The sequence below is a fragment of the Sus scrofa genome, chromosome 15 (assembly GCF_054392235.1).
Source record: "Sus scrofa isolate SSC_HxYL_T2T_F1_AM1 chromosome 15, Sscrofa_HxYL_maternal_Yorkshire_Landrace_v2.0, whole genome shotgun sequence".
NCBI classification, from domain to species: Eukaryota; Metazoa; Chordata; class Mammalia; order Artiodactyla; family Suidae; genus Sus; species Sus scrofa.
Genome location: NC_139397.1, coordinates 146,072,014 through 146,132,961, shown reverse-complemented (window position 1 = coordinate 146,132,961; position 60,948 = coordinate 146,072,014). Strand labels below are relative to the sequence as shown.

The window sequence follows — 60,948 nt, the reverse complement described above, 5'->3', positions numbered from 1 at the left end:
CATATGGAAGTTCCCAGGCTAGGGGGCAAATCAGAGCTGTAGCGGCTGGCCTATGCCACAGCCACAGCCACACCAGATCTGAGCTGTGTCTGTGACCCACACTGCAGCTCACAGCAATGCCAGATCCTTGACCCACTGAGCAAGGCCAGAGATCGAACCCACAACCTCATGGATACTAGTCAGATTCATTTCCGCTGAGCCACGACGGGAACTCCGAAAACTAGCTTTTTAAATGTGCAGTCTTCCAAACTTCAAGTATTGGCCACAAATACAAAAGACTTTTTGACAGAGGCTGCTGTCTTGTGACTTCTGCCTTCAGCAATTCCTAACTTAAAAAACTCCCTCCCCCCGCCCAATAATAAAACTCCAGCTGAATTATTACAGAGAAATAAACAGAGAAATAGAAAAATACAGCAGCTTCAAAAATACAAGTCTCCCCATTTTATTTTATGCCTTTTTATCGTTTTTTTTAGGGCTGCACCCACGGCATATGGAAGTTCCCAGACTAGGGGTCTAATCAGAGCTGTAGCCACCGGCCTACACCACAGCTCACCGCAACGCCAGATCCTTAACCCACTGAGCGAGGCCAGGGATCGAACCTCATGGTTCCTAGTCGGATTTGTTTCTGCTGTGCCATGACAGGAACTCCTAGTCTCCCCATTTTAAAACAAAATCAACAGCAGTTCATTGAGTCTACTCTTGTGCTGGAGGAAGTCGGCTGGGTCCTTGCTGTGACCCGGCCGGCCCTCACGCTGATACGGATAGGCCCCCCATCACAGAGAATAAATTGAGGCACGGAGCACAGTGCCTTCCTCCTTACCATCAAAGAGCCCCTCGGCCACAGAAGGTTTCCCATTCTACATTTGGTGGCCTTCATAGCGAGCGTGGAAATAGCTCATGCGAATTACGGAGCATCTCAGAGAACGCTGGGCTAAGAGTAGGCGCAAGTGCCTGTCTGCTCATCGAACCACGTGCAGGAATGAATGAATTGAGCCTCTTCCCTTAGATAGTGCTTCCTACCAGGGAAAATCAGGATCTGTCCTTGCCATTCCAAAGACTGGATTTCTCCAGGGGCAGGTGAGAAAGACGAGGGAGGTAACAGCGTTCCCTCTGATGAACAGAGAGGTGGTCTTCCTGGCTTTTAGGGGAACAGCATCAATCCTGGTTGATTCACAAACTGAGAAAAAAAAGGGTCAGGAACTCGGCACCTCTGGGCTGCATCTGCTTTGACCTTGAGTTAGGATCTGGGCTCAAGAGCAAGTCCTAGGGTCTTATAATTTACTCCCTTATCTTTTCTTCTGTTTGGTGCTGTGGTTAGTTCCTAGCATCTTTTTTTTTTTTTTTTTTCTTTTTAGGGCCGTACCTGCAGCATATGGAGGTTCCCAGGCTACGGGTCGAATCGGAGCTGCTCCGAGCCACAGCAACGCAGGTTTTGAGCTGCCTCTGTGACCTACCCCACAGTTCACGAGGCCAGGGATCGAACCTGAAACCTCATGGGTACCAGTCGGTTTCGTTTCTATTGGGCCATGACAAGAACTCCAGTTCTTAGCATCTTTATTCTCAAAGAACTTGGCACAGAAAGTCAATGTCAACAAGAAAAAGAAAGATGGCCCTTTTTTCTCATAGATGTGCAAAGCTAGTTATGTCCTGGGCCTGCAGCATGTGGACCATCTTGGCTCTGGCCCAACAGGCCCCCGGGGTGGCAGTGTGTCTTTGTCTTGGCTTGCTCTGGGAGCCACAGCCCCAGAAAGGCCAACACTCTCTGCTCTGGGGACTCTTCCTAGATTTTAATGGGGAGGAGATTGTCTCATTCAGGGTTTCTCAAAGTTGCTACGATTGGCATTTTGAGTGGAGCAATTCTATGCTGCTGGAACTGTCCTGCACGTTGTGAGATGCCCACGAAATGCCAGGGGTAGCCCACAGTTGCAGTGACTCTCCAAACACACACACACACACACACACACACACACACACACACACACACACACTTCCAGTGCTGCTAGGATGGGCAGCCTGGCCCCTAGTTGAGAGCCACTTGGCTGACAGTGCTTTTTACGCCTTTGAGAAACAGAAGCCCCAAAGGCTGAGTGACAGGTGACAAGTCCACGGCTACCTTCTCAGATCTGATGACTTCTGGCCCAGCTGCCCTTGAAATGATGGATGTTCCTGCAAACAACCCCAGGATGCCACAGCACAGCAGAACTTCCAAGTCTCAGTGGCATAGAGAAATCGAGGCACACAGAGAAAAAAATAACCCCACTGTGACCAGAGAGTGAGCAAAAACGAGGTGGGGGGCAGGTTCCCCAGGATACATTTTCCAAGGTCCAGCTTAGCTTAGTAAGTCCTGCAGCCTGGCTGGTATCTGCCTGGTGGTCAATGCAACAGCCTCCCGGCAGGCGGCGCCTTCGTAGCTACCACCATCCCAAGGTCAACGTGGAGGCTGGGCAGCTCAGTGAAAGGAGCCAGCCTCCGGTCTGCAGGTTAGAGTTCGGGCAGCCAGGGGTCCGCCTTTCATCTCAAGTCTCCAGTGGGCTTAGCGGGAGCGGGGGCAACTCCATCCCAGGCTCCTGACCCCTTTCCAGTCTCCTCACAGTCTCCGTTGGGATACACGGCTGTCAGTGCCAGCTCCTCCTCGGGGTCCTGGCAGTCACCTGGAACACAGGAGGAGTCACCCAATCAGATGATCAAGGTTCTGTGTGGTCAGCTAGGAGTGCAAGGGAAGAGGTTGGCCTCAGCCACTATCTACTTTAAAAACACAACAAAATCTTGGAGCTCCTGTCGTGGCTCAGTGGTTAACGAATCCGACTAGGAACCATGAGGTTGTGGGTTCGATCCCTGGCCTTGCTCAGTGGGTTAGGGATCCGGCGTTGCTGTGAGCTGTGGTGTAGGTTGCAGACGTGGCTCGGATCCCCGTGTTGCTGTGGCTCTGGCGTAGGCCTGTGGCTACCACTCCGATTCGACCCCTAGCCTGGGAACCTCCATATGCTGCAGGAGCGGCCCAAGAAATGGCAAAAAGACAAAAATAAATAAAAATAAAAACACAACAAAATCTGTATCAAAACCCTTAAAGATGTACATACCCTTTGACCCATCAGTACCACTTCTAGATTTTTATCCTAAGGAAATAATGAGGAATAATTAGTGGAACGGCTCCAGCCATCTTGCTACCAGCCTAAGGATGAAACAACACCAAAGATGGCCCAGCAGAGACAAAGAAAGAACCTGGGTCCTCGATGGGGTCACTGGGCCCCTGAATCAACCAGCCCTGAAGCTGATTCCACCTCGAGACTGGCTTTCAGGTGCGATAAGGAATTCTCTGGCTGCTTACGCTACTTCGAGTCCTGGTTTCTTTAACTGTAGCAGAAAGCGTCCTAAATGATTTGATGTCCAACAAAGGGACTGGCTGGGTAAACTGAGGCTCACTCACATGATGAGATTCAGGCATTAAAAATGATGTATAAAATAGGGAGTTCCCGTTTTGGTGCAGCAGAATCGAATCCGACTAGGAACCACGAGGTTGAGGGTTCGATCCCTGGCCTTGCTCCACGGGTTGAGGATCTGGCATTGCCCGTGAGCTGTGGGGTAGGTTGCAGACGCGTCTCGGATCTGATGCTGCTGTGGCTGTGGTGTAGGCCGCTGGCTACAGCTCCGATTAGACCCCTAGCCTGGGAACCTCCACATGCCACAGGTGCGGCCCTAAAAAGACACGCAAAAAAACGATGTATAAAATTCCATGGGCATAAACATGCATACAGGGGCAAGTAAAATTTGGGAAGTCTGAATAAGGTCCGTGGATTGCTTCGATGTCAAGTTCCTGGTTGTAATATTATCCTATAGTTTTGCAAGATGTTACCATGGGGGAAAAGTGGGCAAAATGTACATGGGATCTCTCTCTCTCTTTTTTTTTTTTTTGTCTTTTTGCCATTTCTTGGGCCACTCCCGGCAACACCGGATCCTTGACCCACCGAGCAAGGCCAGGGATCGAACCCACAACCTCATGGTTCCTAGTCGGATTCATTAACCACTGCACCACGACGGGAACTCCTGTACATGGGATCTCTGTGAGTGATTTCTTACAACTGCATGTGACCCTACAGTTACCGTCAAAAAAAAAAGATGAAAGATGTTGACATATAATTATCGCCACGAAACATTGCAGTCACAATATGTTACTGATGAAGAAAGTCGATTCTAAAACTGTGTATGTAAATGTACGCAAGAAGGTATAATCAGTTTATTATTTATATTGTAAATGTATTGTATAGTCCAAACATACAATTTGCATCTTAATACATTCGCTTCTACTTAAGACTCAACGATTTGTTATACGCCACAGAGGGAAGTTATCAGGGTTATGCATAATCAGTTGTTTATGATTCCTTTGCTTTTTTCCCCCCTTAAGTTCCCAGATGCGTTCAAAATGATAATGGAGAGGTTGACACAAACAGTTTCACAGTTAAATACTTTAAATGTGAGACATTTTGCAGATGACTTATATATTACATAGAAGAAAATTTATTAAAATTTAAATAGTATAAAGCAACACAAATAGATAGCTAAACAGAGACAGAGGGAAATGATCTCCCCCAAAATATAGATTATTGTTACCTCTGAGTGAGGGAATTACATAAATGATTTTGAGTATTTGTTTCTTTTGTGTTTGTTGAGCTTGCCATTGTGTGGTCAGAATTCTAAGAGGGCCCCCAAGATTCCCATCCCTGGGTGGGACCTGTAACCATGATGAGATTGTCACGCTCTGGATTTGGGGGTGTGACAAAGGTGATGGCTTGTCACTCCTGCGATTATGTTAGGTTATAGGAGAGGAGGTCCTTCTGCTGATGGAAGGTTGAAGGTGCAGTGGCTGCTGGGTGGTGAGAGGGCCCCTTGGAGCTGACAGCCAGCAGGATGGGACCTCAGTGCTCCAGCAGGGGGCAGTCTTCTCCAAGCTGGGCGCTGCCTGCAGTCCCTCCCAGCTCCTGCAGGCCAGTCCCCTCTCTAAACACACGCCTGATCTGCACAGCCTGGCTCGGAAGTCACCACTGGCCCTCTATTCCCCGGAGACCTGGGTCCAGGGCCTGATTTGGTGTCAACACTCCTCCTCCTCCTCCTCACCCTCGGCCCTTACTAGTCTCCTTCTGCACCCCTCTCCCCCACCCCTACACTCTTGGCGGGAGTCCCTTTTCTGAGCTGGACATCATGCTTGCAAGCTTTGGTTTCTGGTGCTCTCTCCCCAAATCTTCCCACTGCTGCCTAAGAAAATCCCCCCGCCCCTGGGTAAATGTCACTTGATCCGTAAACCCCCCCAGATCTTTGAGGGAGACAATACGAATTTGGCTCAGGTGTCCCACCACGCACGTCCGACACCTGCACTGCAGCCCCACCTGCACCCCTTCCTTAGGCTGACACTCCTGGGGCTTGAGCCCTGCTGACCTAGCCTCGATGCCGGCTACCTGGCGGTGCCCGCACCTCTTGTTGCTCATGCCCACACCCCGCATGTGGCCAGTGGTGGATATTGGTCTTACTCCTGCCTACAGTCCCTGTGTGCATATGACCACCATCGGGAACCCCCAGCCCTCAGGGGCCAGGAGGCCAGGAAGGCGACAGACACACTCACCCTCAACTGGGGGGCTGGCATCTGGGTCCTTCCCCCGGCTCCAAGGACCCCAGGAAAAGCACGCCAGCAGAGCTGGGAGGCCAGGTCTCTCCCAGGCTCCATCTGTTAGAAAGAACACAAAGTCCCAGAGGCAGTGGGTCACACGCTGTTTGACACGACTGAGAGAATTTTCTGTTCAGCGAACCAAGAGCTTCAACTGTCAACTGCCCTAGTTTCAACCGTCTGATTAAAAAAAAATTCTGGTTTGCAAAAGGGGGTGGGGTTTTTAAACAAAAGAACTCCCCCGCCAAAGATTGCTGTATATATATTACCTCATTTCATCTTCACAAAAACCCTATGTTGGGAGAATTATAGTATCAGAAATGACATGAAATGAATTGCAATTACATGGCACCAAAGAAAAAGCTCAAAGAGCAGTGATGCCCTCCCACATTTTGAGTTCAATTTCTTTTTTTTTTGGCCACACCCACAGGCATGCAGAAGTTCCTGGGCCAGGGATGGAACCCTGCAACACCAGATCCTTAACTCCAAGGCCACCAGGGGACTCATCAAACGATTTCTAATAGGAATAAGAATTAATCTTTTTTTATAACCACGCACAAAACAATTACATATTGGTTTGAGTTTCTTCACCACTTTAGTTATCTGGGAATCACTTGCAATCCCTAATCACCTAGAATAAGGTCAATTGAAACAAAGATTTTAAAAAGGACTCCAGGGGAATTCCTGTTGTGGCTCAGTGGCAACGAACCCCACTAGTATCCATGAGAACGTGGGTTCGATCCCTGGCCTTACTCTGTGGGTTAAGGATCTAGTGTTGCCATAAGCTGAGGTCACAGATGCAGCTCAGATCCCACAGTGTTGCTGTGGCTCTGGTGTAGGCCGGCAGCTGCAGCTCCGATTCGACTCCTAGCCTTCCATATACCTTGGTGTGGCCCTAAAAAGCAAAATAAAAATGAAAATAAATATGAAAAAAATTAAAAAGGATCCCAGGCAGCCAAAACACAGAAAATGCTCGTTCATAATTCTTTACTTGGAACTACTGACTCATAATTTGTACCCAATTCTGACAAGACTGCGTCCTTAGTTTTTCAGCCTAAAAGTAGCTCTATTAGATGTAAACCTGGGAAAGGGGCACTACCAAGAAGCAGGCAACCTAAAAGTATAAAAACGGCCATCAGGAGTTCCTGCTGCGGTGCAGTGGAAATAAATCTGACTAGGAACCATGAGGTTGCGGGTTCCAGCCCTAGCCTCGCTCTGTGAGTTAAGGATCCGGCGTTGCCGTGAGCTGTGGTGTAGGTCGCAGATGTGGCTCAGATCCTGCATTGCTGTGGCTGTGGTGTAGGCTGGCAGCTGTAGCTCTGATTGGACCCCTAGCCTGGGAACCTCCCCATGCTGCTAGCGCAGCCCTAAAAAAAAAAAAAAAGGCAAAAAAAAAAAATAAATAAATAAATAAATAAAAATGGCCATCCAACAGTGAGAAAAGGAACTGGAAAACCGCAATCCCGAATCATCTTAGCAATGCGAACTCCTGGTGCAGCGCACAGCAAAAGCCCGGAAGAAATTACTGGATCATGAGTTACAATCACACTCATAACATTCAGGCATTAATGAAAGGTTTCACATTCAGTATGATTTTACAAAGCCCTATTGAGTTTAACATTGTAGAGATTGATTCCCTTGCAAAATGCTACACACTTTCAAGTGTTAGTGTGGAAAAGGAGGCAAGGATTCTGCATGCCAAGCCGGGTGTTGGGAAAGAGGCATACAAGGGCGATTAAACTCAAAGGGAAAGTGACAAAACCACGTGGTAAGAGCTTGGAGCGCCAAGGCAGGATCTGGGATTTCATTTGTGAATTTACAAATGGGAGTGGGCAGGGTCAGGGCAGGCTTTCTGGAGGAGGAAGTCCAGTTCTCCATGATGCGATGGGATTGGTCAGGAAAAGAAGGATGGAAGAAAAGGCTTTTCATTCTGAGGCACCTGTGATGTATTCAAAAGCTTAGGAGGCCAGAGCGAGCGTGGCTCTGGGGAATTAAAATTGTTCCCTGGGAAAAGGAGACGGCGAAACGACTACAGGCTCAGAGAATTTTCTAGGCGCCAGCTCATTAGGGGACAGAAAAATTTCCCCATGGGGCCAGGTCAGCGAAGGTGCTGGCATCAACACTGACAGAAGGACAGTCCACCTCAGGACATTCTCCGTGTCCTTTAGGATGCTGGTCACTGAGTTTCATATTTTGCTGGCTTCCTCGCAGACTCAACTGAAGGCTTGTGGGAAAGGGTAGGGGAGGTTAGAGCGGACTCCACAGCTCATAGGGATGGCCTTCACCTAGGCCGGCCAGGCTGGCAGGTTAAGTCTGTGACATTTGTGACATCAGAGGTATTAGGTCTCTTTGCCAGAACCCCGCTCCCCTACGCTGGCTCCTGCATGTCCCAGCTTTGCCAGATCCAGCGGTACTTACTGTCCTTTTTGTTTGTTTTTTTAGGGCTGCATCTGTGGCATATGGAGGTTCCCAGGCTAGGGGTCCAGTCAGAGCTGCAGCCACCAGCCTACACCACAGCCACCGCAACATGGGATCCAAGCCGCACATATGACCTATACTGCAGCTCATGGCAATGCTGGATCCTTAACCCACTGAGCCAGGCCAGGGATCAAACCTGAGTCCTCATGGATCCTAGTGAGGTTCGTAACCGCTGAGCCACCATGGGAACTCCCAATGTCCATATTTTAATTCAGGGTCACCGGAAAGCTTCTGCACAACCATGGGTACCATGGTGGTGGAGCTTCTGACCCTCTGCTGATGGCAGCAGTCCCCAGGGTGGGGAAAGGACACTCAGCCTCCCCTCCCCACATTTCAGGAGACTGTGAAGGGAAGACAGGGAGATGTGGCAGTGGGTGCCCAAGCCAGAGAGGTGGCCTAGGAGGGCTGGGAAATTCTGTGCCCTCATTCCCTGACATCCTTTCCCCCTGCCTCCAAGTCCTGGCATCTCTTCTCTGCCTTCTTCCTTTGACCCTGTGGCGCTTCCACTCTGAGCCTGCACCTTCGCATTTGATGGCCCAGAAGCTCCTGGCACTGGGAAACCCGGCTCTGCCCTCTCCCCACCCAGAAACCGGCGCATCCCAAGGCTTTCCCTTCTCCTCCTCTAACTCCCACCCAGATCACGGCCCAGCTCAGTCCAACCCTCTCTCCACCAACCTCCCCTGCCTTCTGCTTGTCCGCTGGGCTTTCCTAAGCCCCTGTGTTTCCCATGCACTCAGAATCCTCCATAGACAGACTCAGACCCTTGCGCAGGTCCTGCTGAGCCCTAGCTGGGAGGCCCAGGGCGAAGCACCTCCCCTCTCCGGGCCTCAGTTGACTTCGATGTACAATGAGGGGGTTGGCCTAAAGAGTTCCAACTGGCGGGCCTTGCCCAGCGCCCGCTACCCACCCGCGCCCTTCCGGGCCTCGCGCCCCCTCACCTGGTCGCGCTGGCCCCGCGGCTTGCAGAGCCCTGCAGGCGGCCGCCTGGACGGCCAGACTGGAGGCCGGGTGGCCGGGACAGTAGGCGGCCGCTTGTACTGGGCCCCCAGCCTGGCGGCCGAACACGGTGCGCAGCAGCGCCTCCAGAAGCCGAAGCTCCGGGGCCACCTCGTCCTCCCGCTCGGCCTCGGCCACCAGCACCCCGACCAGCGCCGCCCCGGCCCGGCGCCGGCCACGCACGTCCCGCAGCATCTCCCGCAGGTGGCGCCGCGGCTGCCGGGCGGCCAGCGACGACGCGCGGCACAGCACGAAGACCAGCGGCGAGCGGAAGGCGCGCGCCCCCGCCATCCTGGGCGCCTTCTGCGCCCCCGGCGCCCCGGGCCCGGTGCCCGGCACCGCCGCGTCTCCCGGCTTGCCCGGGGCTTGCTGGGGTGGGAACACCGCCCGGGCGAAGTCCCACAGCAGCGTGCGGCTCTGCTCGCGCTCCCACAGCTCGCCCACCAGCAGCACCTGCCCTTGGCCGCCCGCCGCCTCCACCAGCGCCTGGAAGGGCGGCTCCGCCGGGCACGCGGGCCGGGCGGTCAGCGCCTCCAGCTCGCGCTCCATGCTCGCTGCCGCCCGCCTTCTGCGGCCGCTGCGGCCCTGCGGGCCTGCAGCCCGCCTCTCAGGGCGGCGGCGCCCGGGCCCGGGAGGACACGCCCCCGAGGGGTGCGCCCCGCCCGACCCCCGGCCCGCGGGCCCCGATCGCCTAGCTCCAGCTCAGCGCTGCGTGGGGGCGAGGACTGTCTCCCTCAGCCCAAGAAGGGTGGCGTCTCCCCAAGTCCCTGCGGCAGACCAGGGGCAACTGAGTCATCCATCCATCCATCCATCCATCCATCCATCCATCCATCCGCCCATTATCCAGCAAACATTTATTGAACACCTGCTAGGGGCAGAGGAGCCGGAGGTGGAGGAAGACAGAAGATGATTGTGCGAACAGCCTTCACAAGCTAGATTGGTTTGAGACATGGAGCAGATATTTTTGAAGGGTTCCCATGGTTTGAGACACGAAGTTCTGGAGGCAGAGCTGCCTCTGATTGCTTCTTTGGAGTGGTGGTGGTGGGCACCAGAGAAACGGGTAGGGAGGTGAGAAAGGAAGCCAAGTAGGGGTTTCTTCTGTTACTTCTCTCCTTAACTCACCTTTTGGGCTTTCAGCATTTAACAAAAACTAATTGAGGGCTCATTATTTCAACAAATCCTTATTACCTGCAGAGCACTGCCCTCTGCGGCACAGGGGAGTCAAGGCAGATAGTGTTGTTCCCTGTGGAGCAGAAAGTCTAGGGGGCAGATGTGGGGCACCGTTGGTGTTCTGGTCCCTTAGTGGAAGAGGGGACAAGAGGGTGTCGGTAGGCCAGCTCAGAAGCAGGAATGCACTGCTTTTCCTTCTAAGGATTTAGGGAGCTTTGTCCAATAGAAGGTTCTGTGATGATGAAAGTGTTTTAGATTATCTATACTGGCCAGTGTAGTAGCTACTGGCCATATGTAGCTATTCCTGAGCACTCGAAATCTGGATAATGCAAAAGAGAGATTGAAATTTTTTTTTTTTTTTTTGGCTGCACCCCAGGGCATGTGAGATTTCCCAGGCCAGAGATCAGACCCAAGCCACAGCAGTCACTTGATCGAGTCCTCAATGCTAGGACACCAAAGAACTCTGAAAAACTGAATTTTAGATTATATTTCATTTTAATTCATTGTAAAGAGCCAAATGAGATGAGTGGCCAGGGTGTCGGACAGCACTGGTCAAGGCTCTTTATCTTCCCTCTATCACACAGTGTGGACCAAAATCCCCTTTGGGTCAAGAACATGTTAATACTTAGCTCCCTCCTTCACTGTATAACCTCCAATCTTCTCTTGTAGTTACCCTTCTCGTGCCCTCTATAATTATGCTGAATATCTCTTCCTGGAGTTTGTGTGTCCATCCGATACAACAAACCTTTTTGGAATACCTCTGTGCACAGCAGTGGGGATTCAAATATGTGCAAGCCTTGCCCTCAATCTGGTCATCCAGCAGTGGTTTCAGCCAACGTTTGGAGGAAGGACTCCATAGCTTTTTTTTTTTTGACTTTTTAGGGCTGCACCCGTGGCATATGGAGGTTCCCAGGCTAGAGGTCCAATCAGAGTTACAGCTGCCGACCTACCCGACAGCCACAGCAAGGTGGGATCCGAGCTGCGTCTGTAGCTTATACCACAGCTCACAGCAATCTCGGATCCTTAACCCACAGAGCAAGGCCAGGGAGCGAACCCATGTCCTCATGGATACTAGTTGGTTTCGTTACTGCTGAGCCACGATGGGAACGCCAGGACTCCATCCCTTTATTAGCTTTTTACTTGGTCTGACCTCTTGCTTCTCTATACCACTTTTGCCCAGGACAGAGATCTGGGGCTTGGGTGGGAAAAGGACAAGATTTGAAGCAAGAAGCTCTAGGCTGGAATCAGGTTGGGTTCCAGCACCAGTGCAGTGATTCTTTCAACCAACCTGTATTTATCGAGCATCTCGGCCATGCACTGTGCCTGGAGCTGGAAAGATGACAAGTGCCGACCTTTGTGGAGCTTATGGTCTAGGGGAGGCTGGGAGAGAAAGACAACAAACAGGTAAACAAGGGCAATGAAAAAAAGAATGCAGGGCTGACAAGAGGATCATGTGCCTGAGATGCAGGCCCCTTCCTGCGAATACGACCCTAAAGACGCCACTGAAGCAAGAAGAAAGCTGACAAGGACTGAAAAACGAATGTAACAACCATGAGGAGTGCCCTTCCCGACCCTGCCTTCCTGGACTAGTGGGAGGTTTGGTTGCGATGCCTGGGAAAGAAAGAGAAGCCCCTGGAGTTTCCTAGTGGCCTAGCGGTTAAGGATGAGAGCTGGGTGCCATACCAAATGACTTTGCTCCGCCCCCGTGAGTCTCCATAGATCATTGCCCAGCTCCAGCCTCATTCCCCTCTTCCTCCCCCTCATGGCACTGGAAGCAGATGAAAGCTGTTCTAGCTTGAGGATAACATCAGTTCAGGTTAGAAGTACAAACAACTAGACCTGTAGCAGGCCGTTCTTTCCCCTGCCTCAGTCAGGGCCTTCCACCCACAAGTCCTAGTTCATGAAAAGATCAGTGGCCAGGAGAGTGTGCCCAGAAGTTCCCTAAAAGTGGTGCCTGGTAGTAGCGCGGTGGCAGTGACAGGTGGGGAATAGCCAGATTCACACTGTAATGCCAGAGGCAATGCCTATGCCCATCCATATACCTTGAGCTCCCTACGGTGGATCCAAGATGAAACCTAAGCTTTAATCTCATTCTGCTTGACCCACTGTCTCCAAGGTAGCTGATATCCTGGGGAACACAAGCTCACTGAGAAAATTAAGTGGATTTCTGGAAAGCATAAGACAGTGCAGAAATTAATTGTACATGAAATAATGTTTGTTTCAGTTGCTAATAAAACAGATTCCAAGTAACAGTGGCATAAACACAGTAAAAGTTTGTTTTCCTCTCTTGTAGAAGTTTGGAGGTGGACAGATGATGGCTGATACAATAGCTCTGTTTTCCTAGGTCTTTAAGGACTCAGGTTTCATTCCAGATCACTAGTCCCCTATCTCGTCTCCATGGTTCAACCTGGCAGCGAAAGCTCCAGCCATCACCTCTGTGTTCCAGGCAGCTGGGTATCAGAACGTTGAGGAAGGAACAAAAATCAATTGACTTCAGGTTTCTTAACAGCAACACTGGATTTAAGAAGACAGTTGAATAAAACTTTTAAAGGATGAAAGAGGGAGAACTTTGAACCAAGATTTTGATCTCTAGCTAAATTACCAGGTATATAATTAGCAGCCCCTCTTTGAAAGCACTGTTGAAGGAAGCATTCCAGCAAGAAGAGAAATAGCAACAAGTGTGCTCAAACAGCAACCGGTAAGAGGGATTACATCGCTTGTTCAAATTATTCTTGTCCAGGTAAATAAAGCACCCAGCAAAGCACAGCGTGGGTGGGCATGAGCATAGAGGGAGGCAGAGCCGGCTGGAGCCCTACCAGGTAAGTGGAGGAGAAACTGACTGCATCTAGGTCATCTTTTTTGAGGAAGAGAGAAAAATAGAGCTGACTAGAGAGGAACTCCCAGAAGTGCCAGTGTTTTTGTACTTGCTCACAAGTCTTGCCTAAAACCAACACGCTCTGCCTCCCAGCTATTATTTATTTTCTGGCTCTAAACGTCCAGGTAGCAATTCCAGACTTGGAGGTGGTGGGGTGGAGGATGGATCAGAGAGGGGGCGGGGTGTTAAACAAAGATCAGAGTCCAGGGCCAGTGAAGTTTATCTATCCCTGTGTTATTTACATGGCAAAGGTTTAGGTATTAAATTAACAGGAAATTACTAAGACCTTAGAAAAAAGACAGGAGGCCAAAAACGTTTCTTCCTCCCCTCTGTGCTTGCCCTAAAAAAATCATAAAACAAACAGGCTTTTTCTTATTTCTCAGGTTTAGCAACAGAGATATAAAGGGAAACTAGGGCTCCTGCAACAATCTGCTTCTTCACGTTCCCTCCAACGGAACTTGGGTGGAGGAGGAACAGAAAAGTGTTGACATGGAAAAAACGAGAAGTGGGAATTCCCGTCGTGGCTCCGTGGTAACGAACCCCACTAGTATCCATGAGGATGTGGGTTCCATCCGGCGTTGCTGTGAGCTGGGGCGCAGCCCTAAAAAAGCAAAAAAAAAAAAAAAAAAAAAAAAAAAAAGCAAAAAAGCAAAAAGGGTGCTCTTGGTTTCTCTGCTAAGACATGTGTTTGGGGAGCTGAGGGGACTCTGTGGGCTCCCTAGGGAGCCAGATGGAGGAAAAAAGCTCTTAAAGGTGAAGAAGACCATGGAGGGGAAGGGAATTGGGGGAGCCCTTCTCTGGACCACAGAGGAAGGAGGTGGAGGTTGGAGGAGGCGTGGAAGGAAGTTCTAAGACTGGGTTCACCAAGGGGCTATCAGCGGTTCCTGTTGTGGTGCAGCGGAAATGAATCCGACTAGGAACCATGAGGTTGTGGGTTCGATCCCTGGCCTCGCTCAGTGGGTTAAGGATCCAGCGTTGCCGAGAGCTGTAGCGCAGGTCTGCAGATGAGGCTGGGATCCTGCATTGCTGTGGTTGTGGGGTAGGCCAGCAGCTGTAACTCCAAGCCTGGGAACCTCCATATGCCTCAGGTGCGGCCCTAAAAAAAAGAAAAAAAAACCCAACAAGGGGCTGCCCCCTGCCAAGTCCTGGCTGCTAGATGACCAAAGAGGGCACAGGTGCTGGGACTTCATTTCCTCATTGCCAGGGAAGAAAAGATTTCTTTTTCTCTGTTCAAGGTTCTTTGGCTGGTCTAATAATTAAATTGACAGGCGACACATTAATAGGAGAAAAACCAAATTGAATTATGTTCAGACTGGAGCCCCACAAAGACAGGAGAGGCAAAGGCAGTTAGTTCCGTGGTAGATGGAGGCTTATGTTCTATCCTGAGCTGAGCAAAGGGATGAGAGCCTGGGGCTCCAACGGGGAGGATGATTATTCAGAGGAAGATGAGAAGAGGTCGGCAATCAGTTATAGGCCCTGCTACGCAGATGAGTCTTTCAGATTAGAGAAAAATCCTCCCTCGTCATAGCTGTCTTTTGGGTACAGACCTCCTTTCTAAAATCTTTTAGTCAGTCAAGGAGGAGTTTGTAAAAAGCTTTTCCTAAGTTTGCTAGGTCTTGATTGCCTCCGGCTCAAAATAATCCACATGCCAAAGTGGTACATGTTGGGGTGGCATGTTTTTTGGTTTTTTTTTTTTTTTTTTTTTTTTGGTCTTTTCTAGGGCCGCTCCTACGGCATGTGGAGGTTCCCAGGCTAGGGGTCTAATCGGAGCTGTAGCCACCGGCATATGCCAGAGCCACAGCAACTCGGGATCTGAGCCACATCTGCAACCTACACCACAGCTCATGGCAATGCCAGATCCTTAACCCACTGAGAAAGGCCAGGGATCGAACCTGCAACCTCATGGTTCCTAGTCAGATTTGTTAACCACTGCGCCACAAGGGGAACTCCTGTTTTTTGAAATTAAAAGAATTATTAGGAGTTCTCATTGTGGCACAGAGGAAACAAATCCAACTAGGAACCATGAGGTTGTGGGTTTGATCCCTGGCCTCGCTCAGTGGGTTAAGGATCCGGCATTGCCGTGAGCTGTGATGTAGGTCACAGACGTGGCTCGGATGCCACGTTGCTGTGGCTGTGGAGTAGGCCAGCAGCTGTAGCTCCGATTAGACCCCTAGCCTGGGAAGCTCCATATGCCACGGGTGAGGCCCTAAAAATACAAAAAAAAAAAAAGAATTATCGAAGTACGGCTGATTTACACTGTTGTGTTAATATCCGCTGTACAGTAAAGTGATTTAATTATATATATCCTTTTCCATTATGGTTTATTATAGGATGTTGCATATAGTTTCCGGCACCTATAGAGTAGGTCCTTGTTTATCCATCCTATGTATAATAGTTTATATCTGCTAATCCCAAACTTCCAATCCTTTCTCTCCTCACCCACCCTCTCCTCCTTGGCAACCACAAGTCTGTTCTCTATGTCTGTATGTCTGTTTCTGTTTCATAGATAGGTTCTTTTATGCTGTATTTTAGATTCCACATATAAGTGATAACATATGGTATTTGTCTTTCTCTTTCTGACCTCGTCGTGTGTGATAATCTCTAGGTCCATTATGTTGCTGCCAATGGCATTCTTTCATTCTTTTTTATGGCTGAGTAGTATTCCATCATATATATGTACCATATATTCTTTATCCATTAATCTGTTGATGGACTTTTGTTTCCTTGTCTTGGCTGTTATAAATAGTGCTGCTATGAACATAAGGGTGCCTCTATCTTTTCAAATTATATTTTGTTTGGATATACACCCAGGAGAGGGATCACAGGATCACATGGTCATTCTATATTTAGTTTTCTGAGGAACCTCCATAGTGTTTTCTGTAGTGGTTGTACCAATTTACATTCCCACCAGAAGTGTAGGAGGGTTCCCTTTTCTCCATATGGGGTGGCATATTCTGCTCCCTTTTGTCCTCTGCCTGGCAGGACTGGCTCCCATCAGGGCACTGGGAGTGCAGATCTCCGTGACAGTTGGAGCTGATCAGGAGTCAAGCATCTCAGTTTTACCTGAACTCTAGGGATCTGGTGAAGGTTTGTTAGGAAGCCTGGGGGGTGGGGGGGGGATGCTGTGAGCCAGAGACAGTAGTGGAAGCCCCTACTGTGCCTCTGCTGGGAGTGCTATGCCCTCCACTGGACCAGGATGGGTCAGTGGTGTCAGAAGGAGGGGTGGGCAGGCCTGCAGGGCACAGCTGCACTGACTGAGTGAGTTGGGGTGGGGGCAGGGAGGCAATCCTCCATCAGTAGAACCCTATATTCAGACCATGCTTGAGCCATCCTATCCCATTCCACCCTCACCCATCCACCGAGGGACGCAGTTAGAAGACCTGAGTACCAACTGAAAGGACGTCTGTGTGACACTCAAGCACCAGCCAGCTCTGCTTGGCATCCGACAAGCTCACACGAGCAGGGCCTGTATATCTGCATCTTCATTGCATCTTCAGCTCAATGTTAGCAAAATGCAGGCTCAGCTTGCAATCTCTGCAATCTCAAAGTGGGCATCTGCACCTGCTGCCCTGGCCATGGTCTCAAGGTGACTTCATGAGGATCTGGCAGCATCTGAGGCTCCAGTGGGGCCGGGAGGGAGCAACAGCTGGCCTGTCCTATAAAAACATATGGTGGTGACCCAGAAGCCTCTCAACTTGGTCCTTCTTTAAAATCCACCTGGCTAAATCAAGTTAGAGCTTGAGCACGAATCTCCCCAGATCCAGGCTTACAGGAGAACGCTGCTATCCAAGAGTGGCCGGGAAGGGGCCGAGGGTCGTTAAGAGCAGAGTGGGGCCCTACCTCTTCCAGGATGTGCATGTACCAACCTCACCCAACCAGGCACCCTTTACCTACCAGGGCCCCCAGGGCCCTTGAGATCAGAGTAGATCAAAGGGCGGGAATCACGGGAGGCATCCACCTTCCTCAGCCAAGGCCCAGAGCGAGCACCCTCTTATAGACTATTAAATACAATGCCAACTGTGTCCATGTGGTGGACCTAAGGGCTAGCGCTTACCATGGACTCCCCACCCCTGTACCTGTCCCCTTCTGTGCACTTTCTGCAGCCCCTGGGTCCCCAGCTGATGAGATCAAGGAAGCCTCTGTTTTGGGATGTGGACAGTTAGTGACTTCATGATTATGATGGGGGCCTCGTAAAGGACAAGATGACCACTAGATATTAATCTCATGCTTACATTTCTTGCTCAGTCCACCTCCTGGCCAGTGCTTCTCTTTCCTAGAGGGATGGATCCAAGATTCAGAAGGATGGGCTCAACAAGTATATGGAAACAAGGGTTTCATTGCCAGATCTGTGTGTTCAATGGGCCCCCTTGTTCACTATGAAAACACATAGAGGAAATGCCTCTCTGGCCTTGGAATTAAGCACCTGATTTGTTTTTAATCTGGTGGACACAGTGAGTAAAACAGTTTGTCTTGTTTCTTTCTTTGCATGGGCTGCCAGGAAGCTCACCATCAAATTGTGGCTCATAACTACCTAGTGTAGAGGATTTTCATGGCAAGAATTTTGTGTAGCAATCTTATCCCTGGCTTCACGTTACTTCTTCTAACCTAATTTTCTCTTCTTCCTAATATCCTCTATGACTTAAAATTTTTTATTATTGTATTTTGCAAGCAGTCTTAAATGTTTTTTCTTTTCTTTATTTTTTAGTCTGGGGAAGATAAAAATAAGGATACACATAAAATATTTAAAATGTTTTCACTTGAACGTAAAATGAAAGCATGCCATTCTCGAATCTGGGAAGCCTAGGGTTTTTAGCGAGTTGAAAGTTTTTATGTCAATCTTGAAGAATAGTCATTTTGTCACCACTCCTGTGATTCCTGTGGTAGGAAGAATTTTCACCCACTTGTATTCTTTCAAAGTCCTCTTCTTCTGGAGTTCCCTGTGGCTCAGTGGGTTAAGGTCTGGTGTTTTCACTGCTGTGGTGAGGGTTTGATTCCTGGCTCCTGTGAGCATGGCAAAAAAAATAAAAAACAAAAATAAAAATAAAACAACCCCCCCCAAAAGCCTCCCACCCTCCACCCCAAAACCCACCTGTTCTTGCATCTGACGTTTATCGACGCCCAACACAATAGTTATGAACGCGTAACTTATCTTTATCCTCTGGATAGTGAAATGGGGTTCAGAAACTCATGTTCTCACATGGCTTTATAACCCTCTAGAAGAATTCTAAGAATTTTGAGTTTTTAAGCTTTTTTTTTTTTCCTCCTCTTTAGGCATGGACCTGGTACGGATCAACATCTGAAAGTTCTAGTTTGAGAGGCAAACCTGAGAAGAATAGTCTGCTGTCACGGAAGCTGATTAGAGCCTCCACTGGCCTCCAGCTCCCTCAGCAAACAACACATACTACAAGGACCTGACAACCCAGTGTCTGCTTACAGAGGAAGGTCTGTATTCATTATGGTCTGATTCTTTTTTTTTTTTTTCTTTTGTCTTTTTAGGGCTGCACCTGTGGCATATGGAGGTTCCCAGGCTAGGGGTCGAATCGGAGCTGCAGCTGCAGCTACAGCAATGCCTGATCCAAGCGGCGTCTGGGACCTACCCCACAGCTTACGGCAGCACCGGATCCTTAACCCACTGGGCAAGGCCAGGGATCGAACCTGCAACCTCATGGTTCCTAGTCAGATTTGTTTCCACTGCACCACAATGGGAATTCCACAGTCTAATTCTGAAAGCAACGACTGATCCTCTTCTCAGCATATTTCTTATAGAAAGGAAACAGAAAATAAAGGCAGTAAAAAGAAAAAACATCAGCTACCGTCCTATTATTAACAGTTAGGAGCAGGAGGTCCTTTGTGGTTTAGCAGGTTAAGAATTTGATATTGTCCCTGCTATGGTGCAGTTTGATCCCTGGCCTGGGGACTTCCACATGATGTGGGCATGGCCAAAAACAAAGCAAAAGAAAAAAACAGGGAGGGGGTTAACCTTCCAGGGTTTTAACACAGTGTTTATTATATTCACCACGTGCTTATTGAAGGTCAATTATGTGTACATTACTGTGTTGACTCATGAACATAACAGTGTTCAAAACAAGACACAGTCTCTGCTCTGTGGCTCCTACGGCAGATCCACTCCACTGTAACCCATTATACAGATGGCATCACACATTCTGTAGTGTTCGCCTACCTGCTTTACTCACTGGACCATCTAATCTAGATATCTTTGCATGTCAGCATCTATAGACCCGACAGTGTCATTTCAACAGGCTAAAAAGTACTGTGTATATGACGAACCATATTTTATTTTCCCTTTTTAAAAAATTGTATGATTTTTAATTTTTCCATTATATTTGACTTCATATTTTATTTCCATCAGTGCCCTAATGTTGGGAACTTTTATGCAATTGTAAAAATTACCTTGGAGTTCCCGTCGTGGCTCAGTGGTTAATGAATCTGACTAGGAACCATGAGGTTGCGGGTTCGATCCCTGGCCTCGCTCAGTGGGTTAAGGATCTGGCGTTGCCATGAGCTGTGGTGTAGGTTGCACATTCCGGGCTGCTGTGTCTCTGGCATAGGCTGGCGACTACAGCTCCGATTCGACCCCTAGCCTGGGAACCTCTGTATGCTGCGGGAGCGGCCCAAGAAATGGCAAAAAGACAAAAAAATTAAAAAAATAAAAATTACCTTTGTGTACAACCTGACACACGCAGACCTGTGCACTGGTCTTGTGATTTCAAGGTGCGCTTGAAACTATCCTTAGATGTACTAGTGTGGAAAATTGGCCCCAAGTCATCCATAATCTTTCCGGCTTTTCTAGTTCAGTGACTTTTGCCTGTACCTGTGTAATCTTTTTCTTTTTCCTTTTTTTTTTTAACCTGGGTAATCTGTTTGTGCATGAAGCCCAACTTGTTCACAATCAGGTTTAGCTGACAAGGAGGGCTCGAGACATGACAGAAGAGAGTATGCAGCATCATCCTTATAAAGGCTTTACTTTCTTCAGGGAATGCATCCTCTCCTATTGGTCTTAGAATTAATCACTTGTCACTTCTGACGGTGGAAGGAACCAACTCCCTTTCCGCTTATGCCTTATTAGTGATAGGTTCCCAGGAGGATGGAGACAGACCCCCAAACCCCACATGTGGCTGTTCCCCTTAGAGAGCTGCTGTAGACACCCTCAAGTGAAGGCTCAAGTTGGGCGGCAAGAAATAATGACCTGCGGAAAACACCTGCCTGTATAGATTAACCTCCTACAAGGATTAACTGTCATGGGACTCGACCCCCTACCCCTCCCTTGACCTTCCCCTCCTTCTTTGTTGTTCCTGCCACACGTTCCCACCATGAACTCCATCCAGCCACAGATTCCCACCACTGATCCTTTATAAGCCTAGCACCGCCTGACTGTCAGGACTGGTGCCATCTTGAGCTCAGCCCGTGCCCCTCTGATGCCCTAACAAATTTCTTCTGCTTTATGAACTTGACCTTGCACGTTCCTCCTTCGGCAAACCTAACAGAGGCCCAGCACCCTCTTCCTGCATCGTCCTGGTGCTTACAAGTGTGTATCTGACAGACAAATGCTTGAATGAGCAGAGGCTGGGGCTGGGCAAATGATGTGGGCGAGGGACAGACAGGTCACAGGTGGGAGGTAACCACAGGGAATGGGAAGCAGTCTTGAGTGAAATAATACGGATAAATTAAGGATGAATGTTTCAGTTTCTAGAAACAAACAAACAAACAAACAAACAAATGATGAACAACGCTGAGAAGCCTAGCTGAAAACGCTAATAGATTAAATACATGGCAACCTAAATGATACTCGATTTACCTGAAATATGGCAGAGAAGGGGTGCACAGAAGAAAAAAGAAGGCATGGGATAAACAGAAAACTAAATCAAGATGATATACCGAAATCTAATAGTATGCATAGTTATTTATATCAATGGGTTTGGAGTTCCCGTCGTGGCTCAGTGGTTAACGAATCCGACTAGGAACCATGAGGATGCAGGTTCGATCCCTGGCCTTGCTCAGTGGGTTAAGGATCCAGCGTTGTCGTGAGCTGTGGTGTAGGTCGCAGACGCAGTTCGGATCTTGCGTTGCTGTGGCTCTGGTGTAGGCCGGCGTCTACAGCTCCGATTTGACCCTTAGCCTGGGAACCTCCATATGCCATGGGAGCGGCTCAAGAGAAGGCAAAAAGACAAAAAAAAAAAAAAAAAAAGGGCTAAATATTTTTTCCTGCACCCAGGGCCTGAGGAAGTGCCAGGGTAAGGGATCGAATCTAAGCCAGAGTTGTGATCTACACGGCTGCAGCAACGCTGGACCCTTAACCTGCTGCTTGGATCAAACTGGCGCTTCCACAGAGACAAGCAAGATCATTAACCCGCTGCACCACAGCGGGAACTCCCCTCTTTTCAACTTTTTAAAGGAGAGAGTATTGTGTTTTTCCGTCTCTGTCTCACCAGTTTTTGTCAGGGAGCTAACTAATCTTTGTAGTTCACAGAATTAGTCTCAGGACACATGACAGGTGGACCAGTGCAGGTATCGGAGCAGGATTTCTGGTCTCGGGGGAGTACTCCCTGGCTATAATTGGCCACCGTGCAGTGAGAATTAAGCATCACTTTTCCCAGCCTTAGACAGCCATTCGGACTCATTTCCGTCTTCATTGCTCAGGCTCTGGAGGTGATGACAGTGACGGTGGCAGGGAGCTTGTTTTTGGAGTCTCAAATGTGGGCAGAGGGGTAGGGCCAAGTCTGAAGAGGGTATTGGGGGGGGGGGTCTCGGAAACCAGAGCAGAGGGGCATTGAGAAGGAATCCTGTGCAAAAGGGTGCATATGTTTGAGGATGTTCATTGTAGTACCATTTATAAAACCGAAAGATTGGAAAAAAGTATATATCCATCAGCAGGTGTATATATCCATCGGCAGGTTTTTGATCACCTCCTCAGTATTCCATGCTTCTTTACTAAAATCATCTAATTTTTATTCAGATAATCTGCCTTCCCTCATGCAGTCTACTCACTTTGGGGGAAACTAGCCCAACCCCCAACTCATGGGTGGGCCATGGAAGGCCTAAGCCAATCAGCACACGTTGGTCCCCATCACGGATGGTCATGTGACCCAAGGTGGTCCAATTAGAGTGAATTCTAAGACTCTTGCTTGGAAAGCTGGGAAATTCACAGGCTTGCGGGCACTTCCTCTAGATGTTGACAAAGACCCATTGCAGTTGCAGGGGAGGCAACATTTTTCCTGTACCCTCTTAGGGTTTTCCAGCAGGGCCTCAGATCTAAACCCATATAAAACAGATTAACAGTGGAGCTCCCTTGTGGTGCAGTGGGTTAAGGATCTGGCATCATCACTGTAGCAGCTCAGGTAGCTACTGTGGTGTGGATTTGATCCCTGACCTGGGAACGTTCACATGCCACGGGCTGGGCGAGGCAAAAAAAAAAAAAAAAAAAAAAAAAAAAGACAGGGTAACAAGAGAAAAGCATACAAATTTATACAAATTTTACATGACATGGCCAAGAAATGGCAAAACTGACATGCTTTGAGAGTCAGTTGTGGAAAAGTTATTAAAACTGTGTGGGGAGGCTAAAGAAAGATAAAAATTAATTATTTTAATAAGGTCTGTTTTCATAGAATTTTCTCAATCTCAACTTTTTGTCCTTGGTGATAAGAATATTAATTTTTTTTTTTTCTGGTACAGAGAGAACTTCTTTCACATGGGAGCTTTTATCTCCTATTTTCAGCAAGGAAAGGGGAGATTAGAAAGCCCTTCTTGAATCATCCGTGTTTCGAAGTGCTTTTAGCTCAAAACAACCCTTATGCCAAAGAGGCATACTCTGCTGCCCTTCATGTTCCTGCGTATGTAACTGAGCAGGACCCTATGGGGCCTTCCCTAGACAGACCCCTCCCCAGTGCTCTGCCTGCCTCTTGTTTGTAGAAATGCCATAGTCTCCTTGGTCCCCTTTGAGTCACAAAAGCCTGTCTCAAGAATTAATGATTACAAGAATGTGAACATGTGGTGACAAAAACAGCAGTAGGGCCAGGAAAACTGGTAAGAATTTAACAATAAATTAACCATATGTAGTCACAGAATCTTTAATTCCTCCCTGAAGTACCCAGGTAACAGTATCTCCCGTACTTTACGACAGATGCTAAAGCCCCAACCAAATGGAAGAAGTTACGCATTCGAGGACCATGAGGGCGTAGCCCCCAGACCTCCTGGAGCCTGAGGATTGATAATGCTAACCTCTGTGACATCACCTCGCCATCAGCCAATCAGAGAATTGTGTTCAGGCTCACCGCATACCTTGTGACTCCTCGCCCTTTCCTTGCCTTTAAAAATGCTTCCCTGAAATGCATCGGGGAGCTCGGGTGCTTTGAGCATTAGCTGCCCCAGATTCCCTGTCTGATGCCTTAACAATAATTGCTGCACTTTTCGTCGTCACAACCTGCTGACAGTAGATTGGCTTTCCTGTGTGCCGGCAGGTGGACCCAAGTTTGGTAGCCATTTTACAACCACAGAGACAGTCACTTCTTCGTATGAAGGTGGCTTCATGGAAGGCAGAGAGGGGAGGAAGAAAGAAATGGTGCAACTGACAGCACTAACGGCCTGAATCTATCCAGAACACAGATTGGGACTTGAACCCATGTGCCGGGACTCGAACCCGGCCAAAACCCAGATTGGGACTTGAACCCACAGTTTTCGATTAGAATCACTCACCTGGTGTCTGGACTCACTGAGGTTCAGATTCTTCATGCCTCCGTGCAGAAGGAGTTCAGTGAGAGACCAAGTGGTAGGCAAGAAATAAATTTATTAAGATAGGATGCTTGTGAGAGATGCAAGCGGGCAGGCACAGAAGCTCTATCCTGAGGATCCAGTGGGCTACATACAGATTTATCATCCAAGGGGAGTGCCTCTTCCTTTCTGGGAGTAAAAGCTCCTCCTTAGTATCTGCAAGGTGTGTATTCAAATCAGCTGAAGGGTGGTCCTCAAACTCCTGCCCTTGGTATGAATCTGAATGCAGACCTCATCCCATCCCCTGCCCAACGTCTCGCACCTCCACTAGCCCAGCAAGCCTGCCTCCTTCTGATGGTTTTCTTGAGCAATTATTAACTTACAGCAATCTCCCAATATCCCCTAGATTTCTCTCTCTCTGCAATCCTTTATTGAGACTTCTACAACTCCCTGTGCCTACTCCATCCCTATCGGTGGAATCTTTGGATTAAGGCCACCCCAGAGCCTGCTTGACCTAACTAGACTCTACATGTCACCAGTCATTGTTTCCCTTATCATCCAAGCCGGATGGAGCTGGATCCCCCTTCCCTGAGGGATATCCTAGCCAGTATTCACTGAGCACTACTCAGAGCCAGCACTATGCTGAACCGCAGAGACTCATTTGATCAATCATGAAACAGTCACGTGATGGCACATCATACAGCTGTTAAACATGAGATAGTGCCTGGAGTTCCCGTTGTGGCTCAGCGGGTTAAGAAACTGACTAGTATCCACGAGGACTCAGGTTCAATCCCTGGCCTTGATCAGGGGGTTATGGATCCAGCATTTCCATGAGCTGTGGTGTAGGTCACAGATTTGACTAGGATTCCACATTGTTGTGGCTGTGGTGTAGGCTGGCAGCTGCAGCTCCAATTTGACCCCTAGGTTGGGAACTTCCATATGCTGCAGGTGCAGCCCTGAAAAAAAGAAAAGAAAAGAAAGAAGAAAATGAGATATTGCCTGGAATGATTTCCATGAGAAGTGACAAGAGTGCGTAACAAATACAAGTATGAAATCCTAGATAATGGGGGGGGGGTGTCCCTTTTAACCAAGTGATCTCTTGGTGGGTGTGGGGCAGGTGGTGGTGGGAGAGGCAGTTCTGCTTTCCTCAGTTATCTCAGCTTGACTCCTATCTCCTGCCTGAAGGAGGAGAGGGCACTTCCTCCTCGAGGGAGACCTGGCCGGAGGGTGAACCAGAAGCCGGGGGGAAGGGACCTAATCTCTGAAACGCCCGGTGGGGGAGCACAGGCAGGAGGAGGAGAATGCCCAATGCTTACTGACACAACTGTCATGGCAGTGGGGCTCTGAGACCAGAACCTCCGGGTTCTAGGGGTGAGGGCAGCAGGCAGACCCAGGGCCCTGGAGAGGGGAGAATTGGCTCCTTTAGAGGCTTGTCCAACTCCCTGGATCAGGCTTCTGGTGGGCATCACCGGTCTGGTTTTGAGTCCCCAGTCACCCGGAACTAACGTGGGCACCTGCACAGGGGGATTCTGAATGGAGGAGGCCAGGCCGAGGTGAGGGGGACACGTAGACAGCACAAAAGAGCGGGGGTTCACACCTGCGCACCCCAAGAGGTGAAGCCCCAGAAGCTGAGCTCCAGCCCCTCACAGCTGGAAGTTCGGCTTTCTGACAGTTTCAAAGGTTTCTCCCTGAAATGCAGTTTTTTTTTTTTTTTTTTTTTTTAATGCACCTGGGGCATATGGAGGTTCCCAGGCTAGGGGTCGAATTGGAGCTGTTGCCACCAGCCTACGTCACAGCCACAGCAACGCCAGATCCGAGCTGCGTCTGCGACCCACAACCTCAGGTCACAGCAACGCGGGATCCTTAACCCATTGATCGAAGCCAGGGATTGAACCCAAAACCCCATGGTTCCTAGTCAGATGCGTTAACCACTGAGCCAGGACGGGAACTCCAAAATGCAAATATTTTTAAGGCGCCTTCTGCCCAAGGAAGTCTAGGTCTGCTTAACCGCTCTCAGTGGGAAGACTGACTTTAAAGCGCTTGAAAAGAAGAATCCAACACGAGGAATTTGCATATTCAAAAAGCTTTCAATAGAAGCGGAGCCTGGGAGCCTGTGAATAAAGTCTTTCTGCTCTCGCTGCTCCCAGGGAACAGTACGGAAGGGATAAGAGGAAGGAGGCACATGGCATCCTCCGCCCCCACCGCCACCCCCAACCCCGCCGCTGCGGCTGAGCCGCTGAGCCGGCGGGGGACGCACATTTGCCAGGAGCCCGGAGGATGCCGGGGTGTGTGTGTAGAGTCACTTCTCCCCTGCTGGTTTCCAGGGAGCTGGTTTGCTTGAGGTAAACACGCGATCTTATTCTCAATGCCAAGGGCCACTGTGCCATGCTCCGCAGCCTCCTCCAGCCTCAAGGATTTGGCCTTGTGGGGAGACGCAGAGCAACCCAGCGGGCAACGCGGGGGAGGGCGGATTCTGGCTGTTTGACGTTTATGTGGGATTCAGCCTCACACTCAGACGGGCTGTTTCCATCCCTTCTCGCTTCGCTGGGCGCCTGTGGTGGCCACAGCAGTTAGGAGACCTCACGGCTGTGGTTTGCTCCCTTTGGCTCCATCCCTTGTTCACCTTCAAGCTCTGGAGAGGCTGAGAGAGAGAGAGGGGAAGCCTGGAGAAGGAAGGAAAGGAGTTCCTGGTGTGGCTCAGCGGTAATGAACCTATTATCCATAAGGACTCGGATTCGAACCCCTGGCCTCGCTCAGTGGGTTAAAGGATCCAGCATTGCTCTGAGCTGCGGTGTAGGTCGCAGACTCGGCTGGGATCCCGCCGTGGCTGTGGTTGGCAGCTGCCGCTCAAATTCAACCCTAGCCTGGGAACTTCCCTATGTCTGGGAGTGGGGCCCTGAAAAGCAACAAACAACAAACAGACAAACAAAAAAACCAAAACCAAAAAACCAAAACAAACAAAACCACCAAAAAAACAGAGAGAGAGAGAGGGAGCTTTAAAGCCCCACCTACCAAGAACTGGCCCCAAGTTTTTCAGGCCCCAGTAACAGGAGTCCATTGCAGGTCCTTGGCCGGACCTGCATGGAGCTCTCCCTAGAGGTCACAGCGAGAAGGATGCGGTTGTTTGGCCAACACCCTTCCCCCACAGCCAACCCTCCACATAGAGTCCTCCCGCTGGGCCTGTGGTGTATCCTCTTGGAAGAATGAATACCAGCAGAACCAGGGACCTTTGGAAGTCGCCGTTCCTTTTTTTTTTTTTTTTTTTTCTTTTTAGGGCCGCACCTGAGGCATATGGAAGTTCCCAGGCTAGGGGCTGAATTGGAGCTGCAGCTGCCGGCCACAGCCAGTGCCACAGCAACGCTGGATCCATAACCCATTGACTGAGGCTGGGGATCGAACTCACATCCTCATGGATACTAGTCCTGTTTGTTACTGCTGAGCCGCAACGGGAACTCCTGCTGTTCCAGTTCTTGCTGCAGCTCCTGAGGTGCACTTGGGATCAGATTGCTGAGAGGTCCAGATGTGTAACTTCAGATGCCCCTGGAAGCCACTGGCAGGATGGGATGTCATTCCAGGCATTTGATCAAAGACCGGTCTATACACTAGGCCAAGACATTACCCTTGATTTTAGTTCTGATATTAACTAACCAAAATAATAAAATGGACAGTAAATTAATAGAACAAAATGCCTGTGTTCTGTGGCCTCCTTCCCATAGAAAGATGTCACGCCAGACCCCATCCTTTCTTCCCTGACTTTTCTTCTCCCTCTCTGCCTCCTCTCCCTCTCTTCCTTTCTTTCCATCTGTGCAAAATAGCATGACCTCTTTCTGTATGTCAGGCACTGTTCTAGGAGCTGGTGATATTTTAGGGACCAACAGAAGAAATAAAGAGAGCCCTGGCCTGGAAGAGCTTGTAGGCTGGAGGAGGAAGACAGGTAATCAGGAATCGTCATGAGCAAGAAGTGCTTTTTTTGTCTTTTATCTTATTTTTAGGGCCGCACCTGTGGCATATGGAGGTTCCCAGGCTAGGGGTCTAATCGGAGCTGTTGCTGCCAGCCTACACCACAGCCACAGCAACGCCAGATCTGAGCCTCGTCCATGACCTACACCACAGCTCATGGTAATGCCGGATCCTTAACCCACTGAGTGAGGCCAGGGATCAAACCTGCAACCTTATGATTCCTAGTTAGATTCGTTTCCACAATAAGTAAGTTTTACAGCATATTAGATGAGGCCCGTGGGGGGAGAAGTGCGTGGGCTGTGCAGTTTCAGGCAGGGAGGTCACGGTGGACCATTTGATGTAATGACATGTGAGCAAAGCAAAGGTGGGGGAGAGAAAAGATTTTTTTCTTCTTCCCTCTAAGTTCTTGGCTGGGGCCCTATAGCAAAAGGCAGGTTAAAAAGAAAAAAGCATACAAACTTATTTACTCTAAGTTTTATGCAACATGGAAGCCTTCATAAGGAAAGGAAGACCTGAGGAAGCTGTGAAGTCTGAGCTTTTCTTTTTCTTTCTTTCTTTTCTTCTTCTTCTTTTTTTTTTTTTTTTTTTTTGCTTTCTAGGGTCCTACCCATGGCATATGAAAGTTCCCAGGCTAGGGGTCAAATTGGAGCTGCAGCTGCCAGCCTACATCGCAGCCACAGCCACGCAGGATCCAAGCCACATCTGTGGCCTGCACCACAGCTTGAGGCAACACCAGATCCTTAATGCAATGAGCGGGGCCCAGGATTGAACCTGCAACCTCATGGATATTCGTTGGGCTCGTTAACTGCTGAGGGTACGCCTGAGTTTTTTTTTTTTTTTTTTTTCTTTTCTCTATCTGTATATATATTTTTCGGCCTTGTCCAAGGCACGTGGAAGTTCCTGGGTCAGAGGTTGAGCCCTTGCTATCGCAGCGACCCGAGCCACTGCAGTAACAATGCCAGATCCTTAATCTCCTGCACCATAAGGGAACTCTTAAATCAGAGCCATTTTATACTGGGCTTCAAGAATGAAAAGGTGCAGGAAAATGTGACAATCACCTGTCTTGGAGTTAAGGATGCGCCCTTCCTCTGGGTATAGAGCAGGCACCTCTCATGGGAGGGTCTTATCATGTTTCAGGGGGAGGTCACAGTGTCCTTCCTGAATTTGCTTCTCAAATTCCTTCAGCTTAAGATAGTCTTGGGCTATCAGGGAACGCGTATGCTGGGTACAGGGAATGGCCAGCACAGAGGCCTAGTGTGAAGGGTGCCTGTACTGGCGAGAAACCGCAGGAAGGTCCCTATAGCTGAGCGAAGTAGGCAGGGCATAACAGGAGATGCAGTCGGGAGGGGGGAAGGGCTTGTTCTGCACCCCGGCTTTTGTTCTGAGTCAGATGGAGACCACTGGAGGACTTTGTGTGTGTGTGTGTGTGTGTGTTTTAGGGCTGCATCCTTGGCATATGGACGTTCCCAGGCTAGGGGTCGAATTGGAGCTGCCAGATCTTGGCCTCATCTGTGACCTACACCACAGCTCCAGGCAACATTGGATCCTTAACACACTGAGCGGGGTTAGGGATCAAACCCAAGTCCTCATGGATACCAGGCCGGTTTGTTACTGCTGAGCCCCAATAGGAACTCCTGGAGGATTTTTTTGGGGGGGGGGCCACACCTGTGGCATACACAGTACCTTGGCCAGGGATTGAACCCACGCCACAGCAGTGACAATGCTAGATCCTTAACCCACTGCATCACCAGGGAGCTCGAATTTTTAAAACATGGCAATAGAAAATGTCGAAACTTACACTGACAACCTTGCCTTGCCCTTGGGCTCTCTTCTTGGCTTGCTTAGTCCAGTTTTAGTGGCAATCCTGCTGGGTCAGTTTAGCTGGGATCTTCTACTCTCGGTATCTGACCTCCTTCAGGTATCTGATTGCTGTGGTCTGGCTTCAGCAAGAATCCTCTCAAGTATGTGGAGACAGAATTCCCCTTTGCCCTCATGTTTCCTCCTGGTAATGTTCCATCCTCTGACTCCACCCTGCTCCTGGCTATAAATCCCCACTTGTCCTTGTTTTATTTTTTATTTTTATTTTTGCTTTTTTAGGGCTGCGCCTGCAGCATATGGAAGTTCCCAGGCTAAGGGTCCATTCGGAGCCACAGCTGTCAGCCTATGCCAGAGCCACAGCAACGCCAGATTCAAGCCACGTCTGCAACCTACAGCACAGCTCCTGGCAACACTGGATCCTTAACCCACTGAGCGAGGCCAGGGATCCAACTGGCAACCTCATGGTTCCTAGTTGGATTCGTTTCCACTGTGCCACGATGGGAACTCCTGTCCTTGTTTTAGAATGGAGCTCGGTTCTGTACCGAAGTCTCTCTTGCAAGAGTTCCTGACTAAAATTTGCCCTCACCACTTGAACATCTCTCCAGCTGTGGTCATCTTTCAACACAAAAGCAGAGAAAAAGAGTATGATGAAGTCAACTCCACTTCAATAAAACTTTAAAAAATAAAAAAAAAGTCACAGAAAAAAAAGAAAGAGTAGGATGAACCCAGCATGTACCAATCACACCACTTCCCCAGTGATCAATGCATGACCAGTTTGTTTCATCTGTATCCCCATTTCCTGCTTCCCTGACGTCACATCATCTCATGCATCAGTATCTCTGAGTGATAAGAATTTCTCGAGGTTCCCATCATGGCTCCGAGGTAACAAATCTGACTAGTATCCATGAGGACACGGGTTTGATCCCTGGCCTCGCTCAGTGGGTTAAGGATCTGGCGTTGCCGTGACCTGTGGTGTAGGTCACAGATGTGGCTCAGATCTGGTGCTGTGGCTGTGGTGTAAGTTGGCAGCTGCAGCTCCGATTAGACCCCTAATGTGGGAACTTCCATATGAAGAATTTCTTTTAAGTCTAACATAAAATCATTTTCACATGTGAAAATTTACACTCATTTGCTTAAGATAATCAAGAATCCACTCATTAGGTTATGAACGGTTTCTTTCTTTTTCTTTCTTTCTTTCTTTCTTTTTTTTTTTCCAGGTGAGTGACATGCTCTGATTTTCTTTTTAAAACAGTCAGACTGTGTGTTTCACTTAGGAATCTCTTACCCTGGCTGGACAGGATCACAAGGTACAACCACTTTGGAAACCAGTGTGGCGATGTCTTATCATATGCCTGTCTCAGGACCCAAGTCCATTCCTAGGTATTTACCAAAGAGAAATGCAAACGTCAGTCTGCAAAAAGAATTATACAAACATATTCATAGCAACCTTATTTTAAAAGTCCCAAACTGGCAGCCATCCAATGTTTGGATTGTCCACTAACAGGCAGATAGATAAACAATGGTATGATCACACAATGAAATACTATTCAGAAAGAAAAAGAAAGAAATGATTGATACATACAGGTATATGAGTTAGGTTTAAAACACTATGTTGAGGAGTTCCCGTCATGGCGCAGCAGAAACGTACCGACTAGGAGCCATGAGGTTTCGGGTTCGATCCCTGGCCTTGCTCAGTGGGTTAAGGATCTGGTGTTGCCGTGCACTGTGGTGTAGGTTGCAGTCACCGCTTGGACCTAGGGTTGCTGTGGCTGTGGTGTAGGTTGGCAGTTGTAGCTCCAATTTGACTCCTAGCCCAGGAACTTCCATATGCCGCAGGTGCGGCCCTAAAAAGCAAAAACAAACAAGCAAACAAACAAACAAACAAAAACGCTATGTTGAGCAAAAGAAGACAGACACAAGAGCGCATCAGGTTGACTCCACTTTATTTTTATTTTTTTTATTTAACATTTTCCTTTTTCGGCTATACCCATGGCATGTGGAAGTTCCTGGGCCAGGCATGGAATCTAAGCCCCATCTGCAATCTATGTCACAGATTCATCAACACAGGATCCTCAGCCCCCTCTCCTAGGGATCAAACTGGCAATGCCACAGAGACAGGCCAGATCATTAACCTGCTGTGCCACAACGGGAACTCACTTTATATGGGTTGCTGGAGAAGGCAAAACTAACTGTGTCTAGCTATCTGTGGTGACAGAAACCAAACCAGTAGTTGTCTTGGGGACACAAATATTGTCTAGAGAGGGGCTGATGGATGGGGAGACAGGTGGTGAATCCTGGAAGTCTCGCGAGGTGTGTGGGATGTTTGAAGATAGAACGGTCTTGGAGAATGTGAGGTGATCCCTTCCCGGCCAGCAATGAGGCCCACCTGGAGTTTGAGGTTAGGAATTTAGGGTGCATCTAGCGTGTGTGGCTCTATTTCCCCAAGTTCAGCTGCACAAGGGCGCATGCCCAGGAGACAGAGAACTGGATTCACCAGGGCATGGTTTTGCCAAGTAAGATGAAGGGAGCTGCCAACAGATTTGAAGATTCTTGCTCACCATCAATTCCTAATTCCATCAGAACAGAAAGACTCACTTTTGCTTTGTTCTCACAGATAAAGCAACGTCCCCAAATATGTACGAGACCCAAAACCCTATCACCAAAGGCGTAAAATACACCCCAAATGATCCTTTATCCCATTTCTCCTGGTCAGTTCTCTCTACCTCCAGGGGCTCACCGAGGGGCCTGCTGGGAGCCCCACTCTTTGAGCAACTGTAGGTCTTCCTTGCATGCTGCCTCCTTGAAGATGGCTCATTAAAAGCACCTCCGATCGCATCCGCAGAATAGGGCACGGCAATATAAAACTAATGCCCAAGGCCATTCTCCAGGAGCTGGCAATCCAAACACCATGTCCTGGATATAATCAGATTCCCCAGAACACAGGACAAGCAGTTCCCTCGCCTGGAGGTGAGGCGACGAGGAAAGGACAGAGAAGCTGGGGTGCAGAGGAGGAGGAAGCTCTAAAGGAGAATCTAGTCCCAGGGGTTTCGTGTCTTTGTGGAGTCACTCAGCCCAGACCCTTCATCCTGAGTCCAGCAGAAGACAAGAGGGCTCCCCTATTCGCCCATTTTATGTACTCCTCTGGGATCAGTCACCCCAGACTTAAACACAACCCCAGCTCTTGACCTCCTGGAGGAGTCTGAGCTTGGATTCCTTGCTCAGCCCTGCGGCTGGGACCACATGGCCCCCTTCCTTGGAAGTATCTCCTCCGTGGCAGCCAAGGATGCTACGCTCATTGCAAGGAAGTAAAGCTTCTTGGTCCCAGTCCTTTCACTGGCTCATGGTTTGGTTCCTCCTGGTTTGGGCCAGGAGGCATCTTGCGACACTGACAAGGGTACTTTGCCAATTCAAATCCCTTCTCTGAGTCTCTGGGACTGGCTGTGTGATGTGTGATAATGTGTATTATCTGCATATTATTAACATATATACTATTTCTGCATAAACAGAGAAGGGGTTTCCTGGGCATAGAGGGTCTTCTTGAATTTCCTGGTGAAGCCAGAACTTGCAACAGCATGAGAGCTGTCCTTCCCCTAGTGGGTTACTGGTGGCTGCAGGCCTGGTTTACTGCCTTGCCCTGACAAAGTGCTGAGCCTGAGACCCTAGGCAGCACACAGACGAGGCTGTACTTAGGTGTTCCACCTGAGTTTTATGACTGGACTAGACAGTTGGGTTCCCTGAATCTTGGTTGCTAAATCTACCTGTAACCCGCCAGGCTTCATGGCCAGTGGGAGAGCGGCTGTCCTCTGGAGTGGGAGTTCGAGGGATGGAGAGCGTAGTAGTATCTGAAAAGCACAGGACCTTTCAGCTGGTCCTGGGCTCCGGGCACCAAGGAGCAGGGTGGATCAGGTGGGCAACTTCAGGAGGAGGATGGGGTTTCCTGAACTTGGCTTTGTCCTTTGCTTCTTATATTCTCATCTCGCATCCTTGGATGGATGGCTCCAGTGAGACAGACTGACTTTCTGAATAACCAACCTGAGCTCTGGAAACTATATTCGGAGCCAAGGTCTGAGTCTAGCCTGGTGAAGATGCTAAATCCGCAAGCCTAGCCTCAGTCAGGCTGTCTCCACAGCCATGGCCGCCTTAAGTTATTGCACTGTGTTCAAAAATATACTTGGTTCCAATGTCTTTCCAGCTCTAAACTACAAAAATACTTATTAGGGCTATTGCTTGAAATTGGCAGTAAGCAAAATCCAGTTGACTCTTGGCCAACATTGGAGGGTTAATTTGAGTATAGTTTGTAGCTAGTCCTGCTGTACCTGTGGTTCCTCAGCATCCTTGGATTCAAGCAGCCATGAACCACGTGGCACTGGAGTATTTACTGTTGACAAATAACTGTGTGCAAGTGGACACGTGCAGCTCAAACCTCAGTTGTTCAAGGGTCAACTGTAGCTCAGCCTAACGATCATATTTATAAACCACTTTGGATGCAAACAACTGCTTTTGAAATGGATTAGCAATGAGATCCTGCTGTTTAGCATTGAGAACTCTGTCTAATCACTTCTGACGGAGCATGATAATGGGAGAAAAAAGAATGCATGGAGTTCCCCTCGTGGCTCAGTGGTTAACTAAGAACCATGAGGTTGCAGGTTTGATCCCTGGCCTCGCTCAGTGTGTGAAGGATCTGGCGTTGCCGTGAGCTATGGTGTAGCTCGAAGATGCGGCTTGAATCCCACATTGCTGTGGCTCTGGCATAGGCCGGCAGCTACAGCTCCGGTTCAACCCCTAGCCTGGGAACCTCCATATGCTGTGGGAGCAGCCCTAGAAAAGACAAAAAGAAAAAAAGACAAAAGAAAAAAAAAAGAATGTATACATGTATGTGTAACTGGTTCACTATGCTGTACAGTAGGAAAAATAATTGTATTGGGGAAATAACAATGAAAAATTTAAATAAAAATATATGTGTATATAAACCACTCCGAATACAATGGCCCAACTCAAATCTCAACTTATCCCCAAATGGTGCCAATGGTGGCAGGCCTATTCATTCATGAGATTCTGTTACATTATGGGGATGGTTTGAGAGAAGAAAAACACCTGTTCGCTCCTTCCAGGACCTGACAGGGGGGAGAGGGACATGCCCACCGAACAGCACACAGGAGGATAAAGAGCGATGGGGTCTCCCAGCACGTAGCATGCCTGGTTCCACTCTTTAAGAGAAATGCCTGCGGTCCATGAAAGTACCGCGAGACCCAAGGCAAGGCCGCTACAGGAGGGTATCCAAGGTGAACCCAACGGCACTGACTGCCAGCAAGGATGCTGCTGGCGTCCTGGGTGGGATAATGATTGGTATGGGGCTGTCCTGTGCATTTGCATTCTTGGCCTTCACCGCTAACAGTGCACGGGATCCCCTAGTTACTGGGACAACCAGCTCTGCCTAAACCTTTCCAGGTTTGGAGGGTAGACCTGCCTGGGTCACCACCGCCCTGGGAAATCCAAGCACCAGTGAATCCTCAGCCCATGGCTGCTCAGGCATGCATTCTGGTGAAGTGGTGGGTTGAGGGGGAAGGGGCAGGAGCAAGAGGGCAGCACCAGGGCCCTGGTCACAGCCCCAACCCCCCGGGAATAGATACCTTGTGTTTAGCTGCCAAGCCTTCATTCCCTTCCCTTTGGTTACAGTTGCCAAAAATCACTATTTTGTCCCTTCCCTGTTCTCTGCCCTCATACCTTCTGTGGAGTTGACTTTTAGCCCCAGAGGTGGTTGTTTAGGCCTGGCCAGGCCAATCAGAGCACTGAATCCCTTGGCAAAGCACGGGTTCCAGGAGGGACACAGGACCTAATCAGAGCCCCATCAGAGGCCTCTTGCAACTGGGAGACAGGCTGCCTTTCCTGCCAGACTTGACCTTCAGAGGCTGGGGGGCTGTTGCTGGTGGAGCCCTCAGGCCACCTCGTCGAAGAGCTTGCTTAAGCATGGAGCTGGCAGAGCAAAGCAGGAGGAGAGAAATGGGCATGTGTGTATATCTACATATCTCTATATCTGCCTGTCTATCTATCTATCTATCTATCTATCTATCTATCTATCTATCTATCTATCTATCATCTATTAATGGCTGCTCTTGTGGCATATGGAAATTCCCAGGCCAGGGGTCAAATCAGAGCTGAAGTTTCCAGCCTACACCAAAGCCACAGCAACACAAGATCCGAGCCCTATCTGTAATCTACACTGTAGCCTGTGGCAATGCTGGATCCTTTACCCACGGATGGAGGCCAGAGATTGAACCCCCATTCTCACAGACACTATGTCGGGTCCTTAACCTGCTGAGCCGCACTGGGAACTCCAGGAGTCAACACATCCTTGTTTTGCTCAGCAGCTTGGGTTAGTTGACCAACATTTACAACAAAAGGGGACCTAATTAATAGGCCAGAAAAAGGAACTGAATTTCTTCAGTCAGAGGAGCTGGGCTGGCCAGAGGTGGCAGCTTCCGGGCCCCCCGTTGCCTCCCCTGTGTCTCTGGACCCTATCATCCTGATCTGCAGGGCAGACTGCAGCATGACCCACCCTTCCCGGAAGTCAGCTCTCTTCTTCCGGAGGCTGGCTTCCCAGAGAAGGTTCCTGTCAAACCAGGGTTCCTCTTCCCCATCTCCCAGCACCTGTTTAGGAAAGGAAGTCCTGGGATTGAGAGGTGATGGGTGGGCTCTGGGATGCCTGGCATCCCCCTCTCCCTGCCCCGTCCCACCTGGGCTCTTGCAGGCAGAGCAGCTCCCTGCCTCCCCAAGGGCTGTCCTGCTGGCTCCGAGTCTCATGGGCTCTTAGAGGCGAGCAGGTCACCTGCTCACTGGAGGTCAGGGTTGTCCTCAGCCCCCTACTTCCACCCCCACCATCCCCTTCAGTGCATTCTGGACTCCCAGCCTCCAGCACGTGCATTTCTTTGGGACTTGCCCTCTGGGGACAAAAGGGGGGGGGGAATGAACCACCTCCTCCCAGCAGCCCTTGACTGATGCTGTATAATCACCCAGCTTCCCCTCCCTGGGTGGTGATGGGGGGACAACTGAGGTATGTGCTCAGTTTCCTGGTGCTGCCCCAGCGGGATGCGGCTTCATTCACCCCCAGTGACCACTGCCCCTGTACCGATGGCTCTCCCGTGTCACACCTGTCTCCCCTACTGGTGTTTCTTGGGAGCACCTTGAACTAAGACCTCCGTCTTCAGCTGCTCAGGGCTAGATGTTCAAACCCACCAGGCACTGCCTGGGTACAGCTAAGTCCCGGGATGGGCCACCAGGCTGCCAGCCATGCCTTGGCCAGCCCTGTGGCTCCCCCATCACAGGTGAAGCTAAATGAAGCCAGTTCCTGGAGCCAGAGCGTGCCCTGGGCCTGGGGGCCCCTGTTCCCCAAGGTGCAGGCCTGAAAGGAGGCAGGGTGTCCCTCGCACTCCCACAAATAGGGATTACCGCCGGGCAGAAGTGCGATTGACAAGTTAGGTCAATTCCTGCATTTAGAATGGGGGAATCTTTTGTTCTCTGAGTGTGTGCCGAGAAAGTTGCCCTCCTTAGGTCTGCAGCCCCCAAGAGGGATCCCGCCCTGGCTTACTTGGGGCTCACAAAGTCACCAAGGCTGCCACATTTACCTCCCTACCCACTCGTGTGTGTGTATGTGTGTGTGTGTGTGTGTACTTTTTTCTTTTTACTGTTGCACCTGCAGCATACGGAAATTACCAAGCTAGAGGTCAAATGAGAACTGAGGCCCACACCACAGCCACAGCCACACTGGATCCTTCTGAGCTGAAATCTGTGACCTACGCCACAGCTTGGAGCAACACTGGATCTTTAGCCCACGGAATGAGGCCAGGGATCGAACCTGAATCATCCCAGAGACAATGTCGGGTCCTTAACCCGCTGAGCCACAACGGGAACTCCATCAACCTTTGTATCTTTGGGTAAATTACGCTAAATAAACAGAGTTCTTTGTTTGTTTGTTTGTTTTTGTTCTATTTTGGTGACAAGAGAGATCCTGGATGGAAAACTGGATCTGGAAAGAAAAAGAGGACAGAGCCATGAGCTTAGACAATACTCCAGGATCCTGGAATTCTGGTGCTTTTCCAGTTTTATAATCTCAGAGGTGGTGGTTTAGCAGCTGAGATCCTCCTGTGGAAAAATAAATTATTTAGGATTCAAATTTCTTCCATTCATCATGGGCACTCTTCCTTTTATCCAAACACAGACTCACAGAGGCTTTGTTTTTTCCCTTCAGGCTGTAACGAGCTTATGCCAAGTGCCTGGCATGAACTGGGCAGCGTCAATGTTGGCGTCTTCTCTTTCCTCTTCCTTTCCCCAGGGTCCCCGGCAGCTAAGATAGAGCCTCGCTCCCCCAAAGCTAGGCTGCAGTGGTGAGTTTTACCACATTCCATGCCCACAAGGAGAGGGGAAGCAGCCCCTTTAGTTTATTTTTTATTTTTATTGTTTCAATGATTTTTATTTTTCCCATTATTTTATTCTTTAAATTAATTTATTTTTGGCTGTGCCCACAGCATGTGAAAGTTCCGGGGTCAGGGATCGAACCCATGCCATAGCAGCAACCCAAGCCACTGCAGCGACAAGGCTGGATCTTTAACCCGCTGTGCCACAAGGAACTCCAGCAGTCCCTTGAGGTTGGTGCCACATCACTCACTGGTGGGATACAGAGAGAGGGACTCACCAAGCTTTCAGAAAGAAAATTCTAGAAATGCTTTTCCCTAGAGAGGAGGCTTTACCATTGTTATCAGATGGTTCTACATGTTCTGGACTGAGAGGGACACCAAACAGTCCATTTCCCTTCTAGAAGTCTAAAAGCAGAGCCTACAACACTCAGGATGACTCAGCAAACCCCCATGACTCATCGCTGCTCGGTGGGCCCTATGGGTGGCTCTCAGTGGCTAAAGCACTAAAGCCAGAGAGGGCTCCAGGCCAACTTTGAAGCTCATCCTGCACTGGCTACCGTATCACCTTCTTGAAACACTCGCCCCTGTTGTAGGGGTGCTGTGGGCTGCTCCCCCAAATCTACTCTCATGTCTTCCTTCCTTGGCAGAAGCCCCATTTTTGGCTTTGATGCTCCCCTCCCTGTACATAGTTTGTCCTGGAGGGAGATGGGGGCCCCAGTCCCCGGGGCAGAGCGTGGGTGTGGATCTAGATTGGTCTAATCCAGTCATGATAATTCACCCCTGTGTGCTATTCGTTTGCTTAAGAAGGGGCATGAGACCCAATTCAGGGGTGTGTCACCCCCATGAGGGGGCAAGAATACCAGGGAGGGGATCCTGGGAAAAGTTCCTTAACTCAAGAAGAGACGCAGGGAGCAGGGGGCCTTTTCCTTGCTTCTGGCTGTCAGGGTGTTGAAGTTCTAACTCTGGGAGCCCCTCCAGCCGGCTGCCGGGAGGGGAGTTCTCATGCCCTCTGCTGAGGGTGTCAGCGCAGGAAGCTGGAAAAGTCCTCGGGTCTCTGAGGACACTGGAGTTAAGGAGCCCTGACACTTTCCAACTGTTCTGCTGTTTGTGTTGAGATAATCTCCTCATTATCATTTTGAATTAGGTTTTCAGAAATTTGCAGCACCAAGAAATCTAACTCGCAACCCACTTACACATCAAGTCTAAAAAATGCCTTGTGGCATTTGGAAACCTACCCATTCAGTTTTTCATTTTACAACTGAATTGAAAAGAGAGCTATTAGAGCGATGCCTGCCGTTGGTAGAAGAGGTCCCACTTTACAAACTGTGAGTTTGTAGTGAGTAGGTGAGTTTCTTTCAACTGGCGAACTAAGGAATTTTCCCCTAGAAGCAGTGAAAACATTTTACACTTGAAAGAGTCTGCATTGGGGTCGGGGGGTGGGGGGTGGGGTGGGGGGGTGTTGGGGGCGGGGCTGAGAACACAGGACATCTGGAAGGGGGAGCTCAGGGAGCTCTTGGGTCAGCCCATCCAGAAAGAGGCCCTGGAGCTGTGAACCTGGGTGCTGGTTCAGGGTCCTCCCTCTGTTCACTTTACAAATGCAGGTGGGCTGGAGTTCCTGTCGTGGCTCAGTGGTAACGAACCTGACCAGTATCCAAGGGGCCATGGGTTCGATCCCTGGTCTCTCTCAGTGGGTTAAGGATCTGGTGTTGCCGTGAGCTGCTGTGTAGGTGGCAGATGTGGCTAGGATGTGGTGTGGCTGTGGGGTAGGCTGACAGCTGTAGCTCCGATTGGACCCATAGCCTAGGAACTTCCATGTGCATAGGTGCAGCCCAAAAAAGACATAAAAGGGGGAGGGGGCCTGGTGCCAGAATGGGGTGCCCACCTTCAGCAGGGGAGGGGAGGACAAGCAGAAAGGAAGCATCTAGATGGTTATGATCAGAGGTCACAGCCCAGCTCACCGGCCCCTCACCGAGATACAGCTCTGTGGCCTTTTCCTACCTGTGGATACGCGTTGACCTGAGCCTACCTCTTTTCCTTACCTCTGGAAACTTACTGGGATCCTGTGTCCTCGCCCAGACCGGGAAGAGACCCAGAGCAGGTGTCTTCTCTGCAGGCACCTTCCTTCACCATCAGACTTAGCACTGGCTTCAGCTCCCGGCCCTCTGCTCTGTCCATATCTCCCTACGTCAGCTACTGCTAATGACTCATCTGTTTCCAGCTAAGAGCCGGCCTTTCCTTGAGCTCTCTGTGAAATCTCTCTATTTGACGTCCCCACTTGTCTTCCAGCATCTCAAAATCAACACTGGGACTCTGGATTTTCTCTCCCCTCCTGCACTTTGATGCTCCGACCCCCCAAACCATAGAATCATCCTTGAGGCTTCCCTTTCCTTCACTATTTCATCCAATCTATCAGCCGGACTTGCTGGTTCCACCCTCCACCGCCATCATCCTGGTCCAAGCACCATCTCTGCCTGCCTGGACCAGGGCCAGTGAGTCCTGCCTGGCCGTCCTCTTCCTTTCCCATTCTCTACCCAATAGGCACGGTGGGTGTTTTGAAATCTAAACCAGCAGCTTGACATACTCCCCTTGATGGGAAAAGAATGAATTCACATATGTGAAGCACCCAGACGCGCGCCTAGGCATGGATTTGCTATTGCCCTGCTTTAGTGGCTGCCTTCCGAGTCTAAAACACGAAGGAAGCCCTGCCAGACCTTGGTTTTCCTTCCGGTGACACTCTGACCTTCAGCACCAGCCATATGGGCCTCTTCTCTGGTCCCCAACATTTTTAGAGTCCTTCCTGCCTCAGGGCAACTGCAGTGGCTTTTCCTGCTGCCAAGCACATGCTTCCCCCAGATTTGCACAGTCTGGCTCCCTCTGCGGGATGTGTCTCAGTTCAGAGCAGCCTTCGCGGACCAGCTCCAGCAGCGGCCCCTCCTGCTCACCCCAACCCTCTCTGCCCTTCATCAGATTAACTTTATGTTTTTATCTTCTCGATAACATTTACCACCGAATCAAGTGATCCTGTTTTTTCATTGACTTGTCTACGGTTTGTCTGTGTCTCTAGAATGTAGACTCCCAAGGGAGGGGTCTTTTGGGTCTTGGTTTACTCCTATAGCCCAAGGTAGGTGCCCAAGAAATATTTAATGAATCGATGTATTTTTCAATTAGCAAATGCTCTCCTCTGGACTCTGCCGCCTCCTAGCTTGCATGTCAGGTAAGCGTTTGTGTCCCCATCTGAGTTCTTACCTCTGCCCCCTTTGCGAGGGAGCCTTGGCCAGCCTGGATCCACAGACTTTAACAGACCTCAAAGTCCCAAGCTTAGCCTTGATCTCTTGGTGGACTTGGCTGTCCACTGGCTACTGTGTTGTCATGTCTCACAGCACCTAGTATGGTGCTGGGCACACGGTGGTATCAACATGTGACAGCCCAGCTGATGCACTTGCCTAGTGACACAGGGGTGTGTGGAGGGGCCACTGGGGAGTCAGGGTGGGTGATACCATGGCAACCAGTGTCTGGGAATGGTGGCTAGGACTTCTGAGCTTCTGGAAATCCCTCCCTGCCCGCTGCTGGTGGTGTTGTCATCACACCCTCAGGCCCACAGCATCCACCCAGTGACGTGGGGGATGACTCTGCAGCCTGGCTCTGGCAGAGGCAAGTCTGGAAGAAGCCAGGGCCTGCTGAAATTGCTTAGAACACACTGAGTGTCCCAGATACCAATTTGCATTGAGCCCAAAGCTGCTTCCTAGTCTCCAGGGGAGCAATCGACAAACACACAGGGTCCTGTGAGGAAAAGCCACCACATCCGAGTCACCTGGGGCTGGGGAGGACCCCATCTCAGGCCACTACATGAGCTGGGGTGGTGGCGTCGTCTCGCTCTGCTCCAGGGAAACCAGAGGTGTCATGGGACAGCTCGGTGTGGAGACAGGACGTCTGCCCTGGGGAAGACCCTCTGTCCTAACCCCGAATCAGGAAAGGGGCTCGCCCTAGGGGGACAGAAGGGATTACCCTGAGGGGGCCGCGAAGAGGCCAAGCCTTGTGAAGTCTGCTCACACACGGTTTGTCAGCGAGGTCAGTGATGCCAGGGCCCCAAAACAAACCCCCCGGGCCACTCGGAGCCCCGCCTGCAACACACACACACAGCTTTGGGAGTCGAGTGAAGACCGGATGCAGCCTCTGGGCAGCCTTTTACCTTTGCCACCTGTGCCGACTCTCAGTTAGTCCCCGAGAGGGAACCTACTCCAGCGTCAGGGCAAGCTTCTCCTCCGTTCCCCCCCCACACCTCCCCTTCATTTCCCTTCTCCCATCTCATCTCCCCCCAGCTTCACTTCCCTTCCTCCTCCCCTCTCTTCTTCCATCATCCCCGAAGGGCTCAGGGCTGTGTGAACTAAAGTGTGGGTAGGACACGCACCCTGGTGGACACTTCAGGTGGCCTTGGACTCCACGTTCTAGAACGTGGAACCCGCCCATTCCCGTTATCCTCCAACCCTCTGGTTAAAGAGGGTCTCAGCTCACCTGTCTTAACATCCAACACTTGTCAAATATCTTTGAACACACAGAGCACTGACTTCAAAGCTGAAGGTTTTTTCAGGCACCTTACTGGCTAGAATTCCATGACATTTCATTTATACAGTATTTATATTTGCTGTGTATTTATACGATATTTATATTCACTATATTTACTTATAGTATTTATATTTGCCTTCTTATGGTAAGGGGCAGGATTATTCATTTATGGCCAGTTTAAAAATAAATGTGTTTAAGTTTAAAAATATCCTAATTTAAAGAAAATAAGTGATCAATCTTTTTTTTTTTTTTTTTTTTTTGTCTTTTTGCTATTTCTTGGGCCGCTTCCACAGCATATGGAGGTTCCCAGGCTAGGGGTCGAATCGGAGCTGTAGCCACCGGCCTACACCAGAGCCACAGCAACTCGGGATCCGAGCCGCGTCTGCAACCTACACCACAGCTCACAGCAACGCCGAATCGTTAACCCACTGAGCAAGGGCAGGGACCGAACCCGCAACCTCATGGTTCCTAGTCGGATTCGTTAACCACTGAGCCACGACGGGAACTCCTAAGTGATCAATCTTAAAACATAGTTAGACTATATTTTGACTTCTAGTTCACTAATTTCCTATTTGCTAAATGAACAATTTTAAGTTTTTTCTTTCTTTTTTTTTTTTATGGCTGCACCTGCAGCATATGGAAGTTCCTGGGCTAGGTGTTGAATCAGAGCCACAGCTGTTGGCCTACACCACAGTTTGACAGCTTTCGGCAACACTGGATCTCTAACCCACTGAGGCCAGGGGTTGAACCTGCATCCTCATGGACACTAAGTTGGGTTCTTAACCCACTGAGCCACAAGGGGAACTCCAAATTTTAGGTTTATAAAAAGCTAATGGGAGTTCCCTTTGTGGCTCGGTGGTAAGAAACCTGACTAGTATCCATGAAGATATGGGTTCGATCCCTGGCCTTGCTCAGTGGGTTAAGGATCTGGCATTGCTACGAGCATAGTATAGGTCAAAGAGGTGGCTTGGATCTGCCATTGCTGTGGCTGTGGTGCAGGCCAGCGGTTGCAGCTCCAATTTGACCCCTAGCCTGGGAACTTCCATATGCTATGGGTGTGGCCGTAAAAAGAAAAAAAAAAAGCTATGTTTGTAGTGATCATTTTATAACATATAGGAATGTCAAATTGCTATTTTGTGCACCAAAACTAACACAGTATTGTAGCTTAATAAAACTTCAAAAATATAAATAAAATAAGTGATATTACAGATGTCAAAGGTCAATAAAATCTGGGGAACATGAGTTAAAAAAACGGCAGTAATGACGGAGCTGCTACGTGGAATGCGTGTCCTGTGCCAGGTACTGTGCTCAGTGTTTCTCACGCATTTTTTTTTCACCCAGTCTCCCCCAAGCCCTCAATAAGAGCTGTGCTATTATTATCTCCAATTTCTAAGCACATGAGGCATCAGGCATTAAAGAACTTGCCCAGGCCCCAGGGATGCTAGAGATGGAAGGCGGATCTGATCCTGCGGCTTCTGGTTCCGGAACCCAGGCTCACACCAGTGGGCTCTGCTGGAAGGAGATTCTAAGACAAAACGCTCTCTGGAGTCTGTGACTAGGGAAGCCCCCAGGGCCAGAGAGGGGGTAGGAAACTCTTGTCCTTTCAATCCCAACCACTGCTCTAGCATCCTCCGTGAGTGACCAGGGCCGCCTGAGGGAGCCATACTGGCGGACTCTGAGGCCAGGAGTGAGTCGCTCAATTCTCAGGCTTTCCCCGAGAGGCTGGGGGTTTGGTTCCCACCACCCCCACAAACCCCCTCCATTCAGAGACAGGCCAGACCCTCCATCAGCCCTGTGCTGCCGAGATGGCAAGGGGTGGGCCTGGGACCACTTCTGCAAGGGAAGTTCTCTTACCTGCCGGACTGCGGGCCTGGGGACTGGTTCACAAGGATTCAGTGATGTAGTAGACAACTCCTAGGGCTCCCAGAGCCACAGCAACAGTGCCGAGGGCTTGGAGCGCGCGAATTGCGATGAGTGGAGTGCTTTCTTGTAGGTCTTCTGCAAAGCAAAGCAGAAAGCACATTGCGGGGGGAGGCAGCTGGGCTTCCGGTGGGGGAAAGTGGGAACGGTGGGGCCCCCTCGGGATGGCAGGAATACCCATCCCCCCACAGATCCTCCTCTCAAGGGAACACAACTCCCTGCACCGCTTCCAATGAAGCTCAACCACAGGACTCCCGGGACGGGCTGGGCTGAGATGTCGGCTCCTCTTGAGTACTCAGGGAGCAGGTGACACGGTCAGTCGGGACCGAGCCCGGTGCTAAGCACCGCATGCCCGGTGTCCTCCTGAAGCCTCACAACAACCCTGTGACATTGTCCTTTCCCGGAGGTCTAGTCTGGAAGACGCAGCGTTGGAGGAAACCGCATATCACTCCCATCACAAAGGCGGTGCAAGAGGAAAGTATGCGATCCTGCTAATGATTGTGAGGGAGACTCGTGAGGGAGACTTTCAAAAAATGCGATATTCATTTTGATTAAAAAAAAAAATCCTACCAAAGCAGGGATTCTTACTCGATGTGAATGCCTACATAAAGCCCGGAGCCGCCCCTGCACTCAACGGAGAAACGGAAAGATAGTGAAAGCAGGTGTTGAAATGGAGCAGCACTAAGACGGCTTGTCTTCTCCCGGCCAGACGGCATCTCTGCCCTTCCCGCTCACGTTCCTAATTCTGAGCCTTGCGTGTGGCTTTTCCTCCGCCTGGAATGCTCGCCCTCTAAAATCGGCCACAGAGGATCCTAAGATTCTTTTATTTATTTGTTTATCTATTTCATTTTTAAATTTTTTGGTCTTTTTTTAGGGCTGCACCTGCAGCATATGGACGTTCCCAGGCTAGGGGTTGACGTGGAGCTGCCGCTGCCAGCCTACACCACAGTCATAGCAACGCCGGATCCGAGCCGAGTCTGTGACCTACACTACAGCTCAGGGCAACACTGGATCCTTAACCCACTGAGCAAGGCTAGGGATCAAAGCCGTGTCCTCGTGGATACTAGCTAGGGTTCGTGACTGCTGAGCCACAATGGGGACTCCCTTAAGATCCTTTTAGATTCGGCTCAGAGACTACTGATCCTACATCATCTGCCTGGACCCCAGCTCAGGAGTGAAGCTGTCTGAACATCGCCTATCACTTCCGGGCTTGCAGCTTGCAGTTTGGGAATGTACATGTCTTAGCTTACCAGGCAGGCGGCACCATTTTCACGAGTCAATTCCCTGTTCTGGTTTTCCTCACAGTGCCTAGTATCCTATGCGGGGTGGGTTTTCCTACTTGTTGGTTTGTGACTCCATGGCACACCTTGGCACCAGAAGGACAGAAGTACGACCTGTATAGAAGGACGGCTGATCATGCTACGTGGGGGACAGGGCTTTCCTTGACAGGACTTATCAGGTGGCAGAGAGTTTTTAGCTCTGGCACGTTCTCCGACACACCTGGGTATCTGTTTGCATCTCTTTATATGCTTGAGAGATGGAGCTTTTCAAGGTTGGACAAAATCCTGCTGTATAGCACAGGGAACTATATCTCGTCACTTGTGATGGAACATGATGGAGGATAATATGAGAAAAAAAGGGCATATATATATACATATGTGACCTTATACGTACATATACATGACGTATATATGATTAGATATACATGACTGAGTCACTTTGCTGTCCAGCAGAAATTGACAGAACATTGTAAAGCAACTATAATTAAAAAAATAAGAAAAATCTTACGAATGGACAAGAGAGGGAATTTGGTGGGGGAGGTGTGGTGCTGGGAAGAGGCACAGGATGGGGCGGGGGATGCGTGGGCTCTGCCTCTGGGCTGGGCAAGGACGAAGCTAAAGGCCTCTCCTGCGGACATTGGTGAGATCTGAGTATTGGCAGAGCCGCCCTGGGGTCCAGAGCCGGGGGCAGGTGGAGCCCCCTCTCCAGTCCTTGCACAGAGCCCTGCTCCACTGGAAAAGCCAGGGCTGGGGCGGGGGGCATCTTCAGGCCAGTACCCTGGACAGCGGTCTTCCCACGAGGGGAAGTGGCAGCCACCAGGACTCTCGTGGAAGGGGAAAGAAGGGCAGATGCTGCCGACTGTGCTGTGGGGGCCGCCGGTCACAGACAGACCCCTATGGGGCTGCTGGGAATCGCCCACGACCCTCTGGAGGGCGTGGGGGGCTCTTGCTTTTATCAAGGAGGCATGCGATTTGCCCTCAGAAGCATCACAAAATCCCGGGGGAAAGACACAGGCAGGTCAAGAACCAGCAGCTTTTGGCCATGGCATGGGCCACAGAACCGGGTGGCAGTCTAACAGAGCATTTAATCACCAGGCTCCAGAGGGATGGGGAATTCATTTATGTGGGGGGTGTGCTCTGAGCAAGGAGGCTGCCTAGGGAGCAAAGCGCAATTGAACCCCGAAGAAGCAAACTCAGGTAAGGAAGGACCCAGCACCTCTCCGTGCAGGTGGGGTACCTGAAGGCTGGGACGGGTCCGAAAGGGCCAGGTGCCAGACCCCGTCAAGTGGCCACTGGGAGGGAGGGGCTTTCCTTTCGGCCCAGGAGTCCCAAGAGGAAGTTCCACATGACAGCTAGCACAGGGGAAGCCCAGGAACCGTGTCCCCTGCGGGTCCAGCCCCCGCCCCCCAGGCTCCAGAACCTGTAGAAGGTGAGGAGGTTTGGGAATCCTCTCCCTGGCAGGGCTGGCCAGGCCCGAGGCAGGAGGACATCGAAGATGCGGCTGTGGCACAGGCCCAGACGACACCAGCAAGCAGAGCTGCCGGGGCACGCAGAACAGGAACAGAAGGCGCGCGGGCCCGCTCGGGTCAGAGGCCCTGGAGACAGAGAAGGAGAGAGATGAGGGGCCCACTGCCTCCAGGAGGTGTCCACAGGGGGACCGGTGTGTCTGGAGGAGAGAAGACTGAGTGCACAGGGCACCAGCTGTTTACAGACTGGTGCTACCTGGGAAAAACACGAATAACGATGTAACCGCTTACACCTGTACAGCGCTCCATGCGTCACTATCCTTCTCAGCTAAGGGTCAGCATGATCCTGCGAACCGCAATATTGTTTTGCTTTGTTTTGTTTTGTTTTGTTTTTGGTCTATTTGTCTTTTTTTTTTTCTTTTTTTAGGGCCTCACCCGCGGCATATGGAGGTTCCCAGGCTAGGGGTCGAATCAGAGCTGTAACTGCCAGCCTACACCAGAGCCACAGCAACACCAGATCCGAGCCACATCTGCGACCTACACCACAGCTCATGGCAATGCCAGATCCTTAACCCACTGGTAGAGGCCAGGGATTGAACCCGCAACCTCATGGTTTCCAGTCGGATTCATTTCCGCTGTGCCACGACGGGAACTCCGAACCGCAATATTGTTATTCTCTGTTTACAAATAAGGAAGCTAAGGCTCAAAGACTAGAATAGATGTGTCCTGACAGCAAGTAGGTTGAAGAAGTGGGCTCCAACTCAGAATTTCTAACTCTCCCTTCTTTCCATGGAATTTGCAGGAAGCGACGGCCACAGGTGACTGCCCATCCTGTGAGAGGTGGCACTTAGATTCCGGCCACTGGAGCGACTATGGTCCATTTTTCTGGGGTTCATGGATCCATCCAGAAAACAAATGATGCTCTGGTGTACAGTCCTTGAGGTATGTTCTCAAGTTCATCTCCCTCTGCCAACCTGGGCTGTGGATCCCAGTGGGACTTGGACATGGCGCCCTCTGCTGTCGTGAAAGAGGACTTCTGGCCAGTCATTTCTTCCTCGCCATTGGGCCTGGCTTCCCTCTTTTCTGAGCTGTAGATTCTTCCAACTCGGAGCCCACGCAGCCAATGACCAACCATGGCAGATCTAGCACACTTCCTGTTTAGACCCGCCCACAACAGAAACTTTTCTTGGAATGGGGAAGGAAGGGATTCTTTTTTCTTTTTTTTTTCTTTTTGTCTTTTTAGGCCCTCACCCACTGCATAGGGAGGTTCCCAGGCTAGGGGTCCAGTCAGAGCTGCAGCTGCTGGCCTACACCACAGCCACAACAATGCAGGATCTGAGCTGCGCCTTTAACCTACACCACAGCTCACGACAATGCTAGATCCTTCACCCACTGAGCAAGGCCAGGGATCAAACCTGTGTCCTCATGGACAATAGTCGGGTTTGTTAACCGCTGAGCCACGGCTGGAACTCTAAAAGCGAGACTTTTTCTTTTTTCAGTTAAAAACATTTAAAAATGGACATATAATTTCTAGCCCATAAAACGTACCCCTTTGAAGTGTTCCACGGCTTTTAAGTATACACGCAAAGATGTGCCACCATCATCACAACCCAAAATTTCTTCATCTTCTCCCCCAAAGAAACTCCATGCCCATGAGCAGTCACTGCTGAATCTCCCTTCCCCCTTGTTCTTGGCGATAGATCTGCTTATTCTGTATATTTCATACTAGATTCATACAATGTGTGGGCTCTTTGGGGACTGGCGTCTTTCAGGTAACCTAGTGTTTCCGCAGTCCATCCACGTTGGAGCAGGCACCAGTGCGCCATTTCTTCTTATTGCCGAACAGTGTTTCATTGCATGGGTGTACCACGTGCTACTTGTCCATTCATTGCTTGATGGACCCTGAATCGTTTCCACTTTTTGGCTATGGTGAATAACGCTTCTGTGAACATTTGTATCCAAGTTTTCTGTTGCTGCTGTTGTTCTTTTTCTGGCTGCATTTGCAGCAGACGGAGGTTCCCAGGCCAGGGGTTGAATGGGAGCTGCAGCCACACTGGATCTGAGCCACACTTGTGACCTGCAGCAAAGCTTGCAGCAACTCTGGATCTTTAACCCACCGAATGAGGCCAGGGATCGAACCTGCATCTTCACAGACGCTATGTCGGATTCTTAACCCACTGGGCTACAGCAGGAACTCCTTGGGTCCAGGTTTTTGGGTAGATGTATGTCTTTAATTCTCTTGGGTATATACTCAGATGGAGAATTGCTGGGCCCCATGGTAACGTCATGTTAGCCCTTTGAGGAACTGCTGGACTGTTCTGCACAGCAGCTCCATCATTTTACATTCTCCTCGGCAATGTGGGAAGGTTCCGATCTTTCTACAGCCTTACCAATGCTTGTCCATCTTTTTGAGGATAGCCATTCTAGTGGAAGACTGGTATTTTCTAGAGCAACAGTACTTCCTGCATACAAAAAGATTTGTATTTTATTTATGAATTTTTTTTTGCCACACCCATGGCATATGGAAGTTCCCCTGGGGCCGGGGATTGAACCTGTCCCACAGCAGTGATCTCAGCCACAGCAGTGATCATGCTGGATCCTTTGACCACTGGGGGCCAGGCGGGAACTCCAAGGTTTGCATTTTAGAAAATCTGAACCCTTTATTTCAAAGTCCTTATCCCTTATCTCCAAGCTTCCTTCCCACTCTGGCCTCAAGGGAGTTGGACAATTCCTTTGGCCGAAGAAGAGCAAGCAGGGCTTCTGCTGTAAACCTTGATGAGCCTTGCCATTACCTGCTTCGCCTCTTCCATAAGCAGGACGCCTCCCTGGGAGGGGGGACCCACATCCATTCATTCAAAGCCTTGGGAAGGGATGGAGTTGCCATTGTGACTCAGTGGTAACGAACCTGTCTGATGTTCCGCAGATGTGGTCCTTGCTCAGTGGGTTAAGGATCTGGCATTGCCATGAGTGTGGTGTAGGTCGCAGATGTGGCTTGGATCTGGCATGGCTGTGGCTGGGATGTAGGCCAGCAGCTGCAGCTCCCATTTGACCTCTAGCCTGGGAACGTCCATATGTCACAGGTGCGGCCCTAAAAAAGAGAATAAAAAAAAATAAAAAATAAATAAAAGCCTTGGGAAGGGAAAGTTTTGCATTCTTCAGTTCAGTTCTGAAAGTCATAAGCCAGAAATGTTTATCTCCGGCGTGGACCAACATAATACGTATCATATTCAGTGTAACCCTCAAAACCCACTTCCACGTGTTGACAGATTGATTCCCAGTCGCAGGAATATTGTCGTCACAGTCACACCTTGGCTTGAGGACTCACCCTCACCCCGCTCACTTATTATTTTTTTTTTTTGTCTTTTGCCTTTTTTGTTGTTGTTGTTGTTGCTATTTCTTGGGCCGCTCCCGCGGCATATGGAGGTTCCCAGGCTAGGGGTCTAAACGGAACTGTAGCCACCGGCCTACGCCAGAGCCACAGCAACGCGGGATCCGAGCCGCGTCTGCAACCTACACCACAGCTCACGGCAACGCCGGATCGTTAACCCACTGAGCAAGGGCAGGGACCGAACCCGCAACCTCATGGTTCCTAATCGGATTCGTTAACCACTGCGCCACAACGGGAACTCCTCCGCTCACGTATTTTATATCCACACCATCCCAGAGGGACGAGCTATGGCCCCCGGGTGTGGCCTGCTCAGGACCCCGGAGCCAGGGCACTGCTCTGGGTGGATCCTGGAGAAGCTCAGAGAAGTGTATTCGTCCCCTTGGGGAGACCACCAGACCTCTTGGGACTGGAAGGTCAGTGCTGCGGTTAAGAGCGAGGATTTGGGAGTCGGAACAGACCGAGGTTCCCCTTAGTGCTACCAGGGCCTGCACGAGAGGGAGTTGTTTGATTTTCTTGAGCCTCAGATTCTCCATCTATTAAACGGAGATGATATTAGTATCTCCTTTATAGGATTGTTTTTTATTGTTGTTGTTGTTGTTGAATGGATGCATCCATGGGATATGTAAGTTCCTAGGCCAGGAATCGAATCCAAGCTGCACCTGGGACCTACGTGGCAGCCGTGGCAATACTGGATCCTTTGAGCCACTGTGCCAGGCTAGGGATCGAACCCAGGCCTTTCCAGGGACCTGAGCCCCTGCAGGTGGATTCAACGCAGTGGGAGCTCCCAGGATTGTTAAATGAGAAGATTGACTTAGACGGCTGAGTTGAATGCCAAGTGCTCAGTAAAGGCTTAGTGATAAAAGTCAGCTGTCACCACCCCCATTATAATTAGCAGTGGTATTAACCAGACGACCTCTTGAACTCCGTTTGAGTTCCCTCTACACAATCCAAAGCTTGTTCTAACCCTGACCACCCAAGAAGAAGGGGGACTGCTTTCCCTGGACTGCCATTCCATTTTTCAGGCAGAGCTAACTGTTGGAGATATATATACATATATTTGTCTTTTTAGGGCCACACCGGTGGCATATGGAGGTTCCCAGGCTAGGGGTCAAATGAGAGCAGCAGCTGCCAGCCTACACCACGGCCACAGCAACTTGGGATCTGAGCTGCGTCTGCAAGCTACACCACAGCTCATGGCAATGCTGGATCCCTGACCTGCTGAGCGAGGCCAGGGATCGAACCTGCACCCTTACGGATACTGGTCGGGTTCGTTACCACTGAGCCACAATGGGGACTCCACTGTTGGGTATTTTAAAATGTTGAACAGAAATCGTCTTTCTATGGGTGAGATTCCATGGCTACGTTCTCTTCCACGGGTGAATTGCCAGATTTAGCAAACAAAAATACAGGATGCCCATGTGATATTCAGGACACACTTACTACACTAAAAAATTATTTGTTGTTGGTCTGAAATTCAAGTTTAACTGAGGGTCCTATATTTTATCTGCAACCCTATCCACCAGCCGTTATGGTCAGACATCTGAGGACACCAAAGAACAAAGCTGTTTGTATCTTCCGACAGACAGACAGATATCCTCCGGCTCTCTCAACCAAGTCTCACACACTGGAAGCTTCCTGCCTCCCCCCACCCCTCTCATCCCAGTTAACCAGGACTGTCTTTGGACTAGACTGTTAGGCCTCCCTTCCTTTTTTCTTCTTTTTAGGGCCGTACCCAAGGCATATGGAAGTTCCCAGGCTAGGGGTTGAATCAGAGCTACAGCTGCCAGTGTATAGCACAGCCACAGCAACGCCAGATCCTTAACCCACTGAGCGAGGCCAGGGATCGAACCTGCATCCTCATGGATACTATGCGGGTTGTTTCCACTGTGCCACAACGGGAACTCTAAGGTCTCTTATAGCACGCAAATGTGGCCTGCTGAGGACAGAGTAAGGCACTATTCCTTGTCCTTAACCATATTCTTCTATTCACGCAGCCTTGGCATTTATTTGTTAGCAGCCACGTGGCCCTTCTGACTCCCAGTGACCCAGCGTTACCATCGAGCCATGTTGAATATTAATAGGCTGTATGGCTGTCTTCAGAGAGACTCAGCAGGGTAAAGAAGGACAAAACCCAGGAATCCTGGTCTCTTGGGTTAAAAAAACAAAACCCAAACCCCTCACTGCCCCCCACTCACAGTTCCAGAACACCTGCTAACCGGGCATCACTCCCCAATAAGAAAAGTATCAGCCTCTGGGGTAGCTGTGGGTCTCCATCAGCAGAAAGGCTAGAAACGCTTGAGCCAGAAGGCTGCCCACCTGTTTTCTTGGATCGAGGGGGTGCTTTTGAGTCTGTGTCCTGAGACGCGACGCCCCGAGCTGAGGGGCTGACTTGGGGTGCTGGGAGGGCCTGGGGCACGGGCTGCGGGGGCGTCGATTCATTGCTGGTCTGTGAGATGAGTCCAGAGCTGGGCGGCTTCGAGGTGGGCCCAGGGCTAGCGGGCTGCGAGGTGGGTCCAGGGCTGGTTGGCGGCAGGGTGGACTTGGAGATGGGCTGCTGTGAGCTGGATTCAGAGCTCTGCTGCGGCGAGGTGGACTCCGAGCTGGCGCGCTGGGAGGTGGAGCCCTGGCGCTTGGCCTCCGTCTTCTTCCTCTTGCCCTTCTTCATGGTGAGTCCTCCTAATTAAGCGTGGACCTCCATGGAGCTGCCTGTCTGCCGGCTCCCTCCCTGAGGGGCCGTTTGCCCCTGCCCTGGGGGAAGGCTCTGGTGTCCGTCTGGGCCCAGGCCCCCAGTGGGGAATAGTCACCCACACCCCTCCTGTGAGGTCACAAAAGCCAGGGTGGCTCCCATGGCAGGGCTCTGGGGACAGTCTTCTCTGCTGACACCAGCCTGCTGCCCTCCCTCCTCCTCAGCTCCTGGGGAGGGTGGAGGCACCTGCCATGCCCCTCAAGGACCCGGGCACCTGGTTAAGCCTGGCTGTGGTGTCTGTGACAACCTGGACCCCCATGATTCTGGGACCTGAGTGCGCCCTTCAGGCACCTGTCCGCTGATGTGTTCCTGGTCCCCGTGTCTGTTCTGCTCTAAGACACCCTGTGATGTTCCCTCTGTCACTGATTTTCATACACACCCCTTCCCCTCCCAAACAACCAACCAAATGGCTTCGCCATGCATTGTGAGTTTTAGGTAGCTAAAGATTTGGGGGTCTGTGCATAGCCCATAGCCTCATATTGTCTCAATGGTCCACCCCCCCTCCCCGGCTTATTCCACCCAGAGTGGCTTCCCCCTTGTCCCAAAGCCAGCCCTCCTCACTGTGGGAAAGGGTTGGGGGGGGTTCCCCCAACTTTGATAAGAATCGTTGCAATTGGCAAAAGAATTTCCCCTAAAAACACAACAGCTGTTTGGAAAACTAAACTTTTCTGAAACTTGTTACACTGACAATAGCAGATCACCTCTCAGCCCCCCAACTGGTCATGGCAATTAGGGGATTATGACTCTTTCTTGAAATGAACAAAGTGATGTTTCCTTTGAGGACAGAAGAGGAAACAGCGTTTTTAAAAGAAAACCTTGAACTTCATGCTTTGACTGCAACACAGAACGTCTTCTCTGGAACAGACTCTGCCTCTGCCATTCATGCATCACTAGGTGGGTGAGTACTTGTGCATCTGGGGCCTGATACTCCCGCCCCAGGATAGGGTTCAGGGCAGAGCTACCTTGAAGGAATCCCCATGTAAGGCCAGACCTGACATGAAATATAAAATTATAGGAATAAGAGTTCCCACCGCAGATCAGCGGAAACGAATCTGACTCACATCCATAAGGATGCAGGTTCAATCCCTGGCCTTGCTCAGTGGGTTAAGGACCTGGTGTTGCCGTGAGCTGTGGTGTAAGCCGAAGATGTGGCTCAAATCCGGCATCGCTGTGGCAGTGGTGTATGCCAGCAGCTACAGCTTCGATTTGACCCCTAGCCTGGGAACCTCCATATGTTGCAGGTGTGGCCCTAAAAAGACAAACACATTAAAAAAAAAATTACAGGAAATAGCTTAAGGATTTTGGAGCCTGAAAAGACCTTAATGATTCTCTGTTTGCAGAAGAGAAACCGAGGTTTAGAGAAATTAAATTACTTTTTCAAGGTCACACAGCCGGTGGGGGCCAAACTCCCATTCAGGGCTCTTTTCCTGGCTCCGGAAAGAAATAGGGAATCAGGTAATTATACAGGCCTTAAAATGAATGAATTTTAAAATCCCTTGGTAGGATTGAGGAAAACAAAGGCAGGAAGGATTAGAAGTGAAAGGAAGCTCAGATCAATAAATTTGGGTTGAATTTGGTTGACCTTTGGTGTGAGGAGGTTCACGGAACAGGTGAGTCTATGAGAAGGTGGTAAATCCCTGAAGTCAAGATCAATGGATCCCTTGGGGATGGGGCGGGGACATCCAATTTAGAATCTGAGAGACTAGACTCCCAGACAGGAACACTGTCCAGATAGGTCAGAACCTCCTGTGGCATTTATCTCTGCAGAATTCGATGTTTAGGCTTTTGGCAGAGGGCCTTGAGCTGGTTTCTCACCCCCAGCCCTATTGACGTTTTGGGTCAGATCCTTCTTATTGTGGGGCTGTCCTTCACGGGAAGCGGTTTAGTAGCATCCTTGGCCTCTGCCCACTAGATGACAGTAGCATCTACCCTTCGCCCCAAGTTGTGACAACCCAAAATGTCTACCGATATTGCTAAATGACCCCAGGAGGGGTGTGTGTGTGCGCGCGCATCACCCCTGGTCGAGAACCACTGGTTTCAATGCATTAGAGAGGGGCCGGCACAGATGAGTAGGATTTCCTGGTAGCCATGAAAGGAACATCCCACTTCTCATCAAGGAGCCAAGCAGGACACAGAAAACAAATCCCTGTTGTCTGGGAGAACGATGAAAGACACACAGAGGGTCAGGCTTCGGGCGGGGTGGGGAGTTGTTCTGTGGCAGCGGAGAAGATAATTGTCGGCTCCTCGGCCAGGTGGTCCCAAGAGGCCAGGAGATGGTGCTTTCAGAGTGACAGGTTGCCCCAGAAGGAGGAGGGGGAAGGCACGGCAACAGTTCTTTGCTAGAACGTCTTCCCCTCTGCCTTCTGGCTTGAGCATATGTTCCCAGCCCGGAAGTCTGACTCCTCTGTCACAAAGTCGCAGCTCACTGTCCCAGGCTTATCCACCACCTCACTGCCACTGGGTCCAGCCTTAGCCAACCGTGAGCACCAGAGGCCTGGTGGACACAGCTCACTTTTCTGCATTTGTAGAAGCCCTTCTCCCTCCATCAAACCCCTCTCCCACTCTCTCAGAGCACTTCCCATTATCAAGATCCATCTCGGGGTTCCCATCGTGGCTCAGTGGTAACGAACCCAACTAGTAACCATGAGGACACAGGTTGGATCCCTGGCCTTGCTCAGTGGGTTAAGGATCTAGCACTGTCGTGAGCTGTGGTGTAGGTCGCAGTCGCAGCTCGGATCTGGCGTGGCTGTGGCATAGGCTGGCAGCTGCAGCTCTGACTGGACCCCTAGTCTGGGAACCTTCATATACCACCTTCATATACTTTTTAGGGTGCAGCCCTAAAAAGACCAAAAAAAAAAAAATCCATCTCAAGTGGACCCATCTCCCCCTAAAGCCTTTCTTGAGACTCCCGACCGGAAGTGATCTCTCCCTCTCTAAGCCCCAGACCACCTTCTGCATGGCTGCAGCATCATTTCTATCCTTGTCTCTCGCGAGTTCCCCACTTCCAGACTGTGGAGACCACGGAGGGCCAAAGTCCAGAGAAGGGGCTTGAAGCAAGCTGCTGGAAGGCAGGGTATGAGGACACAGAAGGCAGGGAACCGGTGAGGGCAGAGAGGGCGTGGCTGACCAGAGGAGGAACAAAGCACGTCGGAGCTGCGCCAGGAAGGGATGGGTTGGGATTTTCTGCCTTTGCTTGAGGATCCTGGTTGGAACAGTCCCCAGGCAAGAGCCTTTCCTAAGCAGGCATGCCAGCCATGGGGTCCCCTTGTTGACTCTTTAGGAGAGAGAGAAGAATGAGTCTAAAGGGATGCAAAATTCGGCAGTCAGGGTGAGGTCCTGACCAAAAAGTCCCTGACCCTCTGGATGCACCCTGGGCACCCAGAACAAGCCTGTCACTGCTCGTCCTGAAACTAGGATCTTAGAGCTGGGTGGCACCACAGATACCAACTGGCCCTTCACCTCCACATGTCAGGAGGGCAGCTAATCGGAAGAGAGGACATCTTGCTCTGGTGGCCTACAGAAGGGTGGCAGAGCCTCCAGTAACCGGGCTTTGGACCACTGCGCCCAGAGTATGCCCTTCCACTCTACCCCTGCCCCACGGAGGGGCTCTGGGAGACAGAGGCACTTGGAGCCCGTTTAAGAGCCCACCGCTGGGGCCCTCAAGCCCACAGAGTAACCTGCTGGGGCCACAGGCCTGGATCCCCTGATGGGAAAGATCTCAAGGGCTGCGGATAAGCACCTGACCACCAGTGGCTGCTCTAACCCAGCGTCTTCCTTAGAGGGTTGTTGTGAGGATACGTCTGGAAAAGCCCTTAGAGCAGCGTCTGGCTCGGGGGAGGCATGCGTTTTTTATTGCAGTTGTGATCCCTTGGAGGAGAAGACTAAAGAACCAAGCAAGGAGGAGGGGATGTGGCGAGGAGGGAACGGGCTCCCAAACTGCAAACTCCCAAATCCTTACTTTAGAAAGGCTTGATTATTAGGGGCAGTGGTCAAAGGGAAGGGAGTCGGGTCGGTAGGTGGGAGGTTTCAATACAAATTAATTAGCACATTTTGGGCCCGAGAGACACCTGGGGTGAGTCTAGGTCATCTTTACCCCCAACGGTGTAAGTGGAGGAGTGAGGACAGGGGACCGTGACATAGAGCATTTGTCCACTACTTGGGACCAGCGGGGTCAGGAGACTCCCTCCGTATTTAAAGTTTCCCACCCGGGGACACGCGGGGGCAACCTGGCGTTCCCACCCCCCGCCCTCGGGCCCCTCACCATCCGTCTGAGTCGCCCGATCCACGAGGGGGACGCAACCCCGTGCCGCGACCTTGCGCGCTCCGCAGGTGGCGCGCTGGATGTCCAGGGCGCCCTCCCGGCAGCTGGGGCGGAACACGGCCGTGTGCACCTCCACCGCGGGGCTGTGCGGGGCGAAGGCGCCGCACAGCAGGGCCTCCATACGGCGCCGCGCCTCCGCCTCCTCGTCGTGCCGTGGCTGCACGATGATCCCGACGAGCGCGACGGGCGGGCGGCGGTCCCGGGCGCGCACTTGCTGCAGGAGCAGCTGCAGCCGCGGCAGCTGCGAGCGCAGCGCGGACGCGCGGCACAGCACCAGGAGCAGCCGCGCGCGGGGCCCGGCCGACGTCCGCGGCTGCCTGGGGTTCTGGCAGTCGGACCCCGAGTCCTCCGCCGACTCGGAGCCCGAGGTCCCTGCCGCAGCCGGAGCCGGAGCCGCCTCGCACTTGCAGTCCCGCGGGTCCCTGGTCTTGCTGTGCTCCTGCGTGCAGCGCTGGGACTTGGCGGCCGGGCAGTCGGCGCATCTCCACGAGCTGTCTCGGGAGCGCTTGGGCTGCCGCCTGGAGCAGTTACTGGAGCTGCTGTGGCCGCTCGTGGCTCGAGTGGACGAGGGTCGGGCCGGCCGACCGGTCATGTCCTGCTCCAGAACGTTCTGCAGGGTTACGCAGCACTCATCCTGCTTCCAGAGCTCGCTCAGCAGCACTACCTGGCCGTGGCCCTCGATGGCCTGGACAGGCGCCTCTTGCTGAGGCTCGGCCTTCCCCTCCCCCGGGGCTCCGGAGGGCTGAGCCCCAGGCTCCATGTCCGGTCCGGCTCCCTTGTCCCTCTGGGCCCAGTCCTCCGATGGCCAAGGGAAATGCTGCCCTTCCCTGGAGCATGTCACAATACCCCTGGCGCCCTACCTCTTCCTGTCGTGACCAAGGGTCTCTGCCCGCTATTCCTTGGAAATTTTCCCATTTAGGCAGGTTGCTGCTGGGCGCCTGTGTAGTGCCGGCTGTGATTAGTTTCACTATCGTTTCGTATGTCTTTGGTGTCAAAAGCACAATCCCTTTATCCCATGGGTGGGCCGTTATGCCCAAGTCTCCAAATAAAATGGGTTTTTGTGCATTCGGGACGTTTAAAAAGCAGTAGACTGCACTTGGACGATTTGAAAAGCAGTGAGCAGCAGAGAGACTGGTTCTAGGTGACGGCACCCTAGTAGGCAGGTGGTACCCTGGCTCAGCCTGGCTGCTCCCTGAGTGATCTGGGAGTCGGAGTCCTGGGCTAGTATAGACTAATGGAGCTGCAAGAGATGGTTGGGGGTCCTCCAGTTCGTTTTCTATGGCTGTGCATTTGAAAAACACAGTCTTTCCTGCCTGTATTTCTCTTTTATGTCTCACATGGAACACTTCACTGCTGACAGTTCCGGGACCAAATATATGGTGTCCCCTCCATCCCCCCCGAAATTCTGTGTCCTACAGTTTTACTCAATTCTGCACTATCTAAAGAAAGTGTCAGGTCCCACAGGTTAAGGGCAATGTCCCTCAAGACTGCCCTCTGCTTCTCCCAGGCTGATCCCAAGTGCAGGTTGTCACCTGTGCTTCTGACTGATCAGCTGTAAATAGGAGATCCCCATGATCCCCTCTTCTGATTTGATTAATTTGCTAGAGCGGTTCACAGAACTCAGGAGAACACTTTACTTACTGCTCAGCGGTTTATTACAAAGGGATATGATGCAGGATACAGGTGAACATCCCGCTGGAAGGGAGGTAGTGGGCCAGGTATGTGGGGAGGGCTGTGGAGCTTCCATGCCCTGTGCAGGTGCATCAGTCTCCCTGCCCTTGTGTTTACCAGCCTGGAAGCGCTCCACACCCCCATACCACTGGGGGTTTGGGGGAGGCCTCCTTACACAGGCAAGACCAATTATTATTTCCATTTCCAGCACCTCTGCCCTCCTTTCTGTAGAATGTTCAATTATTAACTCCATTTCCAGACCCTCTGCCCTCTCTAGAGAATGGGCGGAGGGAGCTGGAAAATCCAAGCTTCTAATCATGGCTGGTCTTTCTGGTGACAAGCTCCCATCCAGGAGCCCACCCAGAGTGGTCTCCTTAGAACCAAAGACGCTTCTATCACCCAGGAAATTCCAAGGGCTCTAGAAGCGCAGACCCAGGAACCAGGGTCAAAGACCAAATAATAGAACAAAAGATGCTCTTAGTGCTCGTATCACTTAGGAAATTACAAGGGGCTCAGCAGCTCTGTGCCGAGAACCATGGAAGATATATTAATATAATCAATATAATATACTAAAGATTTAATATTTTAATATTATTAAGTATTAACAACACCAACTATTTATTATTATTAATATTATTGATATTAATATTTAATATATATATTTAAAATATATTTCCTCTAATAACTCACCAGACACCAGAGTTCTGTTAAAGTGCCAAGAAGGATCTTCAGGAAAACAAACTAAAACAAAAAGACATGAAAGCTCCTTCCCTTCCTGGCACATGAGGTGAGCAAAAAGCCCTGGGGAGGGAGGACAGGGGTCCCCGGGGTTGTCCTGGGAGCTCCAGTGACTGGAACTCAATGGCGGGGAAATTTTTTTCTTTTGTTAATGAAAAAGAAAAAAGGACTTTACCAGGTGGTTTAAAACTATCCTGAAAAATATAAAAATCCAAGACTCTGAAAAAGCAAGCTGCTCACCAGAAAAGCCTAAGCTGGAATCCCACTGAATGCTCCTGGAGCCCCAGGCCAGCGACCCTTGAAAGACCGGGTAAAGGCAGCAGGCCCCAGCAGCTTTGCAGCAGCAGGTTGGATGGTATTGGGGGACTCCTTCTTCCTCTGTCCTGGCTTTTCAGCCTTGGCCCCAAGAGACCCAGCTCACCCTCCATCTGGGAGGTGTTGCAGAGAACTGCAATGGTCAGTCAGGAATTCACTGGATGGCCTTTCTCTAGGATGCTTGGTCACTGTATTTTAAAATGATGCTTAAAAACAAACAAACAAAAACTTTCCCATTATGGCTCAGCAGGTTACAAACCCGACTAGTATCCATGACGATGTGGGTTTGATCCCTGGCCTCGCTCAGGGGGTTAAGGATCCAGAGTTGCTGTGGTTGTGATGTAGGGCGGCAGCTGCAGCTCAGATTCAGCCCCTGGCCTGGGAATTTCCATATGCTGAGGGTGCAGTCCTTAAAAAAAAATAATAAATGCTAATTTCATTTAGGATGAAT

At 50.5% G+C, this 60,948-nt stretch overlaps 3 protein-coding genes and 1 long non-coding RNA gene across 7 annotated transcripts; 1 reads left to right on the top strand and 3 right to left on the bottom strand.

Annotated features, from left to right (window-relative positions):
• Window positions 1-418: 418 nt before the first annotated feature.
• Window positions 419-9,739, bottom strand: C15H2orf72 (chromosome 15 C2orf72 homolog). Its single transcript, XM_005657589.4, has 3 exons — window positions 9,073-9,739; window positions 5,615-5,716; window positions 419-2,651 (listed from the first exon to the last, which is right to left on the bottom strand). Exons 1-3 carry the CDS (start codon window positions 9,677-9,679, stop codon window positions 2,512-2,514), a joined length of 849 nt encoding a protein of 282 aa, XP_005657646.1. The 5' UTR covers window positions 9,680-9,739; the 3' UTR covers window positions 419-2,511.
• Window positions 9,740-13,540: 3,801 nt separating this feature from the next.
• On the top strand, window positions 13,541-24,087 carry LOC110257034 (uncharacterized). 2 transcript variants are annotated; one of them, XR_014829332.1, is made up of 3 exons: window positions 13,541-13,706; window positions 18,447-18,617; window positions 23,314-24,087. It is a non-coding gene; the product is annotated as an uncharacterized LOC110257034 (long non-coding RNA). The 2 variants fall into 2 exon arrangements; XR_002339191.2 differs by lacking the exon at window positions 23,314-24,087 and adding an exon at window positions 21,409-21,541.
• Window positions 24,088-37,636: 13,549 nt separating this feature from the next.
• Window positions 37,637-53,518, bottom strand: SPATA3 (spermatogenesis associated 3). 3 transcript variants are annotated; one of them, XM_005657574.4, is made up of 4 exons: window positions 53,023-53,518; window positions 47,273-47,447; window positions 44,507-44,650; window positions 37,637-37,817 (listed from the first exon to the last, which is right to left on the bottom strand). In XM_005657574.4, the coding sequence occupies exons 1-3, from the start codon at window positions 53,369-53,371 to the stop codon at window positions 44,545-44,547; spliced, it is 630 nt and encodes a 209-aa protein (XP_005657631.1). In that variant the 5' UTR covers window positions 53,372-53,518; the 3' UTR covers window positions 37,637-37,817; window positions 44,507-44,544. The 3 variants fall into 3 exon arrangements, with proteins under 3 accessions (XP_005657631.1, XP_084854087.1, NP_001185849.1); XM_084997961.1 differs by having other exon boundaries at window positions 37,637-37,701; NM_001198920.1 differs by lacking the exon at window positions 37,637-37,817 and having other exon boundaries at window positions 44,545-44,650; window positions 53,023-53,371.
• A 3,844-nt stretch (window positions 53,519-57,362) lies between these two features.
• LOC146396188 (uncharacterized protein C2orf72 homolog) lies at window positions 57,363-58,659 on the bottom strand. Its single transcript, XM_085000589.1, has one exon. The coding sequence runs from the start codon at window positions 58,531-58,533 to the stop codon at window positions 57,493-57,495; it is 1,041 nt and encodes a 346-aa protein (XP_084856715.1). The 5' UTR covers window positions 58,534-58,659; the 3' UTR covers window positions 57,363-57,492.
• Window positions 58,660-60,948: the final 2,289 nt, after the last annotated feature.

What these genes read in the sequence shown, in the direction of transcription:
- SPATA3 (XM_005657574.4), bottom strand. Translation starts at nt 53,371, where the DNA reads ATGAAGAAGGGCAAGAGGAAGAAGACGGAGGCCAAGCGCCAGGGCTCC. An exon ending in CCCTCGATCCAAGAAAACAG is followed by an intron (nt 47,448 to 53,022) that starts GTGGGCAGCCTT and finishes CTCTGTCTCCAG; the next exon opens with GGCCTCTGACCCGAGCGGGC. An exon ending in AACCTCCTCACCTTCTACAG is followed by an intron (nt 44,651 to 47,272) that starts GTTCTGGAGCCT and finishes TTTGCTTTGCAG; the next exon opens with AAGACCTACAAGAAAGCACT.
- C15H2orf72 (XM_005657589.4), bottom strand. Translation starts at nt 9,679, where the DNA reads ATGGAGCGCGAGCTGGAGGCGCTGACCGCCCGGCCCGCGTGCCCGGCG. An exon ending in CGCGGGGCCAGCGCGACCAG is followed by an intron (nt 5,717 to 9,072) that starts GTGAGGGGGCGC and finishes TCTTTCTAACAG; the next exon opens with ATGGAGCCTGGGAGAGACCT. An exon ending in TGCCAGCCCCCCAGTTGAGG is followed by an intron (nt 2,652 to 5,614) that starts GTGAGTGTGTCT and finishes CCTGTGTTCCAG; the next exon opens with GTGACTGCCAGGACCCCGAG.
- LOC146396188 (XM_085000589.1), bottom strand. Translation starts at nt 58,533, where the DNA reads ATGGAGCCTGGGGCTCAGCCCTCCGGAGCCCCGGGGGAGGGGAAGGCC.